This window comes from Drosophila willistoni (assembly GCF_018902025.1).
Source record: "Drosophila willistoni isolate 14030-0811.24 chromosome XR unlocalized genomic scaffold, UCI_dwil_1.1 Seg143, whole genome shotgun sequence".
Classification (NCBI taxonomy): Eukaryota; Metazoa; Arthropoda; class Insecta; order Diptera; family Drosophilidae; genus Drosophila; species Drosophila willistoni.
Window position 1 is genome coordinate 1,049,132 of NW_025814056.1, and position 72,089 is coordinate 1,121,220.

At 35.0% G+C, this 72,089-nt stretch overlaps 3 protein-coding genes across 4 annotated transcripts; 1 reads left to right on the top strand and 2 right to left on the bottom strand.

Annotated features, from left to right (window-relative positions):
• Positions 1-25,383: 25,383 nt before the first annotated feature.
• LOC124460656 lies at positions 25,384-26,139 on the bottom strand. The gene has a single exon (XM_047011928.1). The coding sequence runs from the start codon at positions 26,002-26,004 to the stop codon at positions 25,549-25,551; it is 456 nt and encodes a 151-aa protein (XP_046867884.1). The 5' UTR covers positions 26,005-26,139; the 3' UTR covers positions 25,384-25,548.
• A 20,407-nt stretch (positions 26,140-46,546) lies between these two features.
• Positions 46,547-49,394, bottom strand: LOC6646439 (cytosol aminopeptidase-like). Its single transcript, XM_047011887.1, has 2 exons — positions 48,927-49,394; positions 46,547-48,719 (listed from the first exon to the last, which is right to left on the bottom strand). Exon 2 carries the CDS (start codon positions 48,548-48,550, stop codon positions 46,946-46,948), a length of 1,605 nt encoding a protein of 534 aa, XP_046867843.1. The 5' UTR covers positions 48,551-48,719; positions 48,927-49,394; the 3' UTR covers positions 46,547-46,945.
• A 2,910-nt stretch (positions 49,395-52,304) lies between these two features.
• Positions 52,305-55,815, top strand: LOC6646510 (probable ATP-dependent RNA helicase DDX20). 2 transcript variants are annotated; one of them, XM_047011841.1, is made up of 4 exons: positions 52,305-52,708; positions 52,776-54,505; positions 54,565-55,096; positions 55,151-55,815. In XM_047011841.1, the coding sequence occupies exons 1-4, from the start codon at positions 52,507-52,509 to the stop codon at positions 55,537-55,539; spliced, it is 2,853 nt and encodes a 950-aa protein (XP_046867797.1). In that variant the 5' UTR covers positions 52,305-52,506; the 3' UTR covers positions 55,540-55,815. The 2 variants fall into 2 exon arrangements, with proteins under 2 accessions (XP_046867797.1, XP_023033834.1); XM_023178066.2 differs by having other exon boundaries at positions 54,565-55,815.
• The last annotated feature ends 16,274 nt before the right edge of the window (positions 55,816-72,089 follow it).

The following is a 72,089-nucleotide window of genomic DNA, read 5'->3' on the forward strand; positions in this document are numbered from 1 at the left end:
GTGTCGGTCCGTAATTATGGATAAAGGATAAAATGTGCGAAATCAACAAAGTAAATATCCTTAGCAATACTATGCTTTCTTGTTCCGAAGAAGAATTGCCTTTAAAGTGATAATTTCAGCCGGAAAACGATCCCAAACACTCGTACATATATACATATATATACATATGTATGTGCACACATTTGTATATATGTACGTACATTTGTTTTTGGGATAGCCTTCACCTGTTTTCTTCACTGTTGAAAAGTTTTGCTGTGCGAATTTGACGATTAGCCTTGTGAAATGCTAACAAAAAAGCAACAAAAAAAAGAGAAAACTTTGTGGACATGTGTGCAAAAAGTGTGTGTGTTTGGATTTTATCTGCCAGGCTAGATGAACGCAAAACTTCCACAAAAAAAAAAAAAAAAACAACTATAACAATGAAAGAAAGAAAACCTAACAAAACAACAGCAAAAACAAAAAGTAGGAAAACGAGCAAAAATTTGTCAAGGAGCATGCAACAGTTTGAAGTATTTGAGTCTCTAACTCTCTCTCTCTTTCTCTCTTGTCTTGGTCCAATTTCAATGGGTCTGCATAATATTGATTTCCATCAAGCATGCCATTCCTTTCCATATCAACTATTCTCTAGTGGGCAATGGATAACACCAACTTGAGTGTTTTTAATTTGAACTTTTTTTGTGTGTGTTTCATAAACGGATTGAATGGATAGATAGATGATAGCCAGTGAGGCTGAGGTGGCTAGCATCTCAACAATTCAGTCAAGTGGAAGTGGCGACAGCCGTTTGGCTCGCATTCTCATTGGCAATCGGACATACATAGCATCGAAGACACACACACACATACACACAGCTGTCTCTCTTATCTGTGTTGGCACAGGGTTCTCCCCTCTTTTCATTTTTCTAAAAAAATATTCTTCTTTTTTGATTGCTTTTGATTAAATTTTGCCTTTTAAGCAAATGAAATTGCTGCAGTTCTATCTGTTTTCCTTTGACCCGCATTGTACATAAATTATACATATCTCTCTTCTTGTCTCTCTGTCTCTCTCTCCCTCTCTCTCTATCTATTGCATTGAAATGACATTTATTGTTCAATATATACATCTAAGTTGAACGTCATCACAATGAACTTGTTTCGTTGAGGTCAATGAAAATAGTTCCTGTAATTAGTGCTTGCCATTTGAAATATTTATTATCTCAATTCAAATACAAACGGCTAGGAGACTTTGCCCCCTAAAGCATGCAATAGGCTATGTGATGCTTTCAATAACATTACAATTTTGCCCCATAAAGTATGCAATAGGCTGTATGATGCTCTTAATAACTTTACAATCTTTTCTAAAAACAATGTATGCTTTTAGGATTATTTTACATTCACAGAACATTTCAAAGTTTCTTTATATATATGAGAGAAACGTTAACTCGAACTGATTATTGCATACTTCAGGGAACAAAAGTTTAGTATTTAAGTATTTAAGTACATAAATTATTAAGAACCTAGAAAAAACACCCAAAAAAAAAAAACAACTGAAAAGAAATTGTAATTTTAATATATTCAAGTGATAACAAATTTTATATTTAAGCCATTGAATCCCCTTTTAAAGTTATATTGAAATTCTTAGATGTGGGAGATTATTAAATAAATAAATAAGTAAATAGAGCTATTTATTTATATATAGATAAAGTTCACTGGCTCCCCTTTGCATTTTGGGCACTTGCCATTTGGGTTTCTCCCCCATTTTAACTAGACCCTCATGACTGTAGCCAAAACAAATTGAAAAGTTTGTTAAAGATTTAGACGTGCTTGTTTACGTATATAAGTATTTGTCTATGTGTGTGTATATATACATACATATATGTACATGTATATGTATGTGTGGGTGTTTAGAGAGTAAATGGAGCAATCAAAACTCATTTAGTTTTGTTTTATTTGTTTTTTAATTGTCCTAATTGAAATTCATCTTTAAGTTAATTGATTGAAATAATATTAACAACGAAACATTACAATCTTCTATAAGGTAGGATCTTAGAGTTTGTGTGTGTGCGTGTGTGTATATAACGGATGTATTTTATCAATTTCGCAATGGTCCTCCTAAGCTGTTGGGGCGTTCATACTCGTACTATATATAAGCCGATTATGCCATAGACATACAAAGGAAATACAAGTAAAAGCCATGGCACGCATGAAAACTTTTTGGCCAAAAAGCATAGTCTGAGCTCAGGACGGAAGAAGAAAAATTGGCCATGTCGAAAATCTGCTTGTCAGCACAACTTATCACAAAGCGAGCCAAACAGACAGACAGACAGACGGACACGCAGAAATTGAAAGATACATACACACACATACATACATACATACATATATAGAGTAAGACAAAAAACCTGACTAATTAATTTAAAGCCCGCTGGCAATCAGACTTGGAAGCTTGTCAGCTTGGCAGCAATTGGCTCAGTCAGTCTCTTTCTCTCTTGGTTTCTCTCTGTGTCTGTCTGTCTATCTTAAGTTAGCCAGACACGCGCCATATAGCCATAATGAACGCTCAAAAGTATGCAATATGTAAAACTTTTTTTGGGGGATGAATCTAAAGCCAAAGATGAAGTTGAAGTTCTAGAGATGACTCGTCTGTGTGTCTGTCTGTCTGTCTGTCGTCTGAGAGCAGAGTAAAAATGTGACATTTATTAATGTTAACGCATCAACAACAATAGCTAAAGCAAAAATTGAATGGGCGTGGCAGCAGAGGAACACAAGTGGAATTAAATACGCATTTGCGCTGTCAGTTACAGCCAAAAGCAGGGGGTGTTCCGGGTTGGTGGAAGGGGGTTGACAAAAGCTGTAGTAAACAGAAAACGAAAAACGGAAAAGACTCAGCTTTCAACTGCGTTAAATGCGTCATAAAAGTTTTCATACGTCTTCTTCTCATTTCGTTTGTTCTTCTTCTTGTTGTTGTCAAAAAACGAGAGGAGATCATAAAAAAAAGGCTAAGGTGTCTGAGCATATTATGAAAATGACATTAAAAGGACGCAAATGACAACGACGACCAAGAAAATGATGATGGCACAAAGTCAGTTATTAAAGCTTCATGAAGAATCTAAGACCGGATTTAGCTGCTACTGAAGTATGCCCAAGCGAGTGCCCATAAAACTTGGTAATCATTTCTCTTCCTTCTCATTTTTTTTCTTTTGCTCTCTCCTCCTTTTTGTTTTTTGTTTTGTTTTTTTTTGTGGACTTGAGCAATTCGTTTTCCAAGGGTAATAACTGAGTTAAATTGCAAAATGCAAGTGGAAAACGAGGGCTAGGGGGGACTTAGGGCGTTTCAACAACTTTGATTCAAGTACCATTGAGAATTATCGAGATAACAATAATTGGTTGGATTATATTTTCGACACAAATGGATAATTTTAAATATATATGTACATACATATATGTATATTTCTCGTATTTCTATCAAATTAATTAGGTTGATTTAAGATTGTTTGAGATAATGCAAAGGATTTAGCTGAAAATTACCCGAAATGAGTTTTTATAAGTGAAAGTAAAACTAATTTATACTTATAACTTATTTCCAAATCATTTACATTAAAATTGTGACACTGGCTTTTATTTTTTGGATCGTTTGGATTTACTTTCGGAAAATACCAAAGATTCTGAACTCTACGTTGCGGATGTTTCTACTTTAGAAAGCGAGATGTGTTGTCAGATAGCGTTCTCAAATTTAATTCTCTATCGATTTCAGACAACAACCCATTAAAAAAGAGTCGTGGGGCAGGAAGAAAAACACTATACATCCTACGTTGCGCTCCTGGGTCTGACCCGACTTCCATAGAATGTATTGAATCCTGTCAAGTTAAATGCATTTGGACTATTTCACATGCTTTTGATATTTTTTTTATTAGAAAATCTATATTAGTTTTATCTTTTACGATCATTTTGTTCATATGCATAAATTAATAATTACTCTTTGTATTCTCAAGTCCTTTGCAAGAGTTAAAAATTTGCATTTTTAAAAAGACAATTGAAATGACTTTCCGAGTTATTGTTTCGTAGCCACTGCGAAAAGTTAAATTTTCAATTCAGATTGTGAAAAAGTTTTTAAAAGAGTTTTCAAAGATGTGAATTGTATTTCTATAATTTAATGCATATTTCCCTTTTTTAATGAGTGGTTTCCAAATGTAACTTTCTGCACTTTAGTGTAACAAAAAAAAAGAAGATATATAATATGAGCTAGCTATCTAATCCCATGTGTTTCTTCTGTGTTAAAGTAAACTAACATAACTCATACATGTTGGTTTCATGTAGCATAATTTTGTTGGTCTTTTTTTTTTGCTTTTTGGCGCCAGCGGCACAAATAACTAAATCAAATGTTACAACCAAAAAAAAAAAAAACGGGAAAAATGAAAATGAAAAAAGTGTAACAAATGTTTTATTATTTTCTACTTTTTTTTTTAGCTGTTTGTGGCCACAAAAGTTATGAAACACAAACGCACAACTGGCGCAGTGGGACAAGGTCCATTTTGAAAATGCAAAATTAGGGAATGAAAATTTTTTAAAGTGAATATACGACTAATGGCTAAATTATAATTTTTCAAACATTTAAGATATATGATTGTAAAATTCTCTTAAAAAACATTTTTTTAAACCTTTTATCAATCTTATATTTCTTTACATAATACTGGCTACCCAGTGCTACACAAAAATAAAATTTAGGAATGATTTTTATACCCAATTTTATTATAAAATTCATCAGATGTTTGTAACGCACAGAAGGAAGACGTAAGAAGTATTTTTTGCGCCACCTAATGTACTGATATATGCCTTTGTACTGGAAATATACATAGAATATAGCGCCTAAAAACATAAATTTCCGTACATCGACAGCTGCGCCACCTAGCGAATATATTGTGAGCAGAATGTCGAAAATCGGTTGTGAGAGATCACCCCTCAGAAATAAACGATATTTTGATTTTTATATAAATAAGGATAAAGTTCAGATTATTCAACTAATAATACTTTGAAATGACTATTATAAAACTTATAACCATTTCTCGAGTATTTTTATATTGCAAGTATTTTTATGTAATGATAAACCTTGAAAAGTATTTGCAAAAGATAAAGCAATTTCGCTTTTGTTTCACTAATTTCTTTTTTTTTTTCATAAAACTGAACCAGTGTGAAGAACAATAATAATAGTAGCCAGCATCCAACAGCAGTAGCAGCAGCAGCGGTGCCAGTAGCGCCCAAAAGTCTGCAATTCCTTAATGTGTGTTATACGGCCAACATTGAGAAACCAAAAAAAAAACAAAGTGTTATACTCGTGCTTAAAGCGCATGACCCAAAATTAAGAGAAACAAGCACACACATTTTGGTGAAAGAGCGCATAGAAAGGCGATTACTTAGAGTTGGATTTACTTTTTCTTTTTTCTTAAAGGGCGGATGCACCGCATTCACCCGTTTTGGCACCACCCACCACCACACACCATCATCAGCAATGCCATCAGTGGCAGCGACAGTAGTCACGGCAGCATCATGGCCCCATACTTTAGGCCAAAAACGTAACAACAGCCTGACCTTCACCATTACCGCACATTTTTTCATCGTTGCCATTGCCTTACCAAGAGTAGCGGCAGCAGCCAACAAGCGACAGCTTGTTGTCTCTGTATATGTGTGTGTGTGTGTGTGTGTGTGTGCGGGGCATTCTCTGCCTTTGTTTGGCTTAAATGCTTTTTGCTAAATGGAGCAGCAATGGATGGCTGTGGCAGCAGCCAGCGAAGCATCAACCACGTCATTGATGGCATTGATACGCGGAAGTAAGCCTACTTGGCATATACTTAATGTGTGTGTGTGTGTGTGTGTGCTTCCCTGCCTGACAGCCTGCGTGTGCTTGTGTGTGTAATGATGGCACATACTTAATGAGTTTGTTAACCCATATAACAAAATCAATATGATCAACATTTTTTGCTATTTTTTGTTTTTGTCGCTTGTTGTTGGGCAATTTTTTTGAAATTTCCCAACTAAATTCACCATTGATGGTAATACAGTTTGAATGCACTTACATTTGGTAGCAGCCCAATCAGGTGGCTGTGCTCCAATTTCACAATTTTGTTACGTTCGGTTTGGATTTCATGTTTGTCCTTTATGCTTAACATGATGGATGATATTTGTGATTGATTGTCTATGAGTGTGTGTGTGTTGCGTTGAAATGTGGCTGATAAATTGTTTGTCTGCACCAAAAGTTGCAAGCAACACACACACACACTTACAGAGAGAGGCCCAAAATACACATTTTTCTTATGCAAAAGTTGGCACAACAACAACAGAAACTCGATTTCTTTTGCTACTTTCCTTTATTCCTTTTCTTTTCTTTTGTTTTCTTTTTTTGGTCTTTTTACCGTGTTGAAGTCCTGCGCTAAGAGGATTTGCCTGAAAATAGCTTTTTGTTTCTTTCTCCTTGCTTAAGTCCAAATTGTTGTTGTTTTATTTCTCGTATGCTAATGCAGTACAAACCGAAGAAGGAAAAAACGGAAAGACAAGAAAAGGAGTAGCAGCATTTAATCAAATTTATGTAAAAATAAATCATATGAGAAATGTCATGGGGTAAGGGGAGGCATCCGATATAAACCACAAAATGCCATTAGGCATATTAAAAATAAAGTCAGTGGCATTAAAATGTATGACTAAAGTAAAACTTAGCGATTGAAATGTTTTGAAATGCTAAAAAGAAATATTATAATATAAAAACTTCTTCCTATTGCTCCATTTACGTTTTGTTGGCCATCAATCAAAACTTTTCTCAAAGACTTTCGTCTTGTCAAAGTTCTTTTAAGCTTATTGGCAAACTGAAAACAAAACCAAATGGGATTAATTGCTATGGACAGGTGTCAGAAACTAAAAACCATAGTGACGATGACATACACTCTTAGTTGACAATGACCTTACTTGGCAAAGAAATAAAAATAAAAATATAGCATACTTAATTGGGCATTATATTTCTTATTCATCCTGGAGTCTATAACTAATGCGAATACTGCTGACCCGTAAGCTATAGTTGGGCATGGTTAATATAGATTTTTTGAAATTGACCAATCGTCAATTTTTCGGTATAAAGTCAATGGAGGTTCGTGGAGACGAAACTCAGTTTTAATCATAGGCCGATCTAGGCGGGGAAAATGAGGAAAGTTTGCTCCCAAATAAGCATAAATAATATGCAATAAGCCGACCAAGAATTCGATTTTAGAAACACATAAGGAAGTTTTAGAAAATTCTGCTTTTGCTTGTACACAATTTTTAAGTTACAAGGCATACGCAAAGTAATAAACTGTTTGCAAACATTGAATACTTCCAGCTTTTTGCATACTTAAAGGAGTTTATGTTCCCCCATTCCACAGTCCTAGATCCCATGGTTTTAATGTCACAGATAAAAACTATATATTTATAAGAAATCAAGCAAATATATCAATATTATTGATCATTTTTAACGATTTATTGAATTTTAATTGGCGTGAAGTTCTACAATGCAACTTTTTAATTGTCTAAATTGTTTTCATTTCTTCTATGTTCACCCCATAAATAAATTAGACTTTTTGCCCAAAAATCGATTATTGGGTCCACAAAGAATTTCTGCTAGCTACTGATAGAAATCTGTCCTTGATCTGTCATATTTTCATCTTTACAGATAAATGACTTTTTTGCAATATCTAAATAATTCAAATAATAATAAAATAATCTAAATAAATTTCTGTGGACAATACAAAAATACAATCAAATTTAAGCCTATACTTGAATATCTATATTTTTTTAAATATTAAAATATTAATCAATGCCTCTGTAGCTCAGCTATATTTTATTTGATATATAGAAAACAATTCTCGCCGATATGATTTAGTATCTTAAAATAGCAACAAACGCAAAACAGTTGAATAAAAAATCAAAGATGTTAAATTCTTTTGGCTATAGCTTGGACCAGTGGCGTAGTAACGGGGGGGTTTTGGGGATAACCCCCCCCCCCCCCCCCCCCCCCGAAAATTGGTTCATTTTTTATAAAATTGATTCAGCCATTAAACCAACTCAATTGCTAGAATGCTCGATTAGTACATAGTATCATTTAAACACTTTCATTTTTGTTTATATGATACGAAAAGTTATCTTTTATATTCAAAATTTTGAGAGTTCGTGGTTTTCGACAAATCAGAAAATACATAGAAGCACACAAAACGTGATTATTGCGAATGCATGTGTTTCAGCTTCTGCTGCACGCACATCTGGCACATGTCGCGTGTGATGCCACCTCGATCGCTGATTAGTGTGACCCTCTTTATATTTGTATATTCGTAAACGAGAAATCAAAACTTTTTGAGCCGTAGATTTTCCATTGTTGAAAGCAAAAAAGCATTGAATAGTTATTTCTAATATCTAAGTTATAGTGTGTTAACTTAAAATGGACAAGTGGTTAATAAAGCGGCCGAGACTTTCCGATTCCAATAATGAAACAAGTGTGGAAAATGAGAGCCAAAAAACTTCCACAAGTTGCATGACAGATGTAGACAAAAATGAATGTATTACATCAACACGTGACTCCCACAATGAGAGTAAGATTCTTTTCTCATATGTAAAAATATTACAGAACATATATTGTTGTCAAGCTTTCAACTCTCGTTTTACTAGTTGGAACTAAAATTGGATGCACAAATGAGTATGACGATACTACCACCGACTACGCTAGGAACCAAAGAAAGTTTCTCCTTATAAGGGAAAAAATACTTCGGCTCCAAGCGTAGCGTCGGTTGTTGTATTCGGACGCTCAATGTCCCGGGAAAGTCCCGAGAATATGCCATGGGCATTTAAACGCCCCTGAAACGCGATTGGGCACTCCCGCGGAACGCTCTCGGGACACTTGCCCTGGACATTTGTGCTTTACGAGATGTTAAATAAAATATATTATGATAATTTAATTTATTAAATGTTTTTCGTTTTGCACGAAATTCACAATTCTTCTGCAGAATCTTATGAAGGCTCCAGTATGAACATAGATCTTCGTTCGAGGGATATCAGTATTCATTTTGACAAAAAGTTAACGGATGAAGAGAAATACTTTTTCTTGAAAAATCTTTGGAAGCCGGAAAATTTACATGCATTTCCAGCCAGAGGTCCGAGAAATCTAAAGTTTCAAGCAAAATGGCTTGCCGAGTTCTATTGGCTAGCATATTCTGAAAAAATGGATGGTGCGTTCTGCAATTATTGCATTTTCTTCAGTTCGAAAGAAGTTGGGAAAGGAAGTCACACGCGTGTTCTATCTCTAGTAACACTCCCTTTTCATCGGTGGAAAGATGCTAAAGAAAACTTCCGCATGCACCAAGATCTAGAGTATCATAAAGCTGCAATCGTTTCAGCAGAAAATTTCATTGCTATCAGAGAAAAAAGGATGGTTGATGTAAGTTTGCAGTTGAATACTGTAAAAAGTGCTGAAATTCAACGTAATCGAGAGATTTTACGTTCCATCGTCGAAACAATCATTTTCGTCGGTAGGCAAGAAATTGCTTTAAGAGGACATCGTGATTCTGGTTCAATATCTATCCAGACTCCTGTCCAAAACGATGGAAACTTTAGATCTCTATTGAGATTTCGGATGAATTCTGGAGACCAAATATTAAAGCAACATTTACTTCAAACAGCAACATTGAATAATCGTGTTTTAACTTACACTAGTCCACAGATCCAAAATGAACTCATCGAGATTTGCGGGAACATAATTCTTGAAAAAATTGTTGCAAAAATCAACGCAAGCAAGTGCTGCACTTTACTTGCAGATGGAACGACAGATATAAACGGCGTAGAGCAATACTCGTTATGTTTTCGCTATACCGAAAAAACCAGCGACCAGATTGTTTTGAAAGAAGATTTTTTAATGTTCATCCCGATCGAAGATTGCACTGGTAGAGGACTTGCTTCGTCATTGATAGAAATTTGTGAAAAATTAAACGTTCGTCTGGAGTTTTTGGTTTCGCAAGGCTACGATGGCGCAGCTGCAATGAGTGGAGAATGGAATGGTTGTGCCACTGCAGTGATGGAAAAGTATCCGTCTGCACTTTACGTCCACTGCTCTAGTCATTCTTTAAATTTGGCCCTTGGTGAAGCGTGCGCTGTTCCTCTCATCAGAAATTGTCTTGGATCGATAAAACAGGTCATTTCTTTCTTCAGACCTTCTGCAAAACGCGAAGCTATTCTCAAGGATGCTGTTCAGACTTTGGATTGTTCAACAAAAAAAGAACGATTGAAGAAATTGTGTGAAACAAGATGGACTGAAAGACTTGATGCTGTAATCTGCTTCAAAGAAATGTTTGTTCCAATTTGTTCGAGTTTGGAAAAAATTAATGAATGTGGAAACGCTGAAAGTTCCAAGAATGCTTTTAGCTATCTACATACATTGAAAAGTGGAGCATTCATTGTGTCGATGACAATAATCCACGAAATTTTTTCTCTTACACAACCTTTAACTTCTTACCTCCAAGGGAAAAGAGTTGATCTTTCTGCAGCTGTTTCGGCGGCTGATGATTTGGCTGTTTTGTTAAAAGAAATGAGGGAAAACGTTGCATCAAAGTTCAAAAAAGTATTCGCTGATGCTGAAAAATTAGCTGAATCAATAGGAGAAAAAATTGAAGTTCCCAGGATTGTTCAATGTCAAAAACATCGACAAAATTACCAGAACAGCTCGGCAGAAGAATATTATCGCCAATCAATATTCATACCATTCCTCGATCACTTCATATCTTCCTTATCTGACAGATTCGTCAAACACAAAAAGACATTGTCAATTATTGAAAATATCGTCCCTGAAAAATTGCTTAAAAAAGGAGTTGAAAATGGTATTGTTTCTGAAACTGTCGAAGTAATAATGGATCAATGGCCAACAGCTACTGAGGCAACTGTTTCCATAGTAATAAATGAAGTCCTATTGTGGAGACAACGTTGGATTGGGGCAGAAACTCATCCGAAGACATTCATCGACGCATTAAATCTTTGCAACGAAGGACTTTTTCCCAACGTTTCAAAATTTTTGAAGATAGGAGCAACGTTAGCTGTGACCATTGCTAGCAGCGAACGGAGCTTTTCAACTTTGAGGCGTTTAAAAAATTGGATAAGAAATTCAACTGGAGAAGATAGGCTGAACGGACTTGCTCTAATGAGTATTAACAGAAGAAGGTGGAAGAAGTTATCGACAGATTCGCTCAAAAAAAGAGGAAAATCGATTTGTGATTTCGTATATTTATGTTTTTCAACAGTTTTTTATGCTCCAGAATTATCAATAAATTGATCAATACTTATTCAATACAATATGATTTCAACTGTTTTTTCCACAAACAATTATTTACATGTAAATATTGTTTAGTTACTAATTAAAAACGTTAGTAGTATATTGTAGTATAAACTACAATGGAAAATCGTACGTCAAATTTTATCTTGAGATGCTCATATATATCATATATATAAAATTAAATTTTTATATTCTATAGAGCATTTCAATATAAAACACCCTATACATTACACATTATCTAAGTGATTTCTCATATTTAGAATTTTGTTCAATATCTTTGATCCTAAAACATGTTAACCCCCCCCAAAAAATTTTCTGGCTACGCCACTGGCTTGGACAGCTTTTAATATGTGGCAAAAAAAAAAAAAAAAAAATACATTGTTTGATTGGAGCGACATTTTCTCTATTCATCCATAAAATTATAAAATTCGATAAGCAATTGAAAAAATACCCATATTTATTTATAATATAAAATTTATTTATTTATTTTCCTGAAATAGCTATCCTGATGACAAATTCAATTGTAATTTTTTTAAAAGTCTGATATGAAAATTTAAAACTATATTTAATTTGCATCCATATAAAATGAATTTCGGCTGTTTTCTGCAATTCATTTGGTTGAAATGAACAAACATTCCCTCACAGAGGTAAAACTTGAACAGATAGCAATTGCAGATGCTATTTCCCCATTTAAATAAATTGCACATGAAGCTGTTGAAAACAGTTGACAATGAACTTTAGCTAAACTAACCAGTTAGTTCTAGTTTACTTCCAAATTTCAAGTAATTGCTGTTTATGCCAAACAAGAGGCAGGGAAAGAGGGAGATAATAAGTGTGTGTGTGTGTGTGTGTATTGTGCGGGTATGTGTGTACGCCCCACTGATTTATGGCGTAAAATTTTTCAAAAGCTCTTTGTCAAAAAAGCAAAACAAAACGAACAGAGACAGAACTTTTATTTTCTATGCCATTTGTTGAATTGGTTTTTTTTTCGTATTTTCTCATTCATTCATTTTCCTTGCTCTTTCTGCTAAAAGTATATTGATTTTGATAATAAGTTTGCACTATATGTGTACATATGTACATATATACCATACATTTTATCCTCTAGCTTAGCCTCCGAATGATTGGTCACGATAACACGCAAACTGCTTTGGCTGACTTAAAGCTAAATAAATTAAAATAAAAGTTTCTATGGGAACTAGATTTTCATGCCAAATCCAAGAAAGAAAAGGATCAACAACTTCTTTTCAACTTAAATGGAATTAAGGCAAAAGTTTTCTAAACATAATACAGTACATTGTGTTATAATAAAATAAAACCCAGCATTGGATTTCAATTAATTTCAACTTGTAAGTTCGAATAAATCGACTATTCATTTCCAAATTTGATGAATAACTTTTGTATCGATATAGTCAGAGTATATTTTGATATTGAATGTGTTTTTCCTTTATTTAAAGGGTATTTCAAGCCTTGATATGATACGGATATTTTTCTGCCATTTTTGCGGAACCTTTTTTTGGAAATTTTGAATTGTTATTTGTTATGTGTTCGTTATTTTTTTGCCTTGCTAATGCACCAACATTTTTAAACTAAAATTTTGGCGTCATTTTCGGCCTATGAATAAAAACGCACGTGCACGTATTGTTTTTTTCTCACTCTTTTTTTGCCATCGGTTTTGACTTTGTTTAATTATTGTTTCGTTTTTGGGTTCGTTTCATTTTTGTCATTTCCTTTTGTGTTTTTTTCAGAAATGAAAGAAAAAACTTTGACATTTCAATTATTTAAAGTTGAACATTTCTTCCCTTTTTTTTTTTTGTTGGTTTTTTGTTTTTGCCTGCAAAGGACAAAAGATTTGTATTCCCGGAAAAATTGACAGTTGTTTGGTCTCCATTTTTATTCTTCAAATACCCTGCGTTCAGTTTTGTAAGCAGGGCATATTAAAATTATGTTCAGACCAAGTTTACTAGTAATTTCCAAAATATTTTGTTAAGAAACCAAATATAGATACAGTGAAACCTCGATATAACGAATCTGAGGGGGATCGCAAAATTATTCGTTATATCTATTGATTCGCTATAGGTACTGAAATGTAAAACCTTAGTCCTTTCAAGGGACTTAACAAAAAATTCGTTATATTGGGTTTTTCGTTATAACGAAGTTCGTTATATCGAGGTTTCACTGTATATAGAATCATTAAATACGCAATAAACGAATATTTTGTTCATCCCTAATTGAAACGGTAATCGATTCGTGTTACAAATAATCGCCTCATAATATACAATTTGTTTTGGATCCACGTTTAAAAAATAAACACATTTCCAAGATTCCAATATCTTGGTTAAGCTATTAGGTAAATACATATATAAGAGATAGCTAAACAATCAAAAGCAAATGAAAGCCCAGAACTCGATTTCAATAATCGATTATTGTCCTGTATCTTCGATTAATCGTTTTTAATAATCGAGAGCTTTCGATTATTTAAGTCGATTATTGATTCTTATTTGGCATCAATATCTAGGATTGTAAAATTATGGCCCTAACATAAATCTTTGTGCATAAAATACGTATAATCCGGTGAGGCCAAATAATCCTAAAATTTATTACATGGATGCAACTTAATAGTACAACGATTGGCTAGATACCAGCTACAATGATTCATAGATTCTGTGATTTCCAGCGCCCATTATTGTTCCTGTGCATTTCTCTGCCTCCCTCGAAGAGAAACCACTGAATTCCATGAATCCGTATTTGTACCTTTGTTAGTAATTTGTAAGTAAATCTGTTAAAGTTTTTAATTCATAATCACAATATTGCCTTACAATATACATATTTAAATGCTTTTGAAATATTTATTTTCTCTATTTTTTAAAGAATATTGAAAATATCAGAAAAAGGGACATTGTTTCTACACTATTTTTATGCATTGAAATTGCATAACTCTTAAGGTAAATTGAAGTGTAAAGAATTCTCTTTGAAAAGTAGCAAATTATTATAAAAAAATATATACTCAACATAAAAAAGATGTGAATGCTTACAGCTAAAACTTACTCCATTAAAAGGACACGCGTCTTTTACTTTTACTCTGACCATTATTTGTTTTTTAAATCGCATATATGTATGTTACTCTTAAGAGAAGAAAAATAAAGCATCATTCGATGTCCTTAACAGGTTTAAACGTTAATTATTGCTTAGCAAAAGTCTGGTTAATTAAAGTAAGTTAAACTTGCAAGAGGGTATTAAAAACATTTTTGTTTTATTGTGTGACATGTTTGTCCTTGATTAAAAACGTTTGTTTGTTGTTGTTATTGTATGCAGATGGTAAAATAAATATGCTAGAAAAAAGAAAATAAAAATAAAAACAAAAAACTGTTGTCTACCTTTGTCTAGTTATGTTTTGAAGTGCCTTCACTTACCACTTACACCTCAAGTACAGAGTATTCTGACTTCTGTCTGCTTGTAAGTGTGTAACTATGTGTGTGTGTGTGTGTGTGTGTGTGTGTTGATGACGGAAGTCTCAAAGTGACAGACAATTTTTGCGTTAACAAGAATAACAACAAACATGACTACAAACAGAGCGAGAGAGAGAGATAGAAAATGGATGAGAAAAAAAGAGGGACCGAAAGAGTAGAGTAACTTTAGCCACATGTGCACAAACCTTTTTTGTTTTTGTAGTTGTTGTTGTTTTATTTCTATGTATGTGCTGCAGTTTGACGAAGTGCTTCTTCAACCCCCCATCCCCTTTCGCCTATGGTCTGATGCTCTCCATCTATCCAACTGAATCCCCCTTTTACTTCAGGACCCTTGTAGTTAGTCAGCATAATGAATCACACACCGGCACACGCGCTCGCCCAGGACTCGTGCTTGTGCCATCATCATCATTATCATCAGGCTCCATGGTTTGTTGGTAGCTACAATTTTACAATTGACTGTTTCTCTATACCCAGAGCAACAGTGGAGATGGAAATGGAGATGGAGACGGTGAACGTTTTGAGGAGGGTTTCATTTCGTTTCGTTCGTAAAACGCTTGACTTGTTTTACGCATTATTTACTTAGTTTGGATGCTGCTACTGTTACGACAACGGCAACGGCTATGGCTATGGCTATGGCTACCTATTGCTGTTGCCCCAATACCATGTGGATGTATCCAAAGAAAATGTGCAGGAGCGGACATCAAAGGGTAAATGTGCTTAGACAGGGTTAAGCAATGTCTTTCATAAGTTGAAATATCAAAATATTTAAGTTACAAAATTTATATACACATACACTTAAAAAACTTTTAACTTACATTTAAAAGTAAAATACTTTTAAAATCTATTTAAACATATGTATTCAAGATCTATATCAATGTATATCTATGTGAACCAGAGGGGTTCAGGCATGGCATAAATATTTAAACCCAATTCGTTGTTATATGTAGTCTGAGTAATATTTAATTACTTAAAAACTATTAAACAATGCTCTAAATTTCAAAGGAATTCCATTTAGTCAAAGTTTTAATGAAACAATATAAAATGACAGTTAAAAAGATTTTGTTTTCCCATAATCCAGCCCTGACTAACAATAAGTGAGTTTGTCTGTGTTGACTATGGAAGATGGTAAAGGGGGGCGTGGCAAATGAACTAGCATAAAAGTAAGTTGCGGCAAGTAGCAAAACGTTTGGCTACAATTAATTTCGTAGTCTGTACACGGGAACGCATGCTGAGTAAATGGAAAGGCATGCCACACGGCATGGCACGGTGCACGGTATGAAATGGCAAAATACAGGAGGAAACAGAGGGAAATTCATGAAGGGAGTTGGCTCCACTTTAAATGGAGTTTGGTGGTTGAAGTGAATAGTGCTCTGGTGATCCTGATGCTCCTTAATGTGGTAATTTTAAATTAAAATTGCCTGGAGAGTCGATTTAATTGAAGGCATCTATAAAATGTGTGGGTTTCATTTGTGTTTTCTTTTTTTTCTCTGTTGTTGATGTTTTTCGTCGTTCATTTTTGGCCCCAAAGTGGGCAATTGGGGTTTTCTGTTGATAACGCATTGTGGTCCAATTACATGTAATACACAAGCAACCCCTTTCAATTTGAGAATTCACATAAATTCCATAAAATGAAAGCCAAATACGCACACACACCAAAGTATCTTGAATTTAATTTCACGAGCATACCAAAATGTCTCCTCACCGGTATGCAATCAAAATGCCATTTTCTGTTTATCTGGTTTTTTAAAGGCCAATAAATATATTTTATGTATGTACATACATACATATATACATACATACGTATGTTTGTATATGTATGTTTGTAGGTACACAAAACATTTTCCCATTATGTGAAATTTAACAAAAGGTAAATTCAACCTCGTTGTTAACGTGTATAAAGGCAGGCCAGGCCACAAAAGAAAACTTTCTTCAAGTTCTTAAACTTATTATATGAACCTCCCCATTCAAAAGCTAGTGAAAAATCTTCAAACTTCACCCAACTTTATTACAAGGGGCAATGTGATAAGTACCCATCATGTAGTTTGTATAATACCCTAACCTGGAGGTCCTTCTATTCTGTATAAAAAAAGGAATTACTATTTATAAAATGCCCTTACCTAAAAAAAAAAAAGAATGCCCTAACCTATGAATCCTTCTAGACTCTAAGAAAAAGGAATTAAAGGAATTAACTAAACCTATTTGAAAACTGGAACTTCAAAATGAAATGAAATCAATTCACGAAAGATAAACTCTGATAACTCTAACTCTTGGCTGCTATAGGAAGTTTTTCTTGGCCAAATCAGGTCGGGCAAACACGGCTAGCTATTTGTGTCTCTTCTCACCCTCGCTTCGTTGTTTTCTTTTTTAACGATTTAATTTTAAAGATTCTAAAAACTGTTTAAGATATTAGCACATAGCACAGATCTAGGGCTAGAAATGGGGAGAAATGTGCCCCGTAAAGTATGCAATGCTGGAAAGTATTTTTTGTTTTGCAACAAATTTATAACTTTACGAATAAAGAATGTTTATGTCAGGTAAAGAATTTGATTTTTATACATAGGACTTTACAAAATATCTTTTTTTAAAAAGCTAATTTTTGGACTGCTTATTGCATACTTTATGGGGGCAAAGCTAATTCTTGGACTGCTTATTACATACTTTTGGGGCCAAAGCTCACCCATTTCAAAGCCGTAGATCCGCTTTTGTATTAGAATAAGGACTTTAGTTAACTATTTTCATTACTCGACCTGATTCTGTATAAATATTATGATTGTACTTACTTTCCAAACTTATTAATGAACTAGAAAGAGTAATCAAATCAAAGAGAGGGAAAAACTTTTGTCAAGGATATTGCAATGACTTGTAGAATAAATTAATGTTCGACTAACTCGTTGGATTTGTTTTGCAATTAACATTGCAGTTAATTAAAGTCGAATGCAATTGGCATATCAAAAGAGATAGATCTAGACTTGAACTTACTTGGAATGCTGGCGTTGCAATTTGATAGACTTGTATTTCGTAATCGATTCCTTGTGCACACACACACACACAGACACACACATGGACACACAGACACAACTTCTTCTGTCTCTCGTTAGGTATCTCTTTGTCTCGGATGTCGATAAGATGATGCTAAATGGTAGGAAGCTTATGCATTTACATTTATTTGATATTGTATTAAATATTTAACATACGACACGATAAAACACTTTTGCCTCATTAATCTTAACCCCCATACGCACGCACGCACGCAGGCACGCAGAGAGAAACTCACAGACACACACACACACACATATACAAACACACCAAAAAGAATATATATTTATACGCAAAAAAACACACGGACACACGCGTTCGCGACTTCTAAGCAAAAGGGGGGAACGCTAGCTAATGACAATGGGCTAACAACAATTGTTAAGCCTATTTATTGCTGCCTATTGATTTGGTTGATTTCTCTTCTCTTTCGCGTTATATCCACTTTAGGGCCACTGTATTTTGATTGAAATAAAATATATACTCTTATTTATTACTTTTTAGTTGCTTTTCTTGTTGTTGTTTGAGTATTTTATTTTTGTATTTTTTGTTTTCTTTGGCTGGACCAAAAAATTTTTACGCGTTTTTATGGCGTGACGTGAGTTTGAAGAACAAAATTTTGCTGCGTCTAGTTATGAGCACTGGCAAAGGGAGACTGAGCCAACTAGAAAACGCCTGTAAGTATGCAGCAGAAGTAGAGATGCCAAAATGTCCATGTATGTATGTATAACAGTTACCAATATAACACTCTCTTTATGGAATGGTTTTGGGTGGTTTCCGGCAAGCATTAGAGAGGATTTTGCGCTTTCTCTTTCTCTCTCTCTCTCTTTCTGTGTGTGTGCGTGTGTCTCAGTCTTTCTCATGGTGAAGCTATTTTGATTACCTGCCTAAAAGTTGAAATAAAAGTCTGACAATGACAATACAACGACGACCTTGGTGCTGTTAATGCCGTAAACCATAAACTTGATGCCAAACTAGGTGGAACAAAAAAAAATGGTCAACTATGACTATTAAACCAGATTTAAGCATATGTATAATATACATACATACATATGTAAATCTTCTTCTGTTCTTCATGTTACATAGAGCAACAATTTAGTTTTTATTAGATCTTGCCAATGAGGCGTACTTTATGAATAGGCCCATTTCCTTCTCCCACCTCCTGTATACTCCTCTTGCTTATGTGGTGAGCAAAACTAAAGTGTGAGACGGAAATTATGATTATGATTATTTGTGTGTGTGTGTGTGTGTGTGTGTGTTGTGTGGGCGTTTGCTTACATAAATATGCCATTAAATTTAAGTGACTTGAGTTTTGGATTTCTCTTTGGTTCCCCCATCTCTTATTGTTAGCTAATTTTATGTTTGGTTGGCCTTTTAGTTTTGTTTTGCCTTAAAGATGTCATCAAATTGAATTGAATTGAGCGAACCGAATGGTATTCTTAATAAGAAAAGGAAAAATATCAAAAGAACGGTAAACAAATTTCACTTAGCCTAAAAGTAGACAACAAAGTTGAAATCCTTCACGGCAGCGGCAGCGGCAGCAACAACAGCAGCAGAAGGAGCAACCAATAGCCAATTTTAAGCAGCCATAAAGAAAAGGCATTTCCAGTAGACAAGTTTTGTACGAAATGTAATTGAATTTTTATTGACATTCAAGAAGAATCACAGAGAATGGGTCAACTGAGAGGTACCATACCTCTGACTGGTTGGCTCACTGCCGGCCTGAATGAGTGGGCATGGGAACGGAGGAAAATTTTGGGGTGGTGGTAGGTCTCAGCTTTGGTTTATCGTTGTCGTGTCGTCACTTGAGTGACAGAACCGAATCGAAGCTGGCCCCCGCCCCCAGAAAGCTAAAGAGCAACTATTTCTGCAGAAAATAAATGACCAGCCAAGGAACGCAATCTGGGGATGGTGAAACAAAAAGGAAACGCGCAACAAAATAACACCCACTCAAATGAGAATGAAGCAACTTTAAATTAATTTATTTTTCTACCCAAAAATATTTACAGTATCGATGCGGGTACTTAGGGGCAAATTGCAAAGGAAATTTTCGTTTTATGAGAAAAGCACAAAATTTAATTTAAAAACAAAAAAATAAAACTATTCCTGAAATGGTTTATAATCCTATTAGTTCATGTTTTTCATTTGTTAGAATTGAGAAACAACTTTTGAAAATTTAATCAGGTGCAATCAACAAGAAGAAAGTGAGGAACTGCGTAACTTTTTTAAGGGCGTAGCCTAAAATTCAATGGGGGCTACAGTTTAAATTGATTTCCTTAAAAATAAGGTAAATAGAGCTTCATCTCTAAATGAATAAAAATCGAACTAATTACAAAACACAAAAGTTTAACGAAATATCGTCTTAAATGTAATTAATTCACAAAACCAAAAAAGCGTGTGGAGAGCAGCCCTCCCCTGCCCATTCCTACCCATACGCCCTTGTTTTACTTTAACTGCAAAGAATACTAGTATAGAAAATATGTGCCCATATCTTATTGATGGTCAATTTGACTCATTCTTTATTCAACAATATGAATGGTTTTGTACTTTAGTTTTAAAATACCCTATTTCTTCCATCGGTTCGGCGCATTTCCAATTGTTTCCGTAGAATATTTAAATAAAGTAAGTAGTCGTTTCGCCGAGTGAAACAACTGTTTTTAATTTATAGAACCAGATATGTAGGTACTTACATACATAAATGCTAACAAAACTTACTCTTAAAAGCACGCGTGCACTCTAGCGCCGCCACCGGTCAACGGTCAACTCCGCATTTCTGGACCTTCTACGGAAAAATGTTAATATATATAACTTGACTATTTTTAGTTTGATTTTGAAGAGATTTTGTGTATTTTTATGTAAAGTAGTTTAACTATTGGAATAAAACAGGATTTTTGGTTCAAATTGATTGGGCGGATGTAAGCAGAAAATTAAAAAACGACTAGATAAGCTCTAGCTTGGAAGCTCTAGCTCTTATAGGCACCGAGTTCTAGATGTTCATACAGACAGACATGGCTAGATCGACTCGGTTGTTGATGCTGATTAAGAATATATACACACATATGTATATGTATGTATGTATATGTCCTTTGAGGTTTGGAAAAAGCTTCTTTTAATAATATACCATTTCACCATAACCAAAGCTTTTATAAATTTTATTTTAGGCGTGTTGCCCGATTTTGCATCCTTCCACTCTCTTTTTCGATCATTTCAATTTCGGCAGTTCTAGTGATTGGACGTATATTCAATGAAAATGATCGCGACTTAAACAAAAAATGTTTGTTGTTAATTGCAATTTTTTCATTTTGTATGTTGTTTTCTTAAAATTAACATTAATTTTTCTTTTATTGCCAAGAAAAAGTAAGTGGCGCACTTCAAAGACAGACAGAAAATAGCGGCAGCGCAGTCGCAGTGAAATCTGTAGCCTAAACGCAGTTTTGTGTGTAAGAAAGAGATGAAAGTGTTATTGAGCAAAAGAATGAAAAAAAAATATCACCCAGTTGAGTTTTTGTTTTTGTGTGCGCTGTGATTGAATGAGTGAAAAAGATGACAATACAAGCGTTTATCTTAACATTTACAATGTGTAACAGAAAAAGATGGCAATATTGTTAAATTGTGATTGGAAAGCCAAGTTTACACAAACATTATTATATCATCAGAACATTTTAAATCAATAAATAAATTGGAAGTGCTGAGTATTAGTTTGTTAAAAACGGTTAACGGAACGTATCTCATATTATAAAAAACTGAATAAAATGCGATTTTTGCATTTCAATCAAATTTTGTTTGTTGCCAAGAAGAAGTGAACGGCGCATTTCAAAGTAGCGGCAGGGCGGTCGCAATGAAATCTGAAGCTCAAACGCAGTTTTGTGAGTAAGAAAGAGATAGAAGTGTGCCAATCTCCTAAGTGTGAGTGAGTAAAAGAATCCCGTAAAAAGTACAGCCAGTTGAGTCATGTTACGCAAAATTTCTACTTTACTTTTACTCTTTTATTTCTAAGAAACTGTCGAGTCTTACTATATTTAAAATAGAGTTTATTTTACATAAAGAAATTAAATATTTGCTTGTAATAATGTTAACATATGTATGTATGTATTTGTAGTAAGGTGTTTGATAAATTGCAGGAAGGATTTAACAACAATATTTTAAAGAAATATATTCCACACGCGGGTATTTTCGGTCTGTTCAAATATGTTTTTTTTTCGTTTATTTTTGGGTGCGCTGCGTTCGAGTGTGTGAACGTGATGGCAATATATTAAAGCAGAAAGAGAGCGGGAAAAAGAGGGACAATTGCTGAAGCTCGATCGCAGATTTCTGTGTAAGAAAGAGATAGAAGTACAGGAAACTTAGTGAGTAGAAGTAGATCACATTGTTTTTTTTCTTGTGTGCGCTGCGTTCGAGTGAGTGAAAGTGATGGCAATATATTAAGGAAAAAAGAGACAAAGAGAGAAGAATGCAAATTGCTGAAGCTTTAACGAAGTTTTGTGTGTAAAGGAGATGACAATACTGATAAGTTGTGATTGGCAAGGTAAGTGAAGGCTTTATCATTTTTTTTTAAATACACAAACATTTTTATATCATCAGTTTATGATCAATCAGAACTGAGTATCAGTTTGTTAAATTTATAATATACAGTGAAACCTCGATATAACGAACTTCGTTATAACGAAAAACCCAATATAACGAATTTTTTGTTAAGTCCCTTGAAAGGACTAAGGTTTTACATTTCAGTACCTATAGCGAATCAATAGATATAACGAATAATTTTGCGATCCCCCTCAGATTCGTTATATCGAGGTTTCACTGTAATTCATTCCATATACATTTAGCTTTTCCTTCAATGAGAAATACATATATAATCTAGCAGTTGCAACAGGTGAGTTAATTTATGTATTACCCTAAAGAAGAAAAAAAAAACTGTCAAACCATGGCCAATCACAATATTTACATGCATGCATATATCGTCTATCTATATGTACATATGTATGTATGTATGTACACACTTTATTCATACATAACGGTTTTTATCATTTTTTCCCTCTCACAACTAATTGATGTTTGCTCTTCACTATCTGGCTTCTCTTAATGTGGCACCCATTATGGTTTACAGTTGCTCGCTTTACTGCCCAACCGTTTTGCTCATTATGAGACTCCTCAATTTACCCTTCCTCTTCCCCACGCCCTGCCTTCCAGTCATAGCCATGCTTCTGCTGCTGCTTGTTGCATGCCAGGCCATTAAATTATTTTATATGGCACATTAAAATAAACTACGCACAAATGTACATATGTATATGTATGCATGTACATACATATGTATATAAGAGAAGGAAAAAACGCATTTGCAATTTTCCAGACAATACAGAAAGAGTAAGAAAGAGAGAGAGAGAGATTGAGTGAGTCGGAGAGTAGTATGGGAGAGATGGGTGGGATACGGGAGGAGAATTTTAGTTGGCAGTTGGCTAAGGTTAGGCTCCATTCAACTCCTCTTGGTTTTTAGCTATTATTATCACTGGACGGTTCATAGATCTGCTACGTGCGGGGTGTTTTAAAAGTTATAGGATCTTCTATCCAAATATTAGAGAAATCGAAATCAAATCTTACTCTTCATTAACGAGTATACATACTACTTGAACGACTACATTTCAATTCATATTCTAATACAACGAATTAAGTTATCTAAATATTTCGTAAATGAATACTCATTTCAAAATTTATGGTACTCTGACAAGGGAAGTAATCAAGGGAAATTTCCTCCCAAAAGTATGCAATGGGCTGATTATGTTTTTTTTATGTTTCAAAAGGCAAAAACATTTAATTGCTTTTGCGTACATTTTTGGGGTAAATTTATATTATTTCAGGCTTTGAAATTTGTCACTATAAAATAATGAAAAGCAAAAGTATAAAGCTAAAGATCAACTGTTGGATATCAATAGGCTGATTTGGGACTGAGAAATTTGTGAGATTTGCCCCTATAGGTATGCAATAGGCTGAGAAAGTATTTATTATTTTCAACAAATTTATAACTTTTAGCTTGCCTTGCAATTTAAAAATTTTGTACAAGCAATGTAGCTTGGATTTTTTGTTATCCACGAATAGTTTTCTGAATGGCAAAAAAAAACAAGAGAAATTGTTTTTGCATTCTTTTGGGCGAAAATTTACCTTATGTCACATGTCAATATAAAAGAATGGAAAACGAAAATATAAACATATAGAACAACTGTTCGTCTCTATATATTCGATTCGAATACTTTTCATTCTATGACATAATGAATAGAGATAAGTATCGCTAAATGAATGAAAAACCAGAGGGCCGGGGCTAACTTCGACCGCGTCAAAGTTTGTATACCCTTGCAACTTTTATGGTAGCTCTTTCCTTACCTATAGCCATCAAAGTGGAAAAACGTTCAAGCTAAAAGGGCTAATGTGTCCGAAAGAACGGCACACAATCTTAGCATAGGAAAAAACTAATTGTAAGATATTGATCAAAGTCACTGTTTTTCACCGATCGTTCCTATGGGAGCTATATGATATAGTAACCCGATCTTTATCAAATTCGGCACAGTCATTAACAGATATATTAAACTAACAAATGTTTAATTTGAAAGCAATCGCGTCAAAAGTAACGAAGTTATTGACAAAAGTCACTGTTTTCGAAAGATCGTTCCTATGGGAGCTATGATATAGTCACCCGATCTTGATCAAATTTGGCATAGTCGTTTATATGTGTAATTAACTCACCAATATTAATTTCAATGACAATAGCTCAGAAAATAACGAAGTTATTAAGAAAAGTCACTGTTCGTGACTTTGCCATTTGTATGGGAGCTATATGATATAGTGATCCGATCCGGCTGAATCCGAGATATACAACGCCTGCAGTATATACAAGCCTACGGGCAAAATTTCAGCTCTGTAGCTCCAATGGTCTAGGAGGAGTTTGCGTTGATCCAGACGGACGGACGGACAGACGGACGGACGGACGAACGGACATGGCTATTTGAACTCGTCTCGTCGTGCTCATCAAGAATATATATACTTTATATGGTCGAAAATGCTTCCTTCTATGCGTTGCAAACTTCTTTTGTTCAGAAAGCCCTTTTTCAAGGGTATAAAAAATATGGCATACATCTCAGCAGAACCTCGTATATCTGGTATGTGGCATTATTATTGTTATTAGTGTGTGCGGTTGAGTGTGTTAGTGGACAAGTTCTAAGCAATTATTTAAAGCGCTTGGTTGCCTTCTTGCCGCACGTGATCCACATTTGCATTGCAGCAGCAGCAGCAGCTTTTGGGGTGAGCACTCAGATTTCTGTGTTAAAACGAGGCCAACCCTCTGTTGGGGACAGGGACATACAACAACAAATACAAGAGAAAGAGAAATGCCCAAAGTGGGGGATAGAGAGCTGTCATGGCAGACCGCAGCTTTTTGTGCCTGTCCAGCAGTTTACACACACACAAATACACTCAAACATACACATACACACACCTGTGTGGATGATGGAGTTGATTGCATTCCATTGTCCGAGTGATGTGCTCACATATTTATTTACAATTTAAATGCAGAGCCATCAGCTTGAAGTTCCTCTACACCTCTTCGACTCCCAATCCCCATTCCTCTCGTCCACTGATCCTGTATTCTATGTGTCTGTGTGTGAGTGTTTCATTTTAATTGGTACAATCAATTGAAAGCCAACAAATGGTGTTAACGCTTAACTGATTTCGCTACCGTCAATCCTCTTCGATTCATTAGCCATTTTTATGCCACTTGATGGACTGCGAAATAAGGCAACGCAGTTTATCCGTTTCCCCTGCATACGGTTCATCTGTGTCTGTCATCGGTTCATCATCATGTGGAAATTTTCCCTCCTTTCTAGGCTTTACGCGTTTTGATCGTGCTGGTGGCCATGGCCATTCAAATAGATTACTCTCCATATCCTTCATTAGACTTAACATTTCTAATTTACGACGTATTGCTTGAACCGCACGACGTTTATCGTGACAGCTATGCCCAGCCACAGAGCCCTCCAAGTTGACTATATCATCGATATTCTCGTAAAGTGTACGATTCTGGATCTCCTCCTTAGCATCATTAGATCGAAACTGTTCCAGATGATTCTCGAGTATACCCATTTTTTGCAGTGCATCCTCTATAATAGTATTTAGATTTATCGTTTGCGACAAACATTCAACAATTTTCGTCATATTGGCTCTCACTATACTCTGCAATTGACTGTAACATTCGTGCAGTTTATTGGCATTTGATTCTTCGTTTGGTTTTGGTGTCACCTGACACCAAACTAAAGTGAGTTGTAGAACAAGAAGTGAGTGCTGCAACCACATTCTATCGACTGTTTCCAACTACAACTCCAGCACTTTGTCGGGGCACGTTTTGCTTTGCAATGTTAATTGATTTTTCCAGCGTGAACAGAACACATTTCAATTTAAAAGGCCAAAAGACAATAGGTAAACAAATTTCCAGGGCTGCCGGACTTCTTTCGATATTTTTATACCATACACCCATAGGGTGAAATGGTATATTAAAGTCGCCAAAATGTATGTAACAGGCAGAAGGAAGCATCTCCGACCCCACAAAGTATATATATTCTTGATCAGGATCAAAAACTGAGTCGATCTAGCCATGTCCGTCTGTCCGTCCGTCCGTCCGTCCGTATGAACACCTAGATCTCGGAGACTATAAGAGCTAGAGCCACCAAATTTGGTATGCAGTCTCGTGTAGTATGTACGCTTATCGAGTTTGTTTCAAATTTTTGCCACGCCCTCTTCCGCCCCCGGAATTTACATAAAACTGTTTTTCTTAAAAAGTATGACAGATAGAGACATCAAATTTGGGTTATATACTTGTTTAGTTAGCGCGCAGAAAATAATTGTTTCAACTTTTCGCCACGCCCCCTTCCACCCCCGGAATTTACATAACTCTGATTTGCTTAAAAACTATGAAAGCTACCGACATTAAATTTGGTATGTAAGCTAGCTTAATAGACGCGCAGATATTGACTATTTAAAAATTTTGCCACGCCTATTTCCGCCCCCGAAAATTAAACAAAACTGATTTTCTCGAAAACTAACAAAGCTAATGTCACCAAATTTAGTATGTATATTGGCTTAGTATGCGCGCAGAATACATATATTTTAATATGTTGCCACGCCCACTTCCGCCTCCATAATTTAGAAAAAACCGATTGGCTCTTGCAATTTTTTGACCATCGCAATCAAATTTAACAGACTAATTAATCTTATCTATTTCTATCAAACTACCAAATTTGATTGAATTCGGACTAGAAACATACAAAATATACGTATGAACGTATTTTGCTATGCGATCCATAAGGGCAGAATTGGCCGTTGGCTAGTGGCGGCGCTAGAGTGCTCGTGTGTTTGTTGAGTGAACGAGATAGCATATGGTATGAGGCATGTTAAAACAATTTAATAGACATACATTTGGTTTTCGAAATTTTAAATATTTGTTTCACCTGGTGTATGGTATACCCAAGTCGGCGAGACGACTTGCTTACTTCATTTTAAACAAGTTTTAATGGACACATTTAAAAAGGGGGGCCAGAATAGAACTCGCTTCAGACTGGGTTATCTGGGGCTGCTCTTCTTCTGTCTATATAAAATTGTGTCTCATTAATGAACTATTTCCAGTGTTTTTTTTTACAAGTATGGAAATATATTGCAACCTCAGATGCGCTGAAAATGTAAAATTGTTTTATTTTCAGTTTATTTTAGTTTTAAATTTCTTGTTTAAGAAAGTAGTAGTCAAAGTAATTTAGACGGATAGCAAAGGCTGAGCACGGAAAATTGTATAACGATCGGTCAAATAGTTTTCCCTCCAGAGTGTTTACCGACTTCAAAAATGCTGTTCGTCAGAAAATCAACTCATTTGAAGTGGTGTATCTTTGTCAGTTTTCCTTCAATTTTCTTTTGTCAAATGTTAATTGCTGTCGATCATAAAGTAAGTAAGAGTAAGATGTACATTAGGGCGTTATATACATATGTATATTAGGTTAGAGCGATTATTAGTTGTGTAAGTATATTAGGATTATTCTATAGATAATATAGTTAGAAAGTAGGTAGCCTATTACACTATACTTCTTCTTCTCTACTTATTCTTAAGTTTGTCAGATATTGTAAGAAAAAACTTAGGTATGTATGTAAGTTTAAAATTCCTTGATAGCTTTAATTTTCTCGAGCAAAATTCTCTAAAAGTTCTTACAGAGAACACTCTCCGCACCTAAATAGAATGAATCGTTTCCGAAAATCTTGATTTTTGAATCGGACTCTCCTCGAAAATATTTTCTAGATCAGTCCACGTAGGTCAAATATCATGAGAGTTTCGGGGAATTGACTTATTATCCTTTCGGGGAAAAAAACCATTTTGTTCTTGTCCATTGTGCTTCATGTAAAGAGTAAAAGACTCTCTTTGTTCCAAAATATTCTAATATATTCATTTCGTCAGCACATGGAATACATTTCTATAGACCTTTGAATGAAAATCGAAATATTGCGACTACTAAAAAGCCAAAAAATAACTAATACCAATTTCGATTATTTAAAGAGGCAAAGAATTCAACTTTTATTTTTATTGCTATAAACAAATCAAAGTAAAAGAAAACGTTTTGTGGTAAATAGTTAAGAATCATTAAAGTATTTACATTATTTATGCGAGGGAAAATTCATTCATTTGCATTTGCCTAGTACTACATACATACTTTAACTACATCGTCGCTCTTTCTAACCATTATCCCAGCAATAATCACTGCAATTAAATTTACGAGCTTTTCACTTGCTGCTACTTGGCTGCTTCTGTTGGATTTTCGTGAGTTTTCTTCTTTTTTTTTTGGCTTGAGAGTGGGCTTCAAAAATTTTACGACCGCATTTAACGAGGAGCCATAAAAACAAGGCGTGGCACTTCTTTCTTTATTTCATTTTTTTTTCATAAACATAAATCAAATCATACGAAACTTATAACTACAAGCAGAAGGCATCGACTCTGCGATCTCTTTCACAGATGCCATTAAATATTACGCATACGCCATGTTAACACTTTATAAAAGCATTAGCCCAAAGAACGGCGTGGATGGCATTAGAGGGGATGGGGTAGGATTGAGATGGGCACGAACATGTGGCGGCCTCTCATATCAAAATACAATTTGCAAGTTTAACGACAAAAAGTGTCAAAAACAACAAAAACAACAACAACCAGAAAAAAATAACAAAAATTTATAGAGAAAATATATTTATGACTGTAAAAAGAAAAATTTGCTCTTTTTTTTTGTTTTTTCCTCTTTTTTGACCATTGTCAGCCATAAATCATGTGATTATAGGCCAAAACACGTGCCCTGATAAACGAGAAGGGGGAAGCTGCTTAGTTGGCGGCTGGGGAAAGTAGAGGAAAAAATATCATTCTACAAATGCCCAAGCCCACGTGCCCCGCCGCCCTCTGCCCCTAAGGCGCAGGACATTAAACTCAATGAGTTGAAATTATTTGCAGCTGAAGGTCAACTAACAACCAAGTTAGATGGATGGATGTGGCAAGGGTGTGGAGGGTGTTGGGTGGTTGGGGTGAAGTATTAAGGGTGGCAGAACTGTGTGTGCTCTGAGGCGTGGCTGCTGGGCGTAGCCATTAAAGACAACTTCCGCAAACAATAAATTTTGCGTACCAACGTAGAGAGGAGTTTTGCTCCATCTCCTTGATGGCCTCCGGGGGCAACAACACCAAAAGCAGAAAGCACAAGAAGAACCTCCAAAAGTCCACACACCAAAGAGAGACAGAGAAAGAGTGAAGGAGAGAGACGAGTGAGGAGTTGTAAGGATGGATGTGGATGCTTAAACGCCATTTTATACATATATATATAGTTATATACATACATATATACATGTATACTATATATACATATATATATATTTTGGTTTTCATTTTTTGCAGCTGCCAGCATTTTGAACGGTGAAGAGCTTTGGGTTGATTAAACTGTTATACATTCTGGGGCATTCCACGGGTCCACGATGTTTTGAGCTGACTGTTCTGTTTCCTTGCCTTTCCTTTCCTTTCCTTTCCTATCCTTTTTTTTTTGTGGTTAGTATGCCTTGTGTTGTTGGTCGCGTTAATTTAAATGGTTTATTTATGAATTCGAATGCTGTTGCCAGTTGGGCAAATGAGGTCATTATGCGGCCAGGTCACAACATCATGCAAGGAGAGTTTATATTCATGGTCAAAGTCCTATCAAAAGCAAAATGCAGTTGCCTCTAAATTAAGCCTAATCAATTGGGAAATACCAAAAAAAAATCCATTGATTAATCAATTATTAAAGAGGTGTTTAGTCACGAATCTAAAGCACAGGCAATTATAAATAAAATACCACCATATCATTCGAATATTTTTGGAAAATTAAAGATGATATTAAGATATTAGATGAGTAAGTATACAAAATCAGAGTAATTTGGAAATAAATAATTGGACTCTGATTCAAAATAGATAACAAAATAAATAAATAATTATAATTAATTTCTGTTCTAGTTTTTTGATTATTCCCCGCATCTTTAAGGTGTAATTTATTCGATTCGAATATATATATAAATCTCTTAATGAAGTGTCCTGTCCTATGCAAATAAACAAACCGAAACTGAACCTACTAGTGGATAAAAACACTCTGTTTCTATCTCTCCCTCTTTCTGTCTGAGTTCATGTTCAATATTTACCTTTTTTTACATTATTTGTCATGCCATAATTCGAACTGATTTTATCTCTCCCACTGTCCATATCCGTCCATGCTGTCCAAACTCTGACTCTCTTTCAGTCTCTCGGCGTTAACAATGAAATCCAATTAAGTTTTGTCACATAATTTTAATGAAATTAAAATAAAATCAGTGCAAATAAATATGCAACATGATGGATGAACAAACAAGCAGCACGCAAACACACAAAAAAAAAAAAAACAACTGGGAAGATGGGAAATGAAAAAACGAAAAAAATGATCAATGCCTTGACGAGAGGAGAAAGTGGTGGCTGAAAGCGAGGGAATCAGTACAAACAGTTGAGCCTGAAGGAGCACCAGCATCAGCATCGTCCCCGCCGACGTCGTAATGTCTCAAGGTTGTGAACCTTGGTACCGTTTCTTCTGCAGACAGTGTTGCCAACATTCCACAAAAAATAAAAAATTGCTAAATAAACCGCTAAAAATGTTGAAGGGGAATTGCTTTGAATTAAAAGTAGAAGGCCATTATGGAACAGCTTTAATAGATTAAATGTAAAATGTAGTCTGAGTTTTTTTTTTATCGAATTTCAGAATTGCTTTCCAAAAATATCGATTAAAAGGTCATTCGAACTCTGAGAGATAGACACATCGCTTAGTGATAATAATGAAGGTGGATGGAAAATTGAAAACCACTGAAAACCCTTTTCACAATTTTTATTTTTTTATTCATACAATTTTTGGATTTTACAAAACATTTTTTACTTAGTCTTTGGTATGAGTTTTTTTATACCCTTGCAAAAAGGGTATATTAATTTTGGTCAAAAGTGTGCAACGCATAGAAGGAAGCATCTCCGACCATATAAAGTATATATATTCTTGATCAGCACGACGAGACGAGTTCAAATAGCCATGTCCGTCCGTCCGTCCGTCCGTCCGTCTGGATCAACGCAAACTCCTCCTAGACCGTAAGAGCTACAGAGCTGAAATTTTGCATGTAGGCTTGTATATACTGCAGGCGTTGTATATGTCGGATTCAGCCGGATCGGATCACTATATCATATAGCTCCCATACAAATGACAAAGTCACGAACAGTGACTTTTCTTAATAACTTCGTTATTTTCTGAGCTATTATCGTGAAATTTAATATTGGTTAGTTAATTACGCATATAAACGACTATGCCAAATTTGATCAAGATCGGGTGACTATATCATATATGTAGCTCCGATAGGAACGATCTTTCGAAAACTGTGACTTTTGTCAATAACTTCGTTACTTTTGCCGCGATTGCTTTCAAATTAAACATTTGTTAGTTTAATATATCTGTTAATGACTGTGCCAAATTTGATAAGGATCGGGTAGCTATATCATATAGCTCCCATAGGAACGATCGGTGGAAAACAGTGACTTTGATATCTTCGTTATTTCCCATGCTAAGATTGTAGGCCGTTCTTTCGGAAACATTAGCTTTTTCAGCTTAAACGTTTTTCCACTTTGATGGCTATAGGTAAGGAAAGAATTACCACAAAAATTGCAAGGGTATACAAACATTGACGCGGTCGAAGTTAGCCCCGGCCCTCTGGTTTTTTAACAATTTTGACATCATCAGATATTTCTCAGTAAAATATGCTCCGATCCGATAAATTGACATACTTAAATTTAATTAGCCATTAATAAGCTTTATTACCAAAATTTTATTCCAGTAGCTTTCAAATTGAAATCGTGAAGTTCTTTCACATGAACAGACAGGCGGAAATTGGTATTTCGACTGGTCTACTGATACTAACCAAGAAAATACGTACAGTGGTGTTCAGTAGGTTAGTACGTTTTTGATTTTTGAACTTTGATTCTGATTTTCTTGACACCCAAGTTACTTATTTAAATCCCTTCCAGTCACCTTTCGCCGTTGTTTCTACAAGTGCACTTGAACAAAAAGCCTCCATCGTTTTGCAGCATTCAAATTTTTAACATTATAGAAGTTAAAGATAAACAGCAAACCACAAATTTTCACTTTAGCTCCAGCATTCGTTTTGGGGCCAATCGAAAGTTTGGGTTTTTATATATAATTCTTGGGGTCTTTTGGTCTATGTCCGTTTTACAACACTAATTTGTACTAGAGTACTTTTTTTCTTAGACTAGGAATGAAAGTAGATTGAATTTCCCTTTGAGTGATACATATGTGTTTTATAAAAATCCAACAAAAGCTTACATGATTAGTTTTCAAATTTCTTCTTTAAATTACAAATATGGAAGACGAGAAAATCAGTATCAAATTTCAAAAAAAAAACCTAACACACTGACCACTTTTATATATATACAGTTTATTGAAATCTTATTTTATAACACTTTTCAAAAGAATATAAAAATACAATCGATTTTTGAACTGAAGTCTCTGTTTTAAGTCGTTCTGAATTAAGCAAACCAATCAAGTCTAGTTGCAGACAGTTTGTCAAAAAGAATTCGAATCTAATTACAAATCGTTCGTCAGTTTTAGGTAAAATTTTTAATTCACCCATAGCTGGAATTCAGGGATGAAGCTGCTGTGGACACATCAATCCTGAGGGAAACGCTGTCAAGGGACAAATTGTTTTTCAGATCGCTGCTATATATAACTTACGTATTGGTTAGCCAGATTTTGTGTTTTTTTAGCTATAAACTCTGCCTAAAAAGAAAAAAGCAATAAGGACAAAAAAGTAACCAGGCAACACTGTGACTGAGGCTGTTAAAAAATTCAGAGCATGCCTGGCGGGCGTCTGACTGACTGAGTGACTACATGAAGAAGGTGATGTAGCTGGTTGCTGCTGCTGCTGCGGGTGCTGCTGGCTGAATGCTTAAGTGACTGCCTGACAGCAAAAAATGAACAACATGGGGAGGCAGGAATAGAGAGCAAAGGAGTGTAACCACTACAGAAGAAAACAGAACAGAATAGAACAGAAGCAGAAAGAGAGAGAGAGAGATAGAAAGAAAGAGATAGAGAGAGAGAGAGGGAGGGTAAGCATAGAAAAGCAAAGTAAAGTAGACAAAACGCTTAGTCTACTTTTAGGTTTTTGGTATGGTTTGTTTGCATTTGTCTCTCTAGTCCATGTGACGTGTGTGTGAAGGTCGTGGGTGGGCGTGGTGACGTTGCCATTGCGTGCGGCAAAAATATATTGCCAACTAAGTGTTGAGCATAATAATGAGGCACAAGCATAAATACACACACACACGCAGACAAATACGGTCCTGGGACTCTTTTCCACTCGCTTTTCCTTTCTCGATTTATCTTATTTACCTCATTTTTTTCATTATTTTTATTTACACTTTGCATTTTGCATTTTAGTGCTTTAAATAAATTATATTTCATTTTAACTAAATTATATTCATTTTGCATAATTTCTCTCTTTCTCTGTCTCTCTCTTCCCTCTGTCTCTCTTTGGGTATGCAGGCGGACTGAGGTTGCCTTTTTCTCTCCCTTTGCTTAATTCCCTTAAGCAATTAGCTGGCCACTTGTGTTCAATTGGCTAAATTATTTGCAAGTGGCTTTAATTTTGCGAGTTAAATGCTAACAGATGTCCTAGCCTATCTCTCTCTCTCGCTCGGGTATGTGTGTGTGTGTGTGTAAACATACTGGCACGTGTTTGGCTTTTGAAAGTAGCTCACAGTTACAGGAAGTCATTGTCATTGTCATTGCGTTTTTGTGGTTGCTTTTTGCATAAAAGTCTAGTAAATTAGCATAAATTAAAGGTCACAATTGAGTCTATAGATAGGACCATAGTCCTATGGCTAAGGATAGCTACGTATATATTTGGAATGCCTCTTTCCATTGTGCCATTATTTTAATAGAATTTTAATCTATAGGGAAATTACATTTTCTTTTTAATTTGGGTTTTCTTTACTTTTTTTTTTAAATTAGAAAACCTTTGAATTAATTACGTCAAAATACAATCTCCCGAAAGGAATTAGTAAAAAATTTTTCTATAAATATCAGAATAAATGCTCAAATCTATGCTATTACTATTAAGTTTTGTCTTACCCTTTCAGCTGATGCCCCAATATCTCTGTAATAGATCTAGTAGGCGATTTTGGAGATTAAATTGGGTTTCAAAATTGTAGCAATAAATTTTTCCCCATATTTTTACCTTGAGAATCCGCGACTGAAGACGTACTGACATACTGAGTCAACTTCAATTCCTTTTCCTGGCTTGGGCTACGTCTCAGTTGAGACAATTTAAAATTATCTGTAATATTGCATTGGAATGTGTTTTCCCTCCAAACTTACCTTTTAGTCAGCGTAAGTTGAGTTAATTGTTGCCATTTTACTTCACTAGTGAACAAGTCTAAGAATTATGAACTATTTTTAATTATCAGAACAAACTTACTTGATCAATTTACATGATAATTTTTCTTAAAAACTATAATTTTATACAGTTCTAGCCTGTTTTTTTTTTCTTTTCATTTGCATATTTAATTTTATTTCCGCACTTTTTTGTCCCTCCATAGACATACATATTCAGTTTTCATATTCATGATTTTTTTTTGTGTGTTTGTACTTAAATTAACATTCACTTCAATGCCACACACACACACACCCACACAGACGAGTGAGTGAAGGATGAATGGTGAGTGAAAGGATGGGAAGGGAAGGGAAGAGAGGTAATCTCTGTGTCTCTTGCATTCAAGGCCTACACCGAACATGTGCAACAAAATGCGGCAAAACAATGCGACAACACATACAAATTGAGTTGTATAACTTGTTGTACAGAGGTAAGTCGAGTCATTGAAATGCAAATGCCACTTACAAGCACTCACACTCGCCCTCACACACACGCACACACACACACGCACACACACACACGCGAATTCCAACACTCATGCTGATGACTAACAATGCATAGAAATGTCATACGCAAGCACAAATAGAGGCAGCACAGCACTGAAAACCAAATCAAACCAAATCCACATGCCAGCACACACACACGCATAGATTTCTAGGGGTGTATGTAGATATATGTGTGTGGCTTTTGATTCAAATAATTAACAATAATTCGGTCAACTGGAGTAGACATAATTAGCATACATTTTGGGCTACCAAAGAAGTAACTCTAATTTGAATAGAGAATAACTTAACTCGAGCCAGAACAAAAGGACACACACTAGTTATAAGCCTTCCGTATCCTGCAATTCTATGGTCGTTTTTCTCCTAGAAACGTGTGTTTAAAGAGCAAACCGCTTCAACGCCCATCATTCCATTTAGATGTAAATTACCAGAACAGGAAATAAAAGGAAATAAGCAACAGCGTGTACACAAAAAAAGAAGGAAAAAAGGAGCAAAAAAACAAAGAGAAAGATAGATAGAAATAAAAACAAAAAAATCTCTATGTAATGACGAAGTTTTTATACCCTTGCAATCATTAATTCAAGTGTTACCATTTCGTTCAATCTCTCTTTCATGCACTTTTTATCGAACAATCATTTCAACAATCATTAGGTGTTAAAATTATTACAATACCTTCGGTCTCTATCTCTCTTGCACACAGTTCGTTCTTATGGAAGGCAACACTTTTTAACTTCTTTCAATGAACCCAACTAGCTATCTCTTTTACTTAACTTTTGAGGCACAGCAATTTTTTTCCACTTTGAGTTTCGTTCTTTAGGCTTACTTCCACCATTTTTTTAAATGTGTTTTATTTATTAATTTGTTAGGCATTAAAATTATAAGATTACATTAAGTCGCCATCTCTCTCGCACACAAGTTTATTGAGCTGCCTTTAACTTTATCGAGTGATGGATACTGAATAGAGAGGTAAACGGGCCAGCTGACAACGATTTTGGTTAGCTTATGCTGATCAAAAGTATACGAAATTTTCGCCAATCGCCAAACATTGCGAGTACTTTAATATACCCCTTTTATACCCATTGGAATGGAGGGTATAAAACGCAAACGGTTTGTTTAGGACACGGACAGGACACTTACCACATATTAACACAGTTCTGGGAACCAAAACGTTTTCCCCTTGGTCAAACAAAGACAAGTTGACATAGAATTGTGAGAACTTTAACCATCGAAACCGGACGACTTTAAGCCATGGCTAAAAATGTTCATCCATTGGGATTGAGTTAAAACTAGTGAGGGAGAGAAATAGGTAGAGGAAGGGTGGTAAGGTGGATTTGGTTATGGTGAAGGATTGTTTAAAAGTGCTAGGTGCGGGAGGGGAAGCGGCAGCCAAGAGTGTCATAATGAGCTTGCAATCAGTATTCCCAGAATTGCAGCACAGGACGCGTTGTCTCCTCCATTGAGGCTCCGGCTCCGGCTCTGGCTCTGGCTTTGGCTCCGGCTTCGGCTCCATCCTCTCCTGACTGGTCTCCACTTCCTGTCTTTTCTAGGTTATTGCATCTTCTTTATGCCTGTCTGACTTTTGGCCGCAACTTTGGTTGCTTCTCCTCTCCTTCTTTTTTTTTTATTTTGCCTTCTGTTGAAGAGAAGCAAGAGAAGCTATGGGAGAACGAGTAGTACGTGCTATGCCATGGCGTTTCGTACATAAATTAATGCAGTCGTAATACAATACACACACGCACATACTCACACACACACACATACATAGACATAGACGCATACAGACGTAGACTAGAAGACACATTCACATGTTTGGCCCCTGCAAAATGCTGCAGTATAATTTCTCTTTGCCGTTATTAAATAGAAATTTTTGCTCCATGACTTTTCTATGTGTGTGTATGTGTGTGTGTGTCTCTGTTTGCGGCAGCATAACGGCGTCTCTCACTGGCAAAGTTTCCTTTCTTCAAATTCATTTCTTATATATGTATATAAATATATCTAAATATATATATATATATATATGTACTTCTATATACCTATATTATCTTCAGTTTTGCTTTTTTTCCTTTTATTTTTTATTTTGCTTCTTTTTGGCAATGTATGCACTGCAGATTTTTTTCTCTTTTTGCTTATCTTGTGGGACTGCCATTAAAGTTGATGGGCCTGGCTACGTACTTACATACATATATCTCTGAAAGATATAGAGAGAACAAAATAAGCCAAGAGCCTTTAAGTTGTCGTTGTCCTTAGTTACCGAAACGAGTCTAAAGATAAGCAATTTGTTTTACTAAATATTTGTTGTATAAATATTTAAACAGAATATGCTAGTTGGGGGGTTTTTCTTCCGCCCCCTCAAAACATGACCACTAAAAAATAAGAAAAGGTTTCAAAACTTTTGATGCAATTTAATACCAATTTTTAAATGATCCTTTGAGTTTGAGTCATGGATTCGTAACATTTTGTTTTGAAACAAATAATCATGTAATTCGAATTGTTCTACTTTTCTTATTTTATTTTAGCTAGACATGTTTTATGAAATAAATTCGAGGCCCAAAAAAAAAAAGATCACATATTATATATGACATCAACTTTAATTTCCTTTAGTTTTTTTTCTAATGCCAAACAAAATATATATATATAGTAGAAAGAAACTCAAATTTATTATTAAAGCAAGTCACTGTAGCAAATTAGCATTAAAATTTCTAAAAGTAAACTCAAAGATTACCACCAAAAATATTACATACATATGTAAATAACTAAATATACACAAATACATGCGATGCGACGCGTATAACAGTTTACAAAAAGAGAGATGCAAAGAGAATACGAGAGAAAGTCAAATTACTCTTAAATATATACAAAAGTAAAAACAAAAAAAAATACCACCTAAATATGGAACGAAGGCAATTTCATAGCGGAAATCCATTAAACAATGCGTTGCGGTGGGTTTTAAGCATCAGAGGGTGAAAGGTTGGCGAAGAGGGAAAGAGAGAGAGAGAGAGAGAGAGAGAGAGAGAGAGAGAGAGAGAGAGGATGAGGGAAAAGGTCGACTTCAACTAATTAGACAGATTTATTGATAAACTTTCAGCAACGCATATTGAATTTTTAATGATAATTGCGGTAGGTCGGGTAAGAGGAGAATTTTCAATTTCCATGCCATTTAAAAGAAAGAGGTAAATTAACTTGATTAGCAATCAATAAAATTATATATACATCTTTTGCTGGAAGCAGGAGACTCTAGATTTAGGGGTAGAGATAGGAAAATGTGATACAATTAGTTTGTTTAAAACTATGTAGGGGTCGAAATACACCATGTCAAATTTTATAAAGATATCCCTGGGAGAGTCTTCTGCTATGTAAATTGGGATCTATTAGAGCTGTATTATGGGGTCGAGAGCTGGATATACGCCTGACTAAGCATATCAGCAGACCAAGGCTTAGTCCGGTTTCAATCTTTTTCTTTTTTCTTGCTCTTTGTATTTGTGGAATCGCTTTGAATAGCTTGTTCCATGGCCTGTTCGTTCGTATTCTTTACCTGGCTCAATTCGCTGACAGCTTTTGGACTCACAATGCCTGGCAGCATAATTCAATTGGATTGCCAAAAGACTTTGTGTTTTGATAGCCTCTGTGTGCGTGTGTTTAGCCGCATTTTACTTTTGCTTTCACTAAGTGGGATCAACTTGTCATTGCAATTGCTTTTGAGCCGGGTTCTTATCTTATACAAAACAAAAAACCAAAAAAAAGGTGCCACAAAATTTATTTGTTATATAAATATATGTAACAGTAACACGCATTACCTTAACTTACTTATACATTCACATTATGTATTTAGCCAAATTCAATTCAATGGCGATAATAAATTGCAAGCGCATAATTAAATTCTATTGTTGTGGAAAACTTTTTCAATTTGCATCTCAGTATGTTCAGTGCAACTAATCAATTTTAAAATCAGTTTGCCAGTAGCACTGTGGGCAACAATTAGACTATTGTTATTATTCCTATTTGTTTTTCTTCTTTTAATGAAAATAATTTTTCTTCTCTTTGAATCTCTGTTGGCCATCACATCTTTAAACATTTTACATTAAAATTATAGATAAAAATTATAGACGAAAAAATTAACTTTTTGACCATAGTGAGAAAAAAAGCACAAATGGTGGGAGAACTGAAACTCTCTGCTATGAATATAAATCAAATGGCTAAATTAAATGAAATTATACCCTTCAGTTGTCTCTGCTGTCCTGAAACAGAAATATTTTGAAATTAAATCAAAATGGTCCATCAAATTACATAATTGCAAATCACATTGAATGTCTGTCTCTTGTGTCTGTATGTTTGCGTGTGGGAGAAAAACAGCATGCTATAGGTTAACGTTGCGTATGCGTTATATGGCTAATATATCTAAGGCCTAATTTTAAATGCAAATGCCCACAGGAAAAAAAAGAGGGGCGGAGGGGAACAAGGATGTTGATATGAACAGAATGAGCATAAACTCTACTCACCCAGCAGTTGGAAGATTACTTTATTGAAAATCACAGTGATGAGGACTCTCTTGTTGAATAAAATATGATTATTTTCATAATTGATTAATTGAATATGCTCAAAATCTGATTTATATAAAGTTCAATGACAAAAAGTAATGTATGAACATGACTCTAAAAAAAGAATTGAATCCGAATGAAAGAAAGAATCATATTTAACTCGTTACGAGATGTCCTCACTAGTTTATTTTTTTCTTACTATAGCTGGGTTTATAATAATAATTATAATAAGAACTCATTCATTAGTATATTAATCCAAAATTTATATTCAAACAAGATTTGTATATAATCAGAAACTTTATAAACTGCTGAGTGGGTATAAACTAAAAGAAAAAAGACAAAAGACATGACGACCATGATAGATGGATTGAATGCTAGTCTTACACCAATTATAAATACTTCAGCTAAATCCTCTTTTACAAGAACCACAACAACAAAGAATACGTCGCTCTCTCTCTCTTTCTCTGTTGGGGTATTAACTTCAATGCAAAATATATCAAATTTGTCTGAGAGCGAGAGAAAAATCTCGTTTAATGCAATAATTTTTTTTCATGGTTACCTTGGTCACGCCTCTTTATGCGCCCTTTGCTATTTGTGGCCTTGCCAGAAAATTTAACAAGCTTTGCATTGCTCTTTGATTACATGTCCATTGTTGTTGGCCAGTTTGTTGTTGTGTTGTCTTGGCTTTTGGCCGCCGCCATTCTGTTTTTCTCTTTTTGTTTTTTTTTTTTACATTACAAAAAGTCCAACTTGAATTGAATCAAGTTTGCTTCCTTTTCGGGGTTTTCCTCTTTTTCTGTCTCTCTCACTCTGTCTCTTTCTCTCTGTGGTGTGTATTTTGCAGCAACAGCAGCCAAGTTTTTTCCGACCGGAAAACACAAGTTCCGTTTTTTATAAATTTTCAATTGTGCACACATAGAGCTAGAGAGAGAGTGGAAGAGAGAAACAGAAAGGCGTTTCAAAAAAAGGCGACAATTGGGACTAGAAGAGACATTTTGATGAGTGTTTCTTTTTTTTTTATTTGGGTATGTGAGAAGAATCGCTGCGGGCGTTCGAACAGGTGACAAGCTGACATCTGACATCTGGCAGTCATTTTAAGTGGATTTGCTCTGACAACTATGTGTCAGCGGAGCGCGGAAAAGTATGCTACAGAAATTGTAATATACATCAACTGTTTTGTTCGCGCGCTTGTATCTGTATGTGTGTGTGTGTGTGTGTGTGTGTGTGTGGCATCAAACAAGCCGCAGTTTACTAGTAAACACCTCAGTCCTCTGTCTCTCTCTCTCTCTCTCTTGTTCTGTGTGTTGTTCTCATTTTAATTAAATTGTTGACCAAAAATTCCACATTTTATTTACACTCAAAAGCCAACTCAATTTGAAATGCAAAACAACAACAACAACAATAATAAAAGAAGAATTCTCAATCAGATTTAAGGATTCCCGGAAGCAGCATATGACCCAAGTATTTACTGCAAATTGTTTGCTATAACTCTTAAGCCACAATTGGAATTTTCTTCCTCCATCCCTCCATCCCATTTTTCTTTTTGTCTCTTGTCCTATAGAATTGTTTGTGTTTTTTTTTTTGTGTTTACTTCTCTTTTATTTAGAAAAGAATTTAATTCAACTCTCCATTTTGCACTGTACATTTTCATTTATCACGCAATAGCAAAACGTAAATAGTTTACAGCCCTTTCATGCATTTAACCATGGCCATCAACAATTTCTATGAAATTTTTGAAAGAGAGAGCGGAAAATTTATGCGAACTCTGAATGTGCCGCGGCATTAATTAAAAGCGACTCAGTTGCTTGACCATTTTGTGGTTATGTTTTTGGTGTGTGTGTGTGGGTGTATGAGTGTGCGGTATATAGGAGGAAGGAAAGGAAAGGAAAAGCAGATTTGCTGGATATAGATACGTTGCCGGAAACTAAACTCGGGAGAGGGGAAATGCAGTTCGAACTCATACATAGGGCCCAATGCTGATGCTGATGCTGACCACAACATTTATGGGTATTACGCATGATGTGGAGCAGCAACATACAGACTATACTATCGACAACAACAACAACAACAACAACAAGTTTTTAAATTATGTTTTGTATGGCTCTTGGTGTTGCCTATTGTATATTGTTGTTTGTAGTTGGTAGCCTCAAATTAAGTTGTTCTGTTTGAGTTATGTTTGAGTTTTTGTGCAATTTGCAATCACGTTGCAGCCATCCATTAAAATTAAAGTTGGAGTAATTATTTCTATGTCCGGATTTATAAATGAATGCTACAAGATTTACTTTGTTAAAGTTTTCTATTTATGTGTAATGAAATTGATCTTAAATTGTAAAGATTTTATTAAGTGGCCTCTTAAACTTTTGATTAATTGGTATTTGGCTCGATGTCAATTTTAAAATTATCTAATGAAATGAACTGTTTTAAGAAATACTGCAAATTTCTTTCTTTGGTTACACTCTTGTAACCGTCTTGAGGGCAACTATAATGAAACAATTTTTTTTTTAATCAAACTATCAACAAATTTCACAAAATCTACACGTCTGCAACGTGAACAACGTTAAAAAGTTGTTTGACTGTGAGCTGCTGTTTCAGGGCCATTATTTTATCGGTATTTTGTATTCAGGGTATCGACTTTCAATTTTAATTATTAAAAACATTCAAAGCTTTTCATAAAAAATTGGACTCAGAAATCGAGCTTCCGAACATATGTACATACTACATTGATTAAAACACATTCTCTTTTTTCTCTCTCTCGTTAATCAAATATATTTTCTTTTTGTTTTTGACTAGTAATATAGTTAAGCCCAAACAAAGAGAAGTTGCTTTGCAATTTGCCTACTTGATGGTTGTTGCATTGATATGCATTTTGTTTTCCTGTCATTGAGGAGTCGAAGGGATGGCAGATAGAGTCATCTATTACAATAGCAGCAGCAGCAGCAGCCAAAGGCCAAAAGCTATCACAATACACTCAAAAAACAGGTACATATCTCGGGTATGGAATCATTGTTGCCTGGTGGTGGTCAAAACGATTTGTCTACCGTTCGAACTTGGCCAGGCAGCAATGCCATTTCAAAAAGGCGAAATGGTGAAATGTCATTTCGTTTCATACTGAGATACAGAGAGAATGATAGAGACAGAGAGAGAGAGAGAGCCCAGACCATGAGTGTGGGTGTAAGTGGGAAGCTAGGAAGAGAGACCATTGGCATGACACGTCGATGTCAGTGCACGCATATCCATATCCGTTTCCTGCCAATGCTCGTCATAAATAACAATAGGCGGAGAAGGAGCACGAGCAGGCTAAATGGATGAAAAGGGCAGAAGGGCTGAAGGGAATGAAATGGAATGGATTGGTAAGAGAGATCATATCAGGCAAGCGACAGGGTAGACAGATAGATAGACAAATGACAACTCGATGCGCAACTCAATAGTTTGCTCTAGGGCACACAGACACACAAATACCCAACCTTTTTTGGCCTAATTGTATTTGGCCATAAAGATGAAGGCGAAACTTAAGACTAAACGCCTTGCCAAGTGGCTTTTTAATAGCTGAAAATCTGCAACCGTCGCAGCCAAAAAACTGAGAAACATAAAACTTTTAAAACCTCCTACCGACCCACCCATCTATCCAGCAGTGTAGTGCGCGGTGTGAAGGGGGGAAATACAATGGCTGTCAGCAGTTTTCGCATATTTTGTGGCCCAGGTACGTACAGGTATATATATATATATGTATATAAAAGATTAAAACGCAACACTTTATCATTAAAAACTTGACAGGCAACGAAATGAGTTCCGCCATCATGAACAGCAAAAGTGAATGAAATTCTCGTGGCACTTTGGCTTGAGTTAAGGTCATGTCGCACTGGGTGGTATACTTTTGGGTGGCTTTTTGCTCTATTATTTTAATTAAATTTATAAGCCAAATATCTGGAAAATCTCTTTAACATGTGTCAAATTAATTTGTTTTGTTTTAATATTAAAAGGAAAATTTTCCATAAATCAAATCAATGCAAAATCATTATTTTTATTGACTTACCTGACATCATTTAAATAATTATCAAATAAGTTGGCTGCATCCAAAACATGACAAATGATCTGAATAGGTTAGGCAAAAACATAGAACGCTTTCCCATTGAATTAGCTGCTAAATAAACTGCATAATGTTTCAATTTAAAACTCTTAGACAGAAACTCCAGAAGAAAAACTCCAAAAAATAAAGTAAAAGCCAAAGGCGATCGGCTGTTGTTGCTGCATTGGCACGTACCGTGACCATGAGTTTGTTGGGGAAACTTTAGCCTGAGCATCAAATAACGTGCTAAAAACTTTTGCCACACAGACAAAAACACACACAAGAAGCCCCATTCAGACAGCCTCCTCATCTCATCCACCCACAAACTCCTTCACATTCACTCTTCATTGATATGCCAGAAGTCAAGGGGTCAGCCTTTGTGTGTGTGTGTGTGTGTGTGTGTGTGTGTGGTGGGCCGGGCGGGGCAGGCCGGGGCGTGGCTTTGCTTTGACTGTTTGGAAATTATTGATGAAGCAGCCTGCGGCTTATTACCCAATGTCTGCTTATATTCTCTTCTGATACTCTCCACTTTCATCCCAGTCCAGTCCTTTTCGAACTGTCACTAAACCAGAGAGGCCAGAGAAAAAAGCTGAGGCTAATATTTGCTTTGCATTCCACTCGATTGACTTGGAAAATGACAAACGATGCTTAAATTTTCAAGAAATTTAAGACATAAAAGAAAAAGTAATAAACCAAAGCATACACAAGGCTACAAAAACGAATAAGATAAGAAGAACAAAATATATATATATTGCCAACTAAAAATTAAAAAGAAAACAAGTAATCTAGCATACAAAAATAGGTGAAATTCAAGGTTGAAGCAGATAACTTTATACGCCAGAAGCGGTCCAAAAACATTGTGAATCTCAGCACTTAACTATTTTCCCCTTAAAGCTTAAACTATATAGATCCAGGGTCAGGTATTAATAACATAAATTGCTAACTAAGAAAAATTTAAAAATTTATAACGAATTTTACAAAATTAAAATTTATATGAAAAAAACCTTTTTAAAGTGTGACAAAGTAGAAAAGAGATTCGCTAATCCTTATAAAAAATTGTATATAGATAACTATAATTTAGTGACCTCTTAATTATGATTATAATTTACTTAACTAAATTATATGAAAGGAGGACAGCCGAAGTTTCTATTATTTTTACTTAATTAATTTTTTAATACTTTCTTTTGACTTGAATAAAGAAAATACAAAAATTACTTTTTCAGCTAAATATATAATATTAATATTAATTTAAAGAAATTTTGTATATTATAAAGCTTTAAAATTCTTAAAATAAACAGAAATTCAAAGCTCTTGGGTGGAACAGCTTTCCATGCACAAGCATATTCGATATAATCAAAGAAATGCAGGAGCGGATTTTGGTAATATGTCATAGTACTCTCTGGTGTCATCTTTGTCTACTCGGGGTATTTCTCAATTGCAGGATTGGCCATATAGCAGGATTAGTAAATGCCACGAACACCGTGCTTTCAGAGAATTTGAAAAAGATTTTTGATCAATAAAAGACTGATTCATTGTTTTTTGCAAAATAGGTAAATTGGTTGAAAATTTTCCTAAAAAATTAAAATCCTTAAAAACTGTTAACCCACGACTTTGACAAATTTAAGGCGATTGTCGAAAGTGAAATGCTTTTAATGCATTTTTTTAAAGGTTTAATTAACTTTTTAGAGCATTTGAAAAAATCATATCTTAATTTCGAAGTAGAGTTTAAAATCGGTTTTAAAATTGTCCAAAACATAGGCTAAAAAATAGGTAGATTAATTAAAAACTTATGTTCTAAAAAACCAACTACCAACTTTTGTCTGAATTTTACTTGTGTCCTCATTATATTGAAAACTGATATTTTAGTTTGCATTAAAAGCAAGGCCCGCTGTGGGTTAATTTGGAACTGTTTAGTTCTTTTTATGACAGCAAACTTTATCCCATAATAAATGTGGGATCAGATTATTTCCATGTTCTTCCGATGTAATGCAATGTGAATAAAGATAAAGAGTTTTAAAGATCGTATAAACAAACCTAACGCAAGTGATCGGCCAAATAGGCATAAGAACGTTAAGTGATTAAGTAGTAACAAAATAGCGATTTCGTGGTCACCTGAACGGAAACCCAAAGTGTTGTGTCTTTTATTGATATGTTGTATAACGTATCAATAGAAAGAGATTAAGTGGACCCAATGTTATTATATCCTTCTTCCCATGTCTATAGCCGTAAATTAAGGTAATTTTCAGACTACCATGAGTTTTAATTGGCAAAAATTATTAAAGCTAATGAGTACTATCCAAATTCCGTTCTCTGAAATTGGCTGGAAATAGTCCAATATAGTAAATAATCGATTCATTTTATTTGTCAAAACTAATCAAGACTCTCTACGTTTTCAACATAATTGGACGACTCTTAATGAACTGCAAAAAATCCGAAGTCTTCAGAAAGCATTGACACATTCGACGAAACTAAGAAATAAGTTCGGAATAATATACATACCTTATTAGATCAAAGCATCATCAAAGCATTCACCTTTACTATAATGGTATTCTTTCAACTTTTTGAATAATTTCCTTATAATAATTTACTTTTTCGACCTGTGTCAGATTAGATAATGTTTAACATGGAATTTATTATTTTCTTTATATCCGAAAACAACAAAGGAAAAAATGATTACAATTGGAGAAAATTGTTACTTGTTAGTCACAATTGTCTAAAAAGAAAAACTTATAATTTGTGCATTAAATTGGGCCAAAAACGGAAAGAAAAATTACTAAATGACAAAAACTAACAAGTTATTTCCTCTTGTTACGGTATAGTTAGCCCTAGTGTGAGACAGTATTTAAGATGATTTTTGTTTTTTTCCCCTACACACACGCATAATTAAAAAAATTAATAAGCAAAAATTGTGTAATGCGTCAGGAAACTGAGTAAAACTCTTATGACTGTGGTTGGTTGTGTCCCTCTCAAAACTAACTAGGGCTAAGATTGTTTCAATTTTAGGTTTGCAATTATTTTGGCTGCTCAGGGCATGCCATTTGGTACAGGAATTGTACCACGGTACGAGTTGGTCTTCCTGTCATGCGACCAGCTGCCAAATATGGGATAAGTCCATAGGTGCTCAACAGACCTGTACCATAGGTATCCAAATGGGCCCAATCGCTGCATGGGACAAGCTCATGCAGAACAGCAGCAGCCAAGCAAGAGGATGCATGTCCATCACCATCGTTGGCCAAATCATAGCTAAGATGATCAGCCACACGGTCCTTGTAGTAACGCCAGAGGGGGAAACGCCATAGACGATCGCCAGTTAGGGAGCCGGCGCGTTGGAATTGTTTCCAGATATAATGGGAGTTCGACCATATTCCAGTGGCACCGCCACCCACCGCTTTCTTGACACCCTTGCACATTGAGCCAACATCAACTACCAGGCGTGGTTTGTATGTCAACTGGCCATAGAGCATTGGATCGGCTATGACGACAACACCAGTGCGACTGATATTCCGCACAGCCATTGACTTGGCATTCAGAAGGGTGACCACATCACCAGGCTTGCAGGACATGCCAGATGGTAGATTCTCGCACAGCGGCAATATGGCCGTAATATTGATGGGCAAGGACAATGCAGCTGCTGCCCGCATGGCAGCCAATATGGAAGCAGCTCCCGTCAAATCGCCACGGAATTCATCCATACCATCGCAAGGACGCAAATTAATGCCACCCGAATTGAACGTCAGACCCTGACCCACCAACAGAATGGGCTTGTCCTCTGGAGCAGTGCCACAATAGGCCACCTCAAGCAGCACAGGGGGCTCGCAACTGCCCTTGGCAATCATGAGGAATGAATTGAGATGCTGTTGTTCTATCCACTCCATGGTGCGTACCTCCACTGTGATGCCGCAAGGACACAGAGCGTCAACAGCGGCCTGGGCGAATATGGTGGGAGTCATACAATTGGCCGGTGCATCACACAAACGTCTGGCCAAATTTTGTGCCTCTGCCTTGAATAAGCCACGAGTCCATGAGTCCATATCGGGGGAGCCATACAATTCCAATTTTGGGATCACATGACGATATTTCTTTGCCAAATTCTCTTCATAGCGCCATACAGCAAGGGAAGCTCCCTCAGCCGCCTGTTCCGGATAATCCATATTGTCCACATGGACCTCAATGCAGTTAAGCGATTGCAGCGAACGGGCACCAATGCCGGCTGCAACGCGTACATTCTCCATCCCCTCATCCAGCATCTCGAGTTCATTGAATGCGATACCCTCCAGACCAACGCCCACAATGCATATCGAACGGAATTCGGGATCTACATTGTTGAATACCTTACCACGTCCCAGGCGTCCTGTTATTTTCGTTTCGCTTATCAATTCCGTCAACTTGCCCTGGACACGATCATCGAATTTCTCGCCAGCTGGGGTCAATCTTGGGCCCTTACCGCTTTCCTTCTCGTACAGCCCCAGGATTAGGCCCTTGCCTCCCTTCTGGGCATCGGCGCAGCCGCCCGCATAGCGCACTGGACCAAGTCCAATCTTATTGAACAGTGCACGACCCCAGCATCCGGTTAGACCATAGCCACGCATCAGCAGCATTTGACCGCGTAGAGACATCGCACTTTATTTTTAAACGAATGAACCCGAGATAATTTCGATATCGCGAACTTATTTTTTCGTTTGGTTTGTGAACAATTTTGAAGGATACTTGTTATAAAACTTTTTTTTTTTAATACAATGAAAAAAGGATCGAAATCAAATAAACTCTCAAACACGAAACGGATAACTGAATTATTGTTTTATATTTATGTAGGAAAAAAGAGGAGAGGAAAAAATGAATTACTTTTCTGGTGTAAAATTCAACTACTGAGCTATACCTGAATGACTACAACTGGTTATGAAATTTGCTCAGTATCTAAAAAAGTCAATGACTACTAGATCAATTTTTTTTTAAACTAAAAATTCAAGTGACAGCTCAAAAAATTGTACTTACAACATTTGTGTAGAAATTCCTCAGAAACGATTCCAAATCGCGCGACTTGCTGCTGCACACCTTTTCTTCCTCCGTGTGTTTTGTGTGTGTGTGTGTGTGTGTATGTGCGTGTGCGTGTGCGTGTGTGTGTATTTACTTACTAAATCACACGGTTTTATTTGACTTTTTCGTATGGCTTTTGGCTTTTTTTTTCTCTACTTAAGATTCACTTTCCGAAGGACTTTTTGCGAGCAATAAAATTTACTTTTCACTTTTTTCTGTGTAACAATAGAAATTTTTGGATTTTTTTTTATTTTTTATTTTTTTTTCCTGTTAAATTTTGATTGTGTTGTATGTTTCTTTCTCCTTTGAAAGTGAAGTGAGGAAATTACTCGACCAGCTCTCTTTGGGATACGAAAAATGTGAAAATGAAAATAAATTTCAACAAATTGAGAGAATATATACGAATAGAATAGAGAGAGAAGCCAACTGTGCAAATATTATGTGAGAAACTTTCACCCATGTAAACACACAAGGCACCAAGGCTTACTTGGATCAGACCGAAATTGCTTTACCCTTCAAATCAAAAAAAAATCAAATCAAAAATGGGTTGCTATATACGTTTTTTTTTTTTAGGATTTTCTTGAAAAAATGCCAAAAAAAAATTGTTCAATGATTTTTCGAGTTTTAAATCAAATTTAATTAAAACAAAATTAAATCTATTGTGCTCAATATATTGGACAATTATTGAAGTTTTCTTCAGTTATTTTGAAGTTTGTATAACTATTTTAATTTAAAAACCATTAAATCGGCTTTTTACTAAAGAACATTTATGTAAGGGAAGATGGGACCACCCGTCGCAGTCAAATAACCATAAGCTATAATAGAACGATTCCCAAAAGTCCTTAAAGTATTATACATGGGCCATATAAATATCCAAGTCGTATTATTAACCTTAGATATTGGTTATTTCATTTTTAAACTTCAAAATCTATTATTGCTTCCTAAGATAACGTTTCAGAAACATTGTTTCGTTTGATGATTTTTATCGATTTTAAGTGAAATTGATTCCGAAATGCATTAACTTATCGTATGTTAATCGTTACATAAAACACATTATATATTAAATATGTAATGTTTATAAGTAATATTGCTTAAATTTAAATTAAAATCAGATAAAAGACCAATGCCCCACGTTGCCCCGCTAATTTATGACCAATTTCGGATATGTTTTAAAAATGCGATGTTTTTTTAATGATAAATTCTATCCAAATTTATTATTGATCTAAAGTTACACCATGAAATAATTTAAGTGCTAATATAAACAGATACATATGTTATCCAAGTCAGGATATATATACCCTCATTTTTGTATCATTGGCATTGCAAACCGCTCGTTACACGTAATACAATATGACCTTCAAACTATAAAAATTTTGTGCATTTTCCCACGGGTACCAGAGAACAAAAAAGTTATTCCAGACAAAAGAGAAGCCAACAGTTGATGGTTTAATTTATAATAGTTTCATTGACCAAATGTTATGGAGTAGGGACATAAAAAAGAGATAATTTTCTAAATTGATGCAGGCAGCAGTGTACATATGTGAATCCCCTTAATCCAGCAAATGTGGTTCATAGATAATGCCATCGAATTGATCATTGTGTGGAACTTTTGCTGCAATTTCATATGGCATCTGTATAAATGTTTGATATAGGAACATTGACTGCAAACGCAAAAGCTGCTCCAATGTATTTAGATTAGAGTTGCCAAAGTGATACATTATAGCATTGAGCCTTGCATAACCCACAATTTGATTGATCACAATTATCAGGGACCAAATCAATGTTTCCAATGGAATATTTAATATATTTCTGCTACAATTCTTGCTTAATAGTCGCCGCAGATAGTCCATTTTGATTTTCTCAGCACTTGAAATGGTTTCATCATTGGCGTCACGAGTCTCAAGTTTTTGTTCCAGCGTTTGCAGCTCCTGCCACTCCTTTCTCATGGCCAAATAATGACGGCGACGTTCCTTCACAAACAACACGATCATCGCAAATATGGATGTCTGGCATAGTGTTGAGGCGAATTGTGGTATGTAGCCCAAGCGAATTTTGAAACTTCTCTCCACATTGGGATATGCATAACGGATTCGAGAATTAACATCTATGGTGGGCTGCATCAAAGAGCACAAATGCACAATAGAAATCAAAAAAATTGTTAGGTCTATTAATTTAAGATTTAACATATTGGAATTTGGATTAAAAAAAAAAGAAAAGAGCTTGTGAAAAACACGGTTTTTTCCTGAATAATTTTTATTTTTGTTTAGTTGTACTGTTGTTGATCAGAAATTTTGATACTACTAAAAATCTGGTGACAAAAAATCTGTAAATATTAAATAATTAACCAAAATATAGTATTATAATTATATTGTTGACGTTGCAAACATGACGAACTAGATTTAATTTGGTAAAAGGAAAATAATTTTTATTAATGATGCTAGAATATCGTATCGGAAAAGTATTTCTATATGTACATATCTTAATCTACTTTTTGTGTGCTAATATTATAACCCTAAAAGATTCAGATAACTTCCTTTGCGATTTTTATGCTTTAAATAAAACTTCCATGTTCTTAGAAAATACCAATAATTCATTTTGGGTAGTCATTGGCAAATTATTTGTATGTTTAACCATGTAATTTATACCATTTATTAGTGTATGATTGCATAATTTTACTTAATTTATTTTTAAGCGTAAATTAAACTAAATTTCAAATTGTAATTTGAATATTTGAGCAAATTGCGCCGAGTATTTTTTTATGATTTATGGTATTTTCTTGCCTTTTTAGTATTTTATGCGGTCACACTGCCAACTATGTATCGTGATAAGCAACTACGTGACAGGCAAAAGAGCAGTGACAGCAACTGTGACAAGAGTTGGAGTCACATGATTCAATAATAGTTATTAATGTTTTTAATTATTATAAGAAGACTTAGTTGTTAAAGCTAAACTAAACGATTTTAGTTTAGATGAAATTGTTTGTTTAGATGAAATTGTTTTCAGTTTATTGAAATCGAGGAACATTCTAGCACTTAAAATATATAGTTATAATATGTAGATATATATAGATATCGTTTACAATGGCCTATATATATTAAATAAATGAACTAAATATATTACATATTGGAATAATTAGGAATGATAAATGTTGGAATAATGGGAGATTATTTTCGCATAGAAATAACATGAGTTTACATGACTTTGGTTTGTATTTTATCAACATGTGTGCTTTTTATTTTCTTGTTTACTTCATCAACTTTATTATATTCAATAACAAAGCCGGCTCTGCTTTAGCAATCAGTTTTTACAGTTACAGTTATATATAGTACCCCAGTTAATGCTAGTCACTGAAAAAGTAAAGTCACAGTCGGTTTGCTCATCTCTATGCTGCACGTTTGATGTTTATTTCCATAACTGAAAATTGGTCCTATTAAGTTTCTATTTCATCCGGTTCTAACAAAGACGCGGTCGTGTTTTATTATTATTGTTAAATTCGATACACAAATTTATGTATATATTGGCATATATTAATTAATTGATGGACATAATGGAAGGCGCAATTGCGCACAATTTGGAGAATGGCAATTATCGAACCAGCGATGTTGCCGCCGGTCAGGCCAAATCTTTCTCAGATATCAATCACTTGAAACGCGAAGTGTTAGATGGATTGCAAAGAAACAATTTTGTGACACCAACTAAAATTCAAGCAGCTGCCATTCCCATGGCCCTAACAGGAATGGGTAAGAGACAGAGAGGAGTGCGATTAATTCGTCTGCCATTAATTGTTTAATTTCGATATTTCTGTAGATTTGTTGGTTCAGTCCAAGAGTGGAACCGGCAAGACCCTCATCTATGTGATTGCCGCCATGCAGATGTTGCAGAAAATGATAAAACAGCCGCAGGTTTTGATTATTGTGCCAACCCGTGAGTTGGCCATCCAGGTGGAGAGCACATTCCAAGCCATGGCAGAGAAAAGTGTATGTGCTTTTATTGGTGGCACCGATGTGACTAAAGATCGTCAGCGAATTCATCAATGTCGTATTGTAATCGGGACACTGGGACGTCTACTTCATCTCTATGAGAGCAAGGTCTTCAATATGTCGGAAATTAAGCTCTTGGTGCTGGATGAGGCCGATCAATTGTACATGACAAAAGATTTAAAGAAGACAGTGGGCTGTTTAGTTAATCATATGCCCAAGCGGCTACAAATTATTGCCTGCAGTGCCACATTTGAGAATAATCTGGACGAGCATTTGGCCAAATTAATGCTCAAACCCATATTGATATCGAATAGTGAACGAGCAACCGTACTCCTCGGTATACGCCAGTTTGTGTACGAATTCCCGGAACAGGTAAATGGGATTGAGGATATGCTTCGAAAGGTGGAGGCTGTGCAGAATATAGTCGCCCAATTGCCCTATGAACAGGCAATTTTCTTTGCCAATTCTCTCATACGAGCAGATTCATTTCGCAATTATTTGAATGCCAGTGACATTCAATGTGCATTACTCTCTGGAGCACTTGATCAAAGGAAACGTCTTGAGGCTTTTGAAGGCTATCGCCGTTTTACTATACGAACCATGGTGGCCACAGATCTAATGGCACGTGGCGTTGATTCATCGTATGCTAATTTGGTTATCAATTTGGATATACCCCGAGATCATGTGACTTATTTACACCGCATTGGACGCGCCGGACGCTTTGGTTCAAAGGGTATAGCCATTACACTGTTATCCTCATCTGAGAGTGCGAAATTCAAAGAGATGCTTAGTCAAATCGGTACCGGAATGACTGTTTTACACTTTCCCCATGACAAACTAAAGAAGCAGGAGGGGAGCTTTAATTTTTGGGATTTTGACACATATAATCTGCCACATTATGTCAGCGAGAATGGTGACTCAGATGATGTAAATAAACCTAATAAACCACTCCAGGAATTAGCATTAAATAGTGAAAGCAAAAATGCTGCATCAAATTCAGTTAATATAATTTTTCAATCACACAACGAGAATAATAGTCTAGAGGCTGATTATGTAAAGGTTCCCAATCCAGAGCCACAAACTTTATCGCCCATATCATCGACCGCTGAACATACTCAAAAGGATAATAAGACATTGTCATCAACGGATTTGTCCCTACCACCAGCGGCCCCTAATTCCATAAACACAAAAACCTATTGCCTAGTTGTGCCCCCTAATAATGAGCCAAGCTCGACAACATTGCAACCGTTAGGCGTATCAAATACTGTAGATGATGCCAGTAGCATTATATCGGATAGCATGGAATGTGGTGGCTATTCAAGTGATACTTCATACATTAGCTATTACGAATCAAAGGATCAACGTCTCATTTGGTCACATTTTAAGACCAAGCAAACTCAAATGAAACGTCACAAATTGAGTGCCCGTAAGCGGCACATTCTCTATCCCTGGCGCCAGAATAAAAAACTAAGATCCAAAAAGGTTTCACACAAAAATCGTAATGTTAATGAACTTAATTTACAATTACTAGAACTGGGAGTGATCATGAAACAAAATGTAAGTTAAAAGATCAATTTAATTATCATGTGATTGAATTTTACTTTTTTTCATTACAGAATTTCCAAATTGAAAGACGTCCGCTTCTTGAGGATCCCTCTCAACTAGACTTGCTAAAGAAATTTGAAAACTGGCAAGATATCAAGCAGTCTTTGAATAAATACATTAAAAAACGTAATTGGAGTATCGCAAAATCAAGCGAATGGTTAAATGAACTATGTGATGCAATGCAGGAATTGTATTATAACAAATTGAAGTCAACTAAATCAGGAGCGATGACACAATTGAAGGGGTCGACACCAACATTTATTAAATCCTTAGTCAAGAGCAAACCATATTTATTAGAAAGTAAGGAAATGCCACAGCTGAGCAAACTAAGTGTCCATGTTGCCCATCAGTTGAATATACCAGCAGAGAATTTAGCAGAAAATGTAAATGAAAATGCAGAGGCTGAGGATGAAGAAGAATCGAGTTCGTCATTTGAGATACATGTGATTATGTCAAGCGATAGTGAGAATGACGACGAAAGTGATTTGGAGTCGGAAGATACATCCAGTGGTTTTGATGAGCGAAATGATAGTCCTTCATCGGGTATAGATACCTCAAAATATGATTCTGATTCCTCTAATAATTATCAATTTGTAGAAGATAGCAATGACGACGACGATAACAACTATGACGATGACGACGACGACGATGACGACGACAACGACAACGGCAACGATGATGATGATGAGAATAGCTATAATCCATTTGAGAATTTTTTCGCTGATCTGATGGCCGGTAGGTTCCCGCGCCATTTAACCAATGATGAAGAAGATGAAGAGAACTCACAATCTGAAAGCAGCGCCAATAATTTGGATAACGATAATGATGCCGAAGATGATAATGATATTGAGGTACAACCAGTTGGTGGTAGGATGACTCAAATGATTCAGGCTCATTGTCGCTGGCAGCAAATATTTAACCAGCAGTATCAATTTATTGCCACCTATGTGAACAATTATATGGCCATGGCACATCCCGAGCTGTAAGTGAATGGGAAATCTTAAGTATGCTATTATCATCATCTAAAAACACATTACAACTAAAACTCAGGCATAGTTCTAAAATTCTAAAAATAGAAACTGAAATGTTCCAAAAGGCTGTATCAGCTACACACACAATACACACAAGCACAAACGCACACACACACACACACACATACATACACAGATCTTAGGGTTTTTATTATTGCTATATTGGATACCAATATCTAAAACAAGTTACTTATTTGATACAAAGAAGAATATATATTCATGGAATTGAAATCAAAATGTGAAAGCTAAAACAATAATTTGTAAAATGAAAAATAATAAAAATTAAACAAATAAACCAAATAAATAATAATACAAAACAAAAAATTAAAAATTAGTACATTTTGATATTTATCTATTTTTATTGTTATATCTTGAGACACTATACACATACACTGGATAGCTTTTGATTAATAGATTTAATTATCGTAATAACATATTAAGGTTTTTTTCATTGATCAGATAATATAAAACTTACTCTCATTTAACTTCAGATCAGATAATATAAAGCTTACTCTCATTTAACTTCAGATCAGATATTATAAAGCTTACTCTCATTTAACTTCATCAGTGCCTAAATGGCCTCTTATCTGGATAATTGATGATCTAATGTAAACTCCTTGTATGTCTTACTATCAACTGGATATTGTATGTTTATATTGTATATTTATTCTTAAGCATCAATCTAAACTCTTCCAAAGACAGTGTAGTAAGTACTTTAAACTTAGTCTAAGATATAAACATATTTTTGTCGTTTAACGGGTACAAATTTTAAAATCATACTCAATATGCAACAATCGGTTGAAAATAAGTTCCTTGCGTTTAAGACACAGTTTCCAACATCCAGAACATATTTGTATGTATATGTTTATGTTAGCCAGACTTTATTTAAATTAGAACTAAGTTAGGGTCTTCCTGAAAACACTTTCTACGAAGTTAAACGCCCCAGAATTAGCTCAATTTTTTTGAATTTTATCAACCTATAATAATATCCATTGCAACAGAAAATCTAAAAACTATTCGAATCTAAGTGCATGAAATAGTGTTGTTTGTTTCAGTAAAATCTAAAGTCTCAATTGTTTGATCACTAAATATTGATATCAATTAAAATTTTCTTAAGGAAGTATATGAACCTAGAAGCCCGAAAATAGGGTAATTTTTGTGAATTTTTAAGTTCCTTATTAAAAAGTACTAACTTATACATATTTAAAATGAAGTAAGTCGTGTCATCGACTTCGGTATATCCTTGCACCAACAACCTTTTTTAAATATTTAAAAGAAATCTGGCCCAATGTGCACTGTCAGCTCAACCGCCAGTATGGCCCAAAAAACTTATATAACTTTTATCTATATAAGTATAACAATGTTTAATATTTTTATACCATGCACGCATAATGTATGTAACAGACAGAAGAAAGCTTTTCTGTCCATAAATATTTTTGATCAGCAGTCCGAATGAACACCTAGATCTCAGGGACTATAAAAAGTTGAAGCCAAGAAATTTGGTACGCGTGTAGTATTTAAAGTAATCAAGTTTATTTCAAATTTTTCAGTCACCATAATTTGAAAAAACTCGATTATCCCGTAATTTTCTACCAATCAGATTTAGCATCAATTTGTTATTAATATCCAGCAACATTGCAAATTTGATCAAAGTCTGTCTAAAAATATCAGAGTTTTGCATAAAAACGTTTTCCCAATAGCTCCTGCCTGGCAGTTGGCTGGCTTTTATAAGTACATAAAGGCATTTGTTATTATAAATTTAAAATATATGTGTTTTAGTGGTGCATGGTATACCTCGGCGAGACGACTTTCTTACTTCATTTTACATGCATATTTTTAGTGGAAATACAATAAATATCCTTCTAAGCTAATATCTAAAAAGATTAATGTAAATATTAAGACATATCTTAAAAATGTCGAATTCAATTTGATTAATTTTTTTTTGGATTGGATCGAGGGAATATGTATTTAGTATACGAAAACTACCAAATTTGTTGTCTCTGGTTGTTACAGTCTTTGAGAAAATAATTTTTGTTTGAATTGCGGCGGCGTGGGAAAAATTTAAAATAAACTTGATCAGCCTATAGACTACTTAAGTTTACATACCAAATAGTCTCTAATAGTCTACGCGAATTAGGTATTTATTAAGGACGTACGGACGTTTTTAGAATCTAGACTTTAACCGAGCATTGTAATCATTAAAGAATAAGAAAATGAACTAAGTAAGTCGTCTCGCCGACTTCGGAACACCATACACGAAGTACCCTACCCTACGGCCAACTGAGCCTTTATGGACCGCCTAGTAAAACACGTTCATACGTTTATTTTGCGTGCTTCTAGTTCGATTTCAATTAAATTTGGTAGGTTGGTATCTAAACTACGGGGGCGGAAGGGGGCATGGCAAAAAGTTTGAACAATTAGAATTAGAAGATAAACTGCATACCAATAATTTCGAATAAAAATTAGATAGTTTTTTTTGCCTATCAATATGAGACATTTTATGCAAAACTGCCCTTCTATTCTCCGTCTCTTTCTTTTTATGGGTATAGAAGGGTGGGAAAGAAGGGCAGTTTTGCATAAAATGTCTATAAAAACTATCTAATTTTTATTCGATTTTAATGAAAAATATGTCATTCGACGGGAAATTCAATTTACTTTCTTTCGTAGTTCAAGAAAAAAAGTACTTTAGTATGAATTAGTGTCGTAAAATGGACTCGCCCAAAGGACCAAAAATTTTCATACAAAATTCAGATTTTCAATTGGCCCCAAATTGAAAGTTGGGGCTAAATCCAAAATTAATGGTATGCAGTTTATCTTAGTTTTGCTAGATCTTCAACTTCTTCGAAGATTTCAAACGTCTATCTTCAATATTTAAGATTTTGGAAAAAACGTCTTAAATAAATGCCCCCCAAAAAAAGGACTTCTCTTTGTTCAAATGCACCTGTGAAAAAAACGGATTAAACTATGAAGACCATTTTTACGGTTCATAATCTGAACACAATAACCAACAAATTACAGAAAAAATTATTCGATTAAGTTTTTGCACCTTTTTTGCAGGGCAACGAAGTCTATCTGTTTTTAATCCGATTTTGATGAACAATATCTCATTTGACGGGAAATTTAATTCACTATCTTTCATAGTTCAAGCGTAGTTATACTTGAGTGTGAGTTAGTGGGGTTAAGTAACGTCAAGCAGAGACACCAAAAAAATACATACAAAATTTAATTTTTCAATTGGCTCCAAAATGGAGCCAAATTTGTAGTATGCAGTTTATCTTAGTTTTACTAGATCTAAGAGTTGTTCTTTGAGTGCAAAGGTGTACGAATAATTTTACAAATTTTGAAAATGTGTCTTTTTTTTTTTTTTGCCGGGTCCGAATTTGGGAGCCTTTTATCAAAACCCATTTAAAAAAAAACCCCATTAGAGATATGCCCACGAAATTTACAGAACATCATCTCAATAGAATAACCAATTATAAATATGTGATACGTTATAAATTAACATATCAAAACTTTTTACTAACATTAAGTAACAATCGAATGAAATCAAAAATTAAGGTAAAAAAAAATGTATTCAAATTTTTTGCCGCCACTGTATTCCAAATTTGATGTCCCTAGTTATTATAGTTTTTCGGAAAATCAGTTTTGTTTAATTTGTGGGGGCGTGGCAAAAATTTGAAATAAACTCGAAGACCGTAGGTATTACAGGATTCTAAGTACCAAATTTGGTGACTCTAGCTCTTATAGTATCCGAGATCTACGTGTTCATACGGACGGACGGACAGACGGACGGACGGACATGTCTAGATCGACTCGGCTGTTGATCCTGATCATTAATGTATATATATACCATATGGGGTCGGAAAAGGTTTCTTCTGCCTGTTACATACATTTTGGCGACTTTAATATACCATTTCACCCAATGTATGCATGGTATAAAAATTATTGAAAATAATTTATGGTTAACTCGAATGCCTTTGAAGAAGTTTTTATCGCCGATCAAAGGATTTTAGTGGAAGAAGACAACAACAGAAATTAGTTACTAATCTTGATCTACATATTGATAATACGGCAACAATGTTAGCTCGCTCGTCCTCCCCTCTTTGGTGAAGCAGTCATTTAATGTGATTTATATATAGAAGATGAGAAAGTTATTTGATAATTTTTTGGATTTGAGTGTGTATGTGTGTGTGCGTTTGGCGAAAAAGTAAAAGAAATTGCATAAAGATACGATGCGGCGCCAGTCGAATTGAAGAACATAAATCAAATTGAAGAAGGGGCAGCTGTGGCAATATTGTTGCAACAACAGCGACAGCAGCAACAACAAGATATTTGTGGCCATCGCCGCTGCAGCCGCTCACTTTGAATTGGTAGTGAGTTTTGGACGGGCGGCAACGGGCAACAAGCAACGTGCAACAGGCAGAGCATCGGCGTCGGCGTCGGTGGCAAAGTCAAAACATTCAGCCTGCGGTTGCGCACGCAAAACGACATCCATATCGACAATGACGACGACGACGACGGTGATTTTGCTTAGAGCTATAGAGGGAGGGATGGGCTGGGGAAACAAACAACTCCCGCTGCTCTCTCTCTCTCTCTCTATCTCTCTTTGCTCGCGTGCACTTGCGTTCCAAATCCAATAAGGAGCGTGAGAAACTGCCGCCTGAATGCAAAGTGAGCTTGAGAGCTTGGAAGCGGCAACGACAACGGAGACAAAATTTTATAGATGCTAGTTGTTGCCCCCAATGCCCATGCCCCATGCCTATGCCTCTACCTAGGCCTATGCCTATGACTAGAGTTGTGGCTGGCCAAGCACAATTCGATTAGCGATAAATGTGAGATGCGAAAAATGTTGTTGCTGCTGTTGCTGTTTCTGTTGCTGCTGCAGGTGTTAACTTTTATAATGATGTTAACATTTTTATGGCCTACAACAAAATAAACTAAAAATTTGTTAAGCGCAATAATTTTTTTGCGGTTAAAAAACTTCACTTAACTTGTATGTAGCTTCCATTGCCATATTGGGGCAAAGCGATTTGCCGCTGTGTACTAAATGGAAGTCGGTCGACTGAAAGACATTCAAACAGACAACACTCCTGGGGGCCAAAGGGGCCATGGCAAATCAAAACCAACGCACAAAACTAATTAAAATTGCTGAAAGTCGTAAACAATTATATGAATAAATAGCTAAATAACAAAAAATTTTCATAAATAATAAATTAAGGTGGGTATTAAATTGTATGTGTTTGTCTGTGTGTGTGTGTCACTAATATTGCTTTTAGCTTTTAAACCATTCAATAAAGATAATGGCAATTCAATTGAACATTCTTAACGATTGGTTGTAACTTTTAAACTTAATCGCCGAGAAGAACTTTTAAAGCTCGAAAGTATTTTTTTTTTTTTTTATAGAGTCTTCAGTTTAGACATGACTCAAATAATTTTTATGTCAGTTCATACTAATTTATTTGATGCATAAACAAAGTATCTGAGGACAGTAAAATTGTATATCATATTAATCCTTAAATAGATGGCATCACGTATTGTCGTGATTTATTTTTTTTATCAAGGCACATAATCTTAGAAACAAAATATCTTTAAAGTTTTCTTTATTTTTAATATAAACCCAATTTTCGGAATTCGAAAAAAATGTATTACAGTTGAAATAACTTTCTTTATCATTCTTTTCGTATTTAATTTTGTATAATCAATACAAAATGTCCTCACTTTTTTTTTGAAGATTTTAATTGAGGCTTAATCGATGACTAAATTGATCTAGAAGCTATGCTTCTAAATGTCAAGACGATTTATTTATCTTAAAAATATTTACGTATATCTTATAAAATCATTCGACACTTTGTTGGCAAATGGCAAGGGTTAACTATTTTTTCAAAAATTCTTGTTCCTTGGAAAGTAAGACTTATATTTATGACATTCCAACAAAATCTTAATCTAGTATATTTCATATATGTATTTTAGTTGCTCACTTTGATTTCTATCTTCTTTTTAAAATTCATTGATATATACATATGTATGTATACAAAAAATTTTGTGATGGTTTAAAAATTTCTTGCACTAAAATTGAAAAGTTTTGATTAAAGAGTTATAATTTGAAAATTTGCATATCGTTTTTTATTTATTATCTTACTTTAATTCAATTTCAAGAAACATAATTTTTAGGACTAAACTAATAAATGTAACTAACACCTTCAAGTTACGAATTTTCAACAAAAAATTCTTGTAGAAAAAACAAAAGTTATTATTCCAAATATAATAGCTTCTAATCGAATAAAGAGATTTTAAAAATTTAATTAGTGCTCGACGGTCAAAGTAATAAATATTTCCAAGCATGTTTTACCCTGTAAAATTGAAATTAAGAACGTTTGATAATTTCAATGAATATATCACTTTTTTAAGTCAAATGTAAAACCGTATCCCAAATTCCACAAATTTTCCATTAATTATTATATTTTTACAATTTGATATATTTAGTGATCTTTTCATAAAGGGAAAGCTATAGTTATAATTAATATAAGAAAGCTATAGTTTAACAAAAAATTTTTTTATTAAATTATTTTTGATTTAAAAAACTTTTTTTTTAATCTTTAGCATTTGAAGAATGTTGTGTAAAAATTTGAGGTAAATCGGAATAAAAGATATGTATATCGCTTCAACTGATTGGCCTTCAGTGAAGCTCTTTGGGTATGAAAAACTTTAAGTCGATTGCCAAAAATAGTTATAAAAAAAAACGCCATTAGCAGCGAATATCTTTCAGATTTTAGTAGCAATTTAGTTTTTTTCGTTCGGATGATACTATAACCCAGCATCGTGCTCACCGCAAACCCTTTTTTTCATAGAGCCTCAGTAGATGCGCTGCCACGGATCGAAATATATATGTACATATATATATATATAGAAATTAAAATTTTACCAATGATACTTCAAATGTCAATTAACAACATGTATATAAAACAAATAGTCCCAGATTATTCCTATCCTTACAAAAAATGTTTGGAAATGTGTTTTTGGCTTTTATTTTGTTTGACACCCTTTAACACCTGTAATTAAAGATTCTATCAAATTAATCTTTTGGCAGTTAACATTTAATTTTAGCTTTTGTATAACCTAATTTTAGCACTCTATATCCTTACAATGTCTGTTATTTGTTTTTGTTTTTCCTGGTCGAGGAAATGTGTAGGCTAGGGCGGTACAAAGTGTCTTAATTTGGAAACAAAAATCAACATACAGAACATTTAGTTTTACGTTATCTTTACATTCTTCAGTATCTGCAATCTCCGCTTGTCCTAGGCTGAAGAAAAGGCTGATTTTGCTTTAAAAGTTTATTGTAATCATCTGAAAATCGTTTCATACATAAATAAATACCAATTAATTTGTTTTAAATTCAGTTCAGTTTCTGATTTTCCAAGTAGGTTGTCGTTATTAATTATGTGGTCCCCAAGAACTATCCAATTTTAATAATATTATCATAAATTGTAGAAATTTACCTAGCCCTTGCTTGTTTTTTTTTCCACTCATCTGCATTGCCATCTTGTAGGAGTTGTTGTTGTTGCTGTTTGGGGCCCAGCCCAGTCCCAGTCCCATATTTATGTGACCAAAATGCCACGCATTCATAAATAAAAGTCATCATTAATTAAATTTAGTATAAACAACATGGCATGCCTGCAATTATTCACTCGCCGAACGCGAATACCAAAAAAATACAACAAACAAAAATGAAAAATAAAAAAGAATAATAATATAAAAAAATAAAGCAAGCCCAAACGCTAGGAAATCGCACGCGACGGCAAACGACAACGACAACGACGATGTCGAAAAGAAAAAAAAGTCGTTGACAAAAATGATCTGTGGGCAATTATAATGAATTATTTTGACACCTTAGCTTTTAGGGTTTTGCTGAATGCTTTGCAAAATGCATAAACATAATTTATGCCATTGCCTCGGCCTGTCCTCTTGGCGACATGAAACGCATTTTATTGCATTTTAAATATGATAAATAAACACATACACACACGCACTCTTACACACACACACACACAACCATTTTGCGAGGCCATCTAAAACGTTCTACGAAAATGAAGATCTAAGCAATGCTGCGGCAAGTGCAAAAAGCCAAATTACATTTCATTTTTAGTTTTGTGGGGAGTGCCCAGGCCAAGCCGGCAATGATGATCATGATTATGATGATCATAAGTAGGCAAGGGGCATGCCAGGGACGGAGACACGGTTTGGGGTGCATGGAGAGCATGGAGAATGGGCAGAGAATCCGTTTTTAATTGGTGAAAAATAGCAAAAATTTTCAACGCTCTCTGTTCGGTGAGTTCGGTGTGCGGCAACAAAAAATAAAAAGAAGAAGGTTTGTGGTTGGCTCTTCTTTTGCTAGTAGCTATGACTATGACCATGTCTACATAGATGCAACTGGAACTAGCATCTTGCCTTTTGCGATTTGCATACGATTAACATCGCTCCAAAGATTTGTAATGCTAATAAATTGTACACATTATGGGGAGCAAGATACCACAACAAGGGGTCAGGAGGGCGTCAAAGGCATAGCGGAGGGCCAGAGGTCTGCACACAGTAACTTTGCCATACACCGTTTTATTTTTCTCTATTTTCTCTATGACACATACACTGAAACAAAATTTGGTATATCGAAATAATAATATGCAAGGTGCTAATAGGACCTCTTTAACCACTTGGCTGCATCCTGTTCTATTATCTGGAAGAGAGAAAGTTATAATTGGAACTATTTTTTTTCTCACTTTTGCATGGAGTAAGTTTTATTTAGCGATGTCAAAACGAATGCATTAATCGATTCTTAAATCATTTGATTAATCGGAGGTGCGCGATTATTAATTACAATTAATCGGATCAGAATATCGTAATCATATATATAATTTTTCAGTGAATCATATTTTGAGAAATATGATTAATCAAGGGCGCATAAGATTTAAATCAAATTTAACTTCTTTAGTGGGTGAAATGTTCTTACGACCAAAATGACCAAACATTTTGAATATGTAAGGCGATTATTTTGAGCAATGAATCGATTGTTGATTCAATTAATCAAAAGGCATTTTTCGATATTATATTAAATAGTATGTTTAAGGATAAAAATCGATTACTGCGTATCATATTGTGACATCACTTGTTTTAGGGCACTTTTTTTCAGTGTCTTCTCCTGTGGTTCCCTCTCTTATATACATATATATGTATGTATGTATGTATGTAATCTATGTATGTGTATGTGTATATCCATATGTTTGTAAGCAACTCAAAACCTGCGCCGCGTAACTTTTTAGAACGTCAAAAGCCCAAAAAGCAAAAGCAAAACTCAAAAACACCAAAACGACGCTTTGCTGCCTTCGTTTTGGTTTGACTTTAAAAAGCGGCAAAGTGCGCTTTTGTGGTTCCCAGGCGACTTAGAGCGAAACATGCGAATGGCTTTAATTGTTGCCGCTGCTGTTGCTGCTGCTGTTTTCAGCCAAGTGATTTTTCTAATGCAATTTTCCAACAGCTTACGCAACGCAACGCGCCAGCAACAGTCACCACAGCAACAACAATGACAACATGTTGCAATGGGCAGGCAGGCAGCCAGCCAGCCAGCCAGCCAGGCAAAAGGCAACCTACCGCCGCTGTAAACGTGTTACCAAGCGGCTTTTCGAGTAATCTCTGTCGGCAAAGTTCTCGAGACCCTCCGCCTACCTCCCGAACTCCCTCTCTCCATCTGTAGATGCTTTATCCATATATACTTGTGGTCCTTCTCTTCAACCAACTTACCGCTCCAATCATTCCAAGCATACGCGCATATTTAGCATTTTGAAATTGTTGCATTTTGCGCATTTTTTATGACAAGAGAGAAACTCCAACAAAATAACCTCTACCACACCACAAGAGTCCGCCAATCTGGACTTGACTACAGGACAGCTGCTGCTGCTGCTGTTGCCATAATTAAAATACATATCGAAAATCACACTAAATAGTTTTTGCTGTTAATGCTTCTGGCATTTATTTTTTCTCTTTTGCGGTGAATGTTGCTTGGCCGGGCTGAAAGTAATCGTTAAAGACTGCGTAGACGGGCAGACGATACCATTTTTTTTGTTTCCCATATGTCTGTAACTCAAAATGCATTTTTCATGAGTTTATCCATTGGTTTTAATATTCGTTTTTCTTCTCTTTTTCTTTGTATTGGTTTTGGTTTTGGGTGTGCATATGTAATTAAAACCAGAGGGCCGGGCTAACTTCGACCGCGTCAAAGTTTGTATACCCGTGCAACTTTTTTGGTGACTCTTTTCTTACCTATAGCCATTAAATTGGAGAAACGTTTTAGCTACAAAGACTAATGTTTGAGAAAGAATGGCCTACAATCTTAGCATAGGAAATAACGAAGTTATTGACAAAAGTCACTGTTTTCGCCCGATCGTTCCTATGTGAGCTATATGATATAGTCACCCGATCGTGATCAAATTTTGCAGATTTGTTTATATGTGCAATAAACTTACCAATATTAAGTTTCACGACAATAGCTCAGAAAATAACGAAGTTATTTTAACGAAGTTTTGCTTACCATTTCTAGTCTGGGTGACCAAATGACTTCCAACTTTTGGACAAGAGAGCTAGTTACAAAATCAAATGGTAGAAGAATCATCATTGTAGGTTAACTCTGAAAAGAGATATGAGCTACGCAACTGAAGACTGCAAGCTGGTGTTACAGTTTTGCTCGTCAGTGTATATACTTTATATGGTCGGAGATGCTTTCTTCTATGCGTTGCACACTTCTGAACAGAATTAATATACCCTTTTTGCAAGGGTATAAAAATGTTCCAAAACTTTTGGCTTTTGGAGCGAAGAGCATAATATCGAAATTCCCCAAATTATAAGGCAAAAAACAAATGGTAGAGGGAATGGCGATAATTGATTTCATATTTGAATACTCATTTTTCCGTTTGCAAATTTTATATACAATTTAGTAATGTTAAAATTATTGAATTAATATTTATGCTAAAACCCTATTGTTAATATGATTTTCGTATTAATATGCAAATTGTTCTGGGATCTAGATATAAATATTAGTTGTACAATACAAAAAATAAGCTACATATATGATAGCAAATCAATTGAAGAAATAAGAGACCAGAAGTCAATTTCAATCCCGATTAATTGATTTGAAATCGAAAACGAGAAGAGGCATGCTTACTTTTTTAGAATTATTACCAAGTCACTAAATGATTTCTTCGCTTTAATATGGTACTTTCAATACTTATCGAATGGAAAATACATAAATAATTGAACTCTTAATATTCAAGAAACAACAAATTTATTGATGTTAACTAACTTTCAGTTTTTGTCCTTACGAAAATCCAAAGAACATTTGCAGTGTAATTAATTTCATTCTTATTATTCTTTTAGCTCAATCTATTCGAGGGTGGACAATTAGCAGATCAACATTTTTTAAATATATATTTAACAACAACATACAACCTTTTATGATTTTTCATGGGATTTGGGGTATGTATGTGGTCAATCCACTCCATCTGGAAGGTCAAGGCATGGTGTCTTCTCAGGCGCCTTGTCGCAGTGCTGTTATCTGGCAAGTTGATGGCCAAAGGGTTGGAGTGCCTATCCCGATTGTGCTTTGGTCTGCCTAGCGATTTAGTCCTCTATCCATGCAGTGCGAGTGTTTGCATTTGGTGTAATAAGGATGGCATTGGTAACGAATTCTAAGGGCAATGTTTTGTAATAATTTGTCTTAGGGTGAGGTTTTGAGGCTGTGGTGACAGTTGGCATCTGTACCGATGATCAAAGGCTGCGTCCATTGAACCAGACTACCCAGCATAAAATACTACTTAACCAGGAGGATATCGAAATTTCTTTTTCGAAGCTTAATTCAAAATTACTTTAGTTGTGATTCAAATATAAAAACGTGAGATAGGAAGATACCTTCTTAAATTTTCGAAAAATAATTTGAATTTGGTAGATTTTTTGCATTAAATACAATATATGTTAAGTAACTTTTTAATAAAATAGTTAATTTATTATTGCTTTGATTTCAAAAGTTATGCCAAAACATATCTAAAGGAGAAGGGGAGGGCAAATAGGGGCTTCTGGGATGTGTAAATCTACTCGACAAATGGTCAAAACGGCGGACACAGCATTCACATTATTCATATTTTGTAGAGAGACTTGTTATACGATTAAATTTTGTAGACCCACAAGCGCATCGAAAAGTTTTTGCAATTTGAAGTTTTGCTTTTGTAGGAGATTTCCTGTTGCAGTTGCAGTTTGTTGCAGTTTGGTTGTTTTTGTTGTTATTGTGTTGATTGTTGATTTGAACGGGAAATGAACATTAATTGAAATTATGCAAGTGCAACGGAAATTATAAATGATGTGCCATATTTTATGTTTATTGAGTTGTGCAATTTGTGCAACAATTCTCCTTCTCTCCCATCGATAAATCGTAAAAGTTGCAATCAAAAAGTTACAAGCTTTCAAGGTTACAACATGCGGTACACACATATGTGTACCTATGTATGTATGTATGTATGTACATATGTAGGTATTGACTTTCCAATAAGAACTCAAACACTCACACACACACATGGGCAATGCCTATGATTGATTTATATTGTCAGCTTATTCCATTTGGTGGCCAAGGAGAGTGTAGTTGAAGACAATTGGAGGGCATAGAGGGAAGGAGTCATGGCATGGGGTGGCGGGCTTTGGTCGGCTCGCATGTGAGCATAAATGTGCAATTTTTGCTAATTGTAACATATAACGGGCCAGTTAGTCTGAGTCAGTCAGTCAGTTACTCAGTCACTCAGTCAGTCAGTCAGTCGGTATCTTTCCCTTTCCTCTATTCATACCTAGCCTGGCCTTTTGATGCCGCTCCACAACTCTCGTTAAGCGTTTGTCATTGTTGCTGCTGCTGCTGCTGTTGCTGCTGGTATAGTGTTTGGCCTTCAACAACATGTTGCCATGTTGTTGTTGGTGTTGTTGCCGTTTGCCATTGCCGTTTGCTGAGTCTTTCGCTCGTTTTTCGCATTGATGTTTCAAGGTTGCCCAATTAAAAGTGACATTTTGCAACATAATGCGACTGCACTTAACATGTTTTCTCAATCCAAAACTCTAACGTTTGCTGCTTGCTGCTGCTGCTGCCGCTGCTGCTTGTTGCCGTTTGCTATTTCGCAGCTTAAATTATATAATTGGCATAGGTTTTCGTGAAAATGTACACATTAAATTCCAATAAAACGAATAAAAAAGCAACAACAATTACATAAATACATATAAGTTCATTTATTTCGCCAGTTTCTTTAGCCCTCCTTCTCATATTGAAAGATAATTAATCTCATTAAAAAGTTTGTTTTTGTTATTTGCAATTTTCGAAAGTTGAATGAGTCTGAGAGTTGAAGAATATCTAGCTCATGGATTTCGAAGCATAAAATATTTATTCTTACGCTTATATAATTTACTCATTTCGTATCTATACTAATTACATTTTTAAATCATAATAATTGAGGCATTAACCCTTTAGTCGATTATTTTTATAAATCATTATAAATCGGCTTTGATAATCGAAAATACATACCACAGATGGGTTAAAAAAATCTATGTACCTAATAATTAAATACTTACATACTTATCAATATTTATCATAAGAAATAATCGGATCCCATATCGATATATGTTTTGATATTCTATTTACGATAAGAAACTAACTTTGCTTGTGTCGATGTTTAATTATCCTTGTGCTTTGTATTTAATATTTTATGAAACTTTAAGCCTACCAAGCCTACCTTAAAAAGACTTTTCTATACTTATACTGATTATGAGATATTTCTTAATAAAATTGGCTTTTTGATCGCTGTTTTCCGATGAATTGTCAAAACTTGATCTCAATCAGTTTTGTTGATAGATGAACATCAACTCGTCTTCCGATACTGATCAAGAATATATATAGTTTATAAAGTCGGAAACATGGTCTCTTTCTCTGCATATAAACATATGACTACAATTACATGACCCGAGGGTATACAAATTATAAAGTTGAAACTATTCCGTCTTTTCGTGTATTTGCGGTGAATCTTAATAAAAAATGAAGTAAGTAAGTCGTCTCGCCGTATACCGTGGGTATACCATACACCAGGTGAAACAAATATTTAGAATTTCGAAAACCAAATGTATGTCTACTAAATTGTTTTAACATGCCTCATACAATATGCTATCTCGCTCACTCTACAAACATATGAGCACTCTAGCGCCGTCACTAGCCAACGACCAATTCTGCCCTTATGGATCGCGTAGCAAAATACGTTCATACGTATATTTTGTATGTTTCTAGTCCGATTTCAATCAAATTTGGTAGTTTGATAGAAATAGATAAGATTTATTAGTCTGCCAAATTTGATCGCGATGGTCAAAAAATTGCAAGAGCTAATCGGTTTTTTCTAAATTATGGAGGCGGAAGTGGGCGTGGCAACATATCAATATATATGTATTCTGCGCGCATACTAAGCCAATATACATACTAAATTTGGTGAGTTTAGCTTTGTTAGTTTTCGAGAAAATCAGTTTTGTTTAATTTTGGGGGGCGGAAATGGGCGTGGCAAAATTTTTAAATAGTCAATATCTGCGCGTCTATTAGGCTAACTTACATACCAAATTTAATGTCGGTAGCTTTCATAGTTTTTAAGAAAATCAGAGTTATGTAAATTCCGGGGGCGGAAGGGGGCGTGGCAAAAAGTTGGAACAATTATTTTCTGCGCGCTAACTAAACGAGTATATAAACCAAATTTGATGTTTCTATCTGCTATACTTTTTAAGAAAAACAGTTTTATGTAAATTCTGGGGGCGGAAGGGGACGTGGCAAAAATTTGAAACAAACTCGATAAGCGTACATACTACACGAGACTGCATACCAAATTTGGTGGCTCTAGCTCTTATAGTCTCCGAGATCTAGGTGTTCATACGGACGGACGGACGGACGGACGGACAGACGGACAGACGGACATGGCTAGATCGACTCAGTTTTTGATCCTGATCAAGAATATATATACTTTGTGGGGTCGAAGATGCTTCCTTCTGCCTGTTACATACATTTTGGCGACTTTAATATACCATTTCACCCTATGGGTGTATGGCATAATTATTGCTCAATTGCAAAGTAAACTATAATCTTTTCTGATTACAAGTACATACAGTTATATGTAGTTAGTCTATGTCTACCATAAAGTAGGGGAGAGGTCCCAGTAGTGCCCCTGTCCCTGACATTCTCGAATATTTTTGAAATGCGGTATTGAATGACAGTTTGAGCCCTGTAAATCATGTTCGTTAGACGTTCTGCAGTTTTTGGACAGACACCAACGTTAATAATCGCATTGTATATACGCGTACCAAACATCGTGTTGAAAATCGTGCAAAAAAGTTATTTTCATTTTTTTCAAAGTACCAAAATATTGTGAAATTAACAGTGAAAAGAGTGTAATGCATCAAAATATTGTATTTGTCGTATATTTTGTGATTCTATATAGATTTATGTGATTATGTGTTGTCTATAAAAAATATACATATAAACTATAAACTATGAAAAATCCCGGTTATGACTTAGCTGGGGTGCCCAGTTATGCCCCATTTTTTGTTTGTAATAGGATCATGTAAAATCGTCAAATTCCAACATTTTTGTTGTTGTTTAAAAACAAGGAAAGGAAATTTACATATTGAGACCAGTTTGTCCGAGAATATTCTGGAAGTTCTCGATCGGGAATGTCGGAATTGCAAAAACTGCGAAAGTAACATGGACGACGAGGAATAAAAATCGTTGTCATTTATGGCCATTTTCTTTTGTGTTTTTCATTGTTTTTGCCATTGAAGGCCTTCATAATAAATAAACCATTAAATCACAACAATTCGTGTGACATTCCTTTCATATTTTCTTATTTTCAGTGAATTTCTTAAGGTGACTCATAACTGGGCCACTTTTTTTCGGACTAAAAAAAGAGATCCAGATTAGATCTTAGGTTAGGTAGCGTTAGGTTGATATTTAAATGTTAAACTTCTTAATTTTTCATTTTCCGGAACTGAGGAAAAAATTTTGAGGTTTTTAAAAAGCCGGCTCATAACTGGGCCCTTTCCCCTATTATTGAACACGATGTTTAGCGCTTGATTTTGATTATTTGCGTTCAGGATTTTTTTTAAAGTTATCTGCCTCCAGCAGAAATCTGAAAAAGGAAGAAAAGGAGTCATCAATTTAAAATAGCCTCTGAAATTTGAACCAAAAAGTCATTTAAAAAATTCATTATTCATAATGACTGTCAGGCTTTTGTTCAAGTGCAGTTCTTAGAAAGTTAAAGAAGTGAAATGTCTTCAAATTCAATATTATTGTTTAAAAAGTTTGAGCTAATCCAATGGTTGGTTGGTACAAGGTAGTCTCCTCTGCGTAATAGTCTACTTCCTTTTGGTACCTTTTTGATTTTGAAAGCTAGGATAACCTGGACTGCAAA

Coding starts and splice junctions, on each gene's coding strand:
- LOC6646510 (XM_023178066.2), top strand. CDS start 52,507: ATGGACATAATGGAAGGCGCAATTGCGCACAATTTGGAGAATGGCAAT. Junction 52,709..52,775: donor CATGGCCCTAACAGGAATGG/GTAAGAGACAGA, acceptor ATATTTCTGTAG/ATTTGTTGGTTCAGTCCAAG. Junction 54,506..54,564: donor GAGTGATCATGAAACAAAAT/GTAAGTTAAAAG, acceptor TTTTCATTACAG/AATTTCCAAATTGAAAGACG.
- LOC6646439 (XM_047011887.1), bottom strand. CDS start 48,550: ATGTCTCTACGCGGTCAAATGCTGCTGATGCGTGGCTATGGTCTAACC.
- LOC124460656 (XM_047011928.1), bottom strand. CDS start 26,004: ATGACGAAAATTGTTGAATGTTTGTCGCAAACGATAAATCTAAATACT.